Source organism: Scardinius erythrophthalmus (genome assembly GCF_964197995.2).
Source record: "Scardinius erythrophthalmus genome assembly, chromosome: 15".
Classification (NCBI taxonomy): domain Eukaryota; kingdom Metazoa; phylum Chordata; class Actinopteri; order Cypriniformes; family Leuciscidae; genus Scardinius; species Scardinius erythrophthalmus.
In genome coordinates this window covers 28,990,089-29,051,036 of record NC_138235.1, presented here as the reverse complement: position 1 = coordinate 29,051,036, position 60,948 = coordinate 28,990,089, and the positions used below count along the sequence as shown (strand labels likewise).

The following is a 60,948-nucleotide window of genomic DNA, read 5'->3' as shown; positions in this document are numbered from 1 at the left end:
TGACAATGCAAATATGCAAATAAGAACGGTCTTTGGTGTTTTATGCCCCCAACGGCGCCTTCCAGGCAGCGAGGGGATGGGTAGGTTTAAGGTTGAGGGTAGGGTTAGCTGCCTCTAAGGAGCCATTGGGGGCATAAAACACCATCGAGCAATAAGAACTTTAACCCGGGATTTACAAATGTAGCGTGTGAAACCTCAAAACCTAATCACCCAGAATGAATTCCTAACCCAGGGTAAAGAACAAACTGTGAATTAATGGAAAACGATAACTCATGATTCTGTTAACTCTGGTTTAGATTGGCCCAGGGTTGACAATTTTATTTATTTACTTTTAAATCCTACTATGTACAAAATAGTAAAATGCACTACAATCTTGATGAGGTTTCAGAAGGATAGTCAACACTGCTATTTCTTGAGTCCACTTCCATCATGACTCGGTCAACCACATTTACCATACACTGCCCATAAACTGGGCTAAAAAATGCTATTATTAAATAAAAACACTAAGTGTAAAGTGCAAACATACAGTGTAAAACAGTCTCATTGTTCTTCGGTCTCAATGTTCTTGGTCCAGCATTTTTTTTTAAAGAAAAAAGGTGCTGTTTTCAACAGAAAAGTGGGGAAGCCCACCAGGGTATTTCAAGAGGGCTTTGACCTGAAAATGTGACGCAAGCACCAGTAGATGACGCCTACTCTCATAAAAGTGTTGACATACTGTCTGCTACTGCACACCTACGATGAAAACCCTTTCATCTTGTGTTATCAAGAGCAACTTGCTCTATACTTTAGCATTTCAAAAAAATGTCAACATCAAAATGCCCATTTCGTTCCCATTAATCACAGATACACCAGCTGGAATGGCTGACAGACACCCAGTCAAGAATGTATTTCACAGTTGTTAGTGGATGTTATCCTCTTGCTGTTGTAGCAATACTACATACAGTACAGTAAGATAAGAAAGCTGTCCAGTGAACTCACACTATGAGTTTAGAATCTGAGTCTTGTGTACTGATGGACTCTGAGCTGCCACCCTTTTCCTGCTCGGGATGACGGAAACTACAGTCTTCCTGCTCCACTACCATAATCCTGGACTCATCTGAGCGGTCTAAAAGAAGGAAATGACAAAACTGTAAATACAGACATTATGACCATGTAGGAAAGGAAAAAATGAACACAGGTTTAAATGGTACCTTGGTCAGCGGTATCAGCTTTTGGCTTCTTCTCTGTTTTGTTTTTCCCCTTTACATATGCAACCACTGATGCTATGATACAAAGGGCAGCCAACCCTGCCATCCCTCCAGCAATGAAAACTGGAAGCCATTTTGTCTGTTCTGGAGGTCATAGAAATATATTCTTGAGGTTAGAGAAGATAAAGATATGCAGTCCAATTAAACTGATAATGTACGCTGATCACAGATATGCAACGAGATATTCTAGACATTCTCATTTACCTTTGGTTTTGCTCACAACATGTAAGGTTGTTTGTATTGCTTCTGTAACAGACACACAAACATTACATTATGTGGCAGCATGTTACTTGACATCAAAGTTATATTGTCCTTCTGTATTCCTAGTTACCTTCGTCTGAAGATTTGCAAGTACAGTCACTGGTAGCATTTCCCTTGCGCAACACCTGTCCATCGGGACAACTAGAGAATGAATGAGTTTAAATGAGTTTCATGGCAAATGCAGATCTAATTTCAGATCAATTATATATTTGTTTTAAAAACAGACAAACTGTAATTGTACGCTACCTTTTTTTCCATTCTCTGCAGTAACTGTGGATTTTGTCATTGAATTTTCCTTTTGGACATTTTCTGCACAATCCTGCAAGCATTGAATGAAAGAATTTATCTGAAAATAATATAGCAAAACAGCAAGCAATTTCCTATTGAACAGCTTCAGAACTTGTGAATCTGAATGTACGTTTACACAACAGCTTTGCAGTTTTACGCTGTCAGGCCAGTAGTCGGCAATGTCACTTTGTAAAGGAACACAACATGCCTGCATAGACATAAACATTTAGGCCTAATACGCAAGCACATGACTTCACCATTTTCACAAATTCGCGTTTTTTCAGTTTATTTGGTGAAAATCACCGCATCGTTTTCAAAAACGTGCATTTTCAGGCCACTGTCGTCTAAATGAATGGCCATACGATTTTATTTGAAAATGGTGGTGTGGAAACGGCCCCTGAAAGGGTCCGGAATTCTTACGGTTTTCGGTGGGCTCCTCCCCCTCCTTGCATTCAGTAACACAGAATGAACATTTGTCGTTTCCACACCGATATCCAGCCTTGCATCCACATACGGTATCACTGCTGATAGTGCAAGGACTAAGTGTAATCTGTTTACCTACAAACATGAAACAGAAAGATTAATGCTTACAGAGTATGATAAGCAGATAAAACAAAATCATTTGTTCTATCAAACTGCAAACTATTCGCTTAACAAAAATTGCAGTAAAACAGAATCATACCTATGCACTCGGTACATCTCAAACAGTAGTAGCTCATACTGGTTGTGTACGTGTCAGGTTTACAGGGGGTACAGAGCTTTTCTGGGTCGCTTCCACATCTTTCCACCAAGCGGTTCCCTGTAACCACAAGCAACTATTTACAGTATGGCACTTAGGCTATTGACGCATGACTTCTGCACTCTTAGAACTATATAGCGGTCCAAAAGCCTGAGGGAGATTTTTTCATCTCATTAAAACCCAGCATTTAAATAAGTTTTAGTATTTTGATGAACATAAAACAAACTAAAGTTATGACATTTACTAAAATAAGCCAAAAGTGGTGACATGGCAATCATAAAACAACATAACATTCGCTTATCTGGAAAGACATCTCCAAAAAAGAAGGACAATTACTGCTAATAGAGACTGAGATCCACTGAGAATCTCATTCATCTTGTGAATAGAAGGTTTGATTGTTTACATTTCAAGAAAGCAAGGAAGCTTTACAGAGTTCCTCATTCATATTTCTGGCACTGGTATTGTGCAATGTGTTGGGACAACCCTTTGTTTGAGGTGGAGAATGAACTATTCATTTTTATGCAATGACAAAACAATTCATGGATTTCCCTTTAAAGTGCTAAACCACATTCTTTTCATGTGGTACTTTCAAAATCATCTGAAACTTCCTTCACTTGGTCACCAATGAATAATTTCAAGGATAAACTGTAATCTGCTTTTTTGCATCTTCAATACTCCAATAAGTCATTGAAAAAAAGGGAAATTATGAAATTGTAAACTTCCTAAAATTAAGATCAAGTTTTTACAAGAATATGTCAGTATTACAGATATCACATTACGTTACATAACACATCACATTGCAGTCAGTTATTGTCTATTACCTGGCTTGCATCTATCGCAGCAGACATCTGATCCAGACTTTGTGTCCATTGACCATTTACTACAGCCAGAATCAGAACCCATAGTGTAGTTCAGCACTAGACTGAATATCAGAAAGACATACAGTCCTCGGAAAGCAGTCAGCATTTCTTCCTACACAAAAAAAGAAAATAATTGACCAACTAAAGGACATCATTAAGTAATTATTGTTTATTAGTTAATTATTATTATTAATTAACTGCATACGGAAAAATATAAGCATTAGCTTTTTGATATAATATTATTATTAATGATTAAAAAATTAATCAGTTAATTCAACTTTGTCAACAGTGTAAAACACTCAATGAACATCTAAAATCCACAAATGCTTAAATATATTTTAAATGTAGCCTACACGTTAATATGTTAACGTAATACATTACAATTATTAATATATTTCTTATTAATGAATTAGTCATGAATAAGTAAATATTTTCTCTTACTGTTTTAGTGTAGTGGTCCTGACTCAAAGAAAACACGAACTAAGATGAGAATCTCCACTCCGCTCATGATTTAAAAACACGCACACAAAACAGCAGACAAAGTGGGTGTGGCTTCTTGTGAGCAAAATGGCACGTTCTCGTTCTTTCTCTCTGTTCTATCTTTACTTCGTCTTTGTCCTCAGTTGCCGAGTGTTTTCTCCTCACACATTTTAATATCGAGCTTGGAGTGTTACCGCGAAACATAATTAGATACAGGAAAAAGCGAAGATTTGATAGATAGATCGATTGATCGACGTTATTGCCTTGGTATTTTGCCTGCCTGGCTACAACTTCTGCCTAATGACGCATCATGACTCAATGTTGTACAAAAGGTCTCATGAGCATCACTTAGTGCCCTGTCACTCACATTTAGAAACTCTGCATAATTGTTTTTCGACTTCCCCAATATTTCGATTATTTTCTTCTTTCTCCTGGCTTTGGGACGGGTCTTGAAAGAGGTCTGAAATACAGTGGCAGTAACCTCAGGCTATCCTTAAAAATCAGGTGATTAGGTTACCGAGTCATTGTCCCGAGTAGGCTATGTGACTATTATTATCATTATGTGTTTTTTTACAGCAACACAAGTAAACATTTCCACACTAAATTTAAGATTAGTGAATTGCATAACAATTTCCATCTATTCGGATTACAGTTTAAACATTAAAAAACTAATAAACTTAATGTGATGCATATTTTCATACATAATTCATATAGGTGAACAATCCAATTTGATCTCATACATTTTTAACCAATTGAATGTTGTTTCACATCCAGCAATATTTTAAAGTAAATTTGATTGTTTTCACAATGAACATATTTATGCTAGATTAAAATAATTAAATGGGTTGATGTTTTATATGCAATTCAAATACATAAATCTTAAATAGGGTATATACAGGGCAAAATGTTGTTGAGTCCATAAAGCAACACATGAGTGTTGAGTGGTCATTAAAGCACTTGATGAAATGAAAAAGCATTAAAAAAAAACTTCAGAATCAGATCCCAAGTTCCAGTGATTGTATATTGTATAGGCCCTATAGTGGGTGAATCATTTAGCGGCAGTTGGTGTTTTTAAGAAATTTATGTTAGCCTATTTCACCCCACGTGCATTTTATCAAAGCATTTAGCTGTCTATCAAGTAGTTTTTAAACATCTTGAACATTGTGATAATTTGTGCGCAAATGCATGGTAAATTTACTGTGAAGGCTAAAAGTATGGAATGCCAAAGCTGCCAATATTAAAAATAAATAAATACATAAATAAATATACAAATAAATGTAAAAAAGAAAAAAATAATAAATACACAAATCAGTAAATAAAGTTATAAATAATTATTTATTTTTGCTTTTCTATGTATATTTATTTATAAATATATTTATTTATTTTTTCTTTTTTTACATTTATTTGTATATTTAATTATGTATTTATTTATTTTTAATATTGGCAGCTTTGGCATTCCATATTAAAGGCCCGTTCACTCCAGCATTTGACATAACTGCAGAGCATGCTTAAAATAAAAAATGTAATCGTGCGTTGGTGTGGACGCTTATATAGTCAATTTAGTTGACTTGGTGTGAACAGGCCTTAACGATAAAGATAAAGTTTTAAAAATCGTTCTTAAAATAAGAGCAGACCACAACTATAACGATAAGGCACAGAGGAACGATATCATTGGAATCACTTTTTCCAGCTGATGAGTGAAAAAAAAAATACAAAAATGTATGGGAAAATACAAAAGTTTAACAGCTGAGAAATGAGGAAATAGGATTGATTACAAAAAGTAAAAGAAAAAAAACCCCACTTACCTGAAATGTTTCTATGCAGGAAACAGTAGGCTAACCTCCAGACATACATTAATCATCTCATCTTCCAGACAGTGAATTGAAATAATAAAGAAATGACAGTTTCTTTGAGAGACATACTGTATATGTTACACGTACTGGGCTATACAGTCAGAGCTGTGAGACCAGGTGCGCTCATCTGTAGCTCACCTGAGAGGAATGCCATTGTCTTTTAATGGGATGTGGCTAAACATCTCTATAACTTAGTTATGTCAAATGAATGATACGCAGAGGTGCAGCCTTCATACGCTGCATTTAATTTAAAACCAATTCACCAATTCTCATATCTAATGTGATAATACTTCCAGATAGCATTTCATTGAATCACTTTTTGTCTTTTAGTTTGTCAGACTACTCTCATCATTTACAGAAATTAGGGTCAAGTCAGTGCTATTCTAAAATACTATTATGTCATGTAAATAACTAAAACAGAAGGCTAGTAATCTTCTGACATATCCTCCTACACTGAACACATCACACACTCCCACTCTAACCTTTTCATTAGAAGGTTAAATGACACCCACTCTGCGTCATACGCAGATCATTTAAAAAACTGTCTGGGTGTCATATGAAGTGGCAAGAAAACGTGTCTAAGCATCACACTCATCGCACATTAGCACACGCCTTGCTAAATTTAAGAGATATACATTTGTGTGTGTCAAACCATGGCTAAGTATCACCATCAGCATCTGTTCTTTCCACTTGTCACACTTCCTCTCTTTTTAAGTGACAAGTTTGTTGTCTTAGACAGATTCAAAGTTAAAAGCTACAGAAGGCGTGTCACTTCCTCATATTGAGAAGCTGCAGTACTGAGTCAGAGATAGAGCAGGGTCCACAGCATACTCATGCAAATGCCTACATGTACAGTAGCAGGGGAAACACTTCTGCACGTATGCCAGTAAGTGTCTCAAACTTACCATAAAAAAATGATCTTCAAAGAAACTTTACACTGTTTATGATGAGTGCTAGACAATCTCCGCAGAACATTTGGAAGTTACCCAGAAACGCAAATTTTCATGGATCATCGCTATTAAGTGAGCAGATTTTCAAATATGTCAGATATTCAGAATAGATTTCCATTTCATTTCTGTGTCAACTTTTAATTTGTGTGTCAAACGGTGATCATACCTCCACTGAGCTTTGGTTGAGTAGCGGAACAACATATTTTCCGTGCTGAACCAACGCTCTCAAAATTCAACTTCATATCAAAAGTTTAGTTTTGAGATAAACTTTCCTAATCATTGGTTAAGCGTGAAAAATATGCTGTTCCGTTACTCCAAAGCTCAGTGGAGGTATGATCACCATCAGAAACTATGCTTCAGAGACGTAGAAATGATAGCTTCTCACAAGTTTCATAATACCAGATGTGTAGACACGAGATGTCTGTTCTTAGAAAATGATCTGGTTAGATAGTGAAGTGAAAACATTAGATAGTGAAGATCAGATCAAGGTCAGCACCTAAAGCATTTGCCAGACACTCAAAGGTTTTAGAAATTAGGAAATACTGGAGACTTGATGATGCCAGATAGTGGACCACGATAAGGTTACTATTGCAACACTCCTAAAAATAAAGGTTCCTTATAGGCATCTATGAAGAACCTTTAACATTCATGGAACATTTCAAAATGTTCTTCACACTAAGAAAAAGAAGGTTCATGCTCACTGCAAGGTTCTTTGGAGAACCAAAAATGGTTCATCTATGGCATCGCTGTGAGAAAAAAAACGTTCAGAAACTTTACCCGCTTTTCCACCCTCATGCCAAAGCGCTCTCGTTGCTTAATCGCTCCATTCCATGCCAATCATGATACGGATATCGTTTTATTTTACACTATGGGGCTGATGACAGAGCTCTTTGAAATGTAATACTTATGCGTCAGTCTCTGCCTTAATAGTTTACAGATGGAATGAGATGCAAGTAGCGACGGCGTTATGGAGGATGATCAGATTTTTAACTTTTGTTTACTTTGCTCAAATAGTGCACTTGCGCAGCCAGACCTGATCCTGAGTGGCGACGTCACTACACGCATTCTAGGAGAGAACTGTTTGTAATCGTGCCGTACCAGGCTCAAGTGGAAACATTCCTTACCGCTGGGCCCGACGTGGGAAAAGCAGCTTTCATTTTCCAGAGTGAACAAGCTGTGCTTTTGAATCTCAGAACAAACCCCACTTCAAGACAATGGCTGGCCGCTTCTTAATACGTAAAATTTATTTTCTCGCTTTTATATATTTATCATATATACAATTTATTATTCCTCTTTAGTGAAGAAACAATAAAGCATACAGCTTTCACTGCAATCAGCATTTCATTCGAAAGGGCCCAGAAGTTATATTCCAAAAGTGCTTGCCAGAAACTGTGTCTCTTTTCTGTTTTGGCTCAGGCAGATAGGTCAGTTCATGGAACAGAACATTACAAACAAGGACATTCAGTATGCTCTTTCACAACACCTCACTTATTTACCAGGAAACTTGACCATAACAAACATCATCCATAATAAAGACAACATTTTTAAACAAAGATAACTCACTGATTGCCAAAATGGACTTTGGTTAACCTATCTGCCTCTTTAAATATCATCTATGTTTTAACTTTAAGGGCCTACTACCACGCTGATCATAGACTACTGCATTGACTGTACAGTGATGTTCGTAATACAGTGGTAAATACTAAGACAACTGGTGACGTTTGAACAGTCAGTTCACAGACTCTATGAAAAGCACCTGTTTGTTATTGTTTAAAATGCATCATGTACATTAAGAGTTCACGGTGGAAATCTTTGCAACCATGAGACTAACATTAGCACGTCCAAGCATTTATTTAATGATACTGTAGCTTAACATGCTATAATGCTAATGAGGGAATTTGGCGGAGTTGTAGCCTCACAAGACAATACATTCAGCAGTGTTTAGGGACGTCAATTGTCATTGTGATTGTCAACAGGATTATGACTCTGCGAATGCAACTGTGTAAGAAAAAAGTTAATCCAGCGCATGGATATATTTAAAAGCACAGACTGTGTTAAGAGCTGTCTGGCTTTTAACTTGTGCAAAGTGAAGAGCAGCTTGGGATAAGAAGCAGACAGTCTGATACACTGACTTTCCTGTTAAAAAGCGTATTAGTTGTGTTATCTTGTGCTGTTACTGCAGTATTGTAGCTTTTGTGTCAGAGTCTAAATGAACTCTGCAGTTGTGCTTTTTTAGTGTCCTCCGTTGATCTAAATAACATTGAATGGACGTTAAAGGAAGAGTTCATCTAAAAATACAAATTTTGTCATTTGCTCACTCTCGTGTTGTTTCAAACATTTTCTTCCTTTGAACACAAAATATCCTGGTTATATTCCATATAATAAAAGGGGACTGGCCTGTCAAGTTCCAAAATGACAAAAAAGCACCATAAAAGTAGTCTTCCAAAGCCATACAATGAATTTTGGTCTGTTCATCACAAAAAAGCCTCATGATTCAATAATAATGTTCTCCTCATTCTTATGGATTACTCGATACTTTATTTTTATTTTGTCATTTCGAAGCTTGATAGCCCCAGTCCCTATTCACTCTCATTATATGAAAAAAAAGTCAGGATATTTTAGATAACATTTAATTTGTACAGTGCATTTTAGTGTTATTTACAGACTATTCATATTTTGAATTAGCTTGTATTTTTATATTCATCTGAATTTCTGGTAGTTGCTATTAGTCTAATTTTCGTTTACAAGTTTTTCATCTACTATTTCAGATTTATTTCAATTGCTAGTTTTTGTAAACAATAACACTGATCATTTTGTTCCACAGAAGAAAGAAACTGAACATGAGGATAAAAAAATGACAATTTTCATTATTGGGTAATTTAAATCGGGCTATCAGTTAGTACATTCTCAGTGCAGGGATCGTCAGTAGCAAAAATTCACGAAGCAAACTGGGGGGAACTATAGGCCTTGTGCTCTGAAAGGATTGAAGGCACTCTTCTGTCACATAATATCAACGAAAAATTCACAAGGATTGCCCATAGCGTGTTGAAAAGACTGCCGACTAGCCGTGAGTTCTGGTGGGACGTTTCCTAACTCCCGAATGGGTGGAGCCCCAGGTGCGCTGTTGCTTGCTGCCGCTTTGGGGGCGAGGTGAGCAAGGCAGTACGGAGGGGGCAAACCCGGCGGGCCGTAGGATGAGCCGTGACTTCTCTCGCTGTGGGCACAGGACAGATGATTGGGCTGAACGAAAGGGGCGTGGGTGTAGGTGAAGTTGTGACTATGCTGCGAGACGCTGTGACAGTGGCCATGAGTGTATCCAGAGTGGGCTTGACTGACAGCAGAGCGGCTGTGGCTGTGGCTTTGATGACTCAGCTGACTGGATGCCTTCTCACCCCTCCTTCCAGCCCATGTGACCAGTTCTGATTCGCTGCCCCCGCAGCACGTCGCCTTATGGTCCTTCTCTCGAGGGGAGGGTCTCCGTCCTTTCCCAGCGCTCGGGTTGGAGCCACTGCTTCTGCTACCTGAAAAGAAAAAATAATGTGTTAGGACAAAAGTACTATTATTTTCCTCATAAAACCATGCGCTAACCAGACTTGACAAGCAATGACAGCCATTTCTTCAATGTTAACCGAATTTCTGTTCTATCAGCCGCAACAAGCAAATCTACATTTGGTTAGTTGCTTAATTACTTTTCTCTGCATTTCTCTTGTACGTTACCGTTCAAAAGTTTGGGGTCAAGAAATTATATTTGACATTTTTTGAAAGAAATTAATACTTTTATTCAGCAAGGATGCATTATGAAAAGTGACAGTAAAGATGCACTCTTTTGAACTTTCCATTTAAAAAAAAAAACAGCACAACTGTTGTCAACATTGATAAGAAATGTTTCTTTAACAACTGATTTCTGAAGGATCATGTGACACTGAAGACTGGATTAATGGCTACTGAAAATTCAGCTTTGCTATTTCACAATATTATTGTTTTTACTGTATTTTTGAACAAACAAATGCAGCCTCGGTGAACATAAGTGACTTCTTTCAAAAACATTAAAAAAAAATCTTACCGACCTCTAACGTTAGAACAGTAGTGTATATTAAACATCAAACGTATACAAGAATAGACTGATTGTGGAAATTTATAAACACTGAACAAATCTCTTATGTTGTGCAGCAACATTTTGGATGACATGGTTGCTTCCTATCTCTCCTGAAACTGTCCCATCAACACAAAAGGCAAAAATATTTTAAAATATTCTATATGTAATATTAAAAACAATTAGAAAAACTAATTCCCTATGTCTGACAAGGAACAGCATAAAAAAGGATGCTGTCTCGAGAGGCATCATGTTCTCAGCTTTACGCTCTCTGCTCTGATTGGCTGTGGTGTTGTTGTGTCACACCTGGTTAGGGCAGGGTGTAAAGGACAGCAATACCATGAGAGTACTTTACAACATTAATATATGAGTAACGTAACATATAAACAATATGGTACAAATAATATACATTTTTTGGCGGTTATGCGTTTCAAAAACGTCCGCATTAATACTGAGATGGACTGAGGTAACACAGTTCTGGACAATACAGTATTCCCAAATTTGATTTGCTTCAGCTCACATCATACATCATCATGGAAATATTCATTGTTCCTTTCCCTAGTTGATTCAGACTTTGGCAAATAGAGAAAAGCATATTGCAAAATAACTTCTCAAAAGATGAGAATCGGTTTGATTCTTGTGCACAATGAAGGTAAAGAACTGTACATGCCCACACAAAAACACAAACAAGCAACACAGCTGGGGAGTCACAATGGCCATCTCAATGAGTCAAATGCCATATGATGACAAGCCATTGAAATAACATGATAAGGAGAAAAGGTGGGGCGGAAAGGCGTTTAGGTGAAAGTGCTAATCTTACCGGATCCCCTGTGCCTAGGAGAAAATTTCCATCAGTCTACAGACGCCAGCAAAACAGAGGGAATATCATCATTATGACACGTCACCCAACCAGTCCTTCCAATACACTCCCACAAACTGAACCCTGCGCCTCAGTTTCTGTGATACCACCCTACATTATGCTGGATTGGTGTTTTATAAGTATTTTAGCTTGATGACCTATACATAACTCCTGAGTCCTGATACACATTCCCAGCTCTGTACAGGGTGCAAAGGGTGGCATAAGCAGCATAAATGATTTAAAAAGTCTGGTCATACCACATATATGGAAAATCCAACTGAATACAGCGACAATGATGATGCTCTAGAAATGGAATGATTAAAAAGAAAATAGTTGGCATCTGAGATCTTGATTTAGTTTACTGTTAAACTAGTATTTCATGATATACTTATCAATTAATTGTAATATACGTTTAAGGAAGGAATATTATAACACTTAATAAATGTAACATTGATAAAGACAAATCAATTCTCACCTTTGACACAGATATTTGAAAAGAAAAATTTTCAAGTGAGTTAAAATTAATTGATAGAATTGTGTGCGTGTGTGTGTGTTTGGGTATGATTTTGTAGCAATAATACAAAAAATATCAGCATTTTTCCTGTTTGTTTAGTGTGTCTTTAGGATTTAATATTTATTAAATGTGTTTTCCATATTAACATTGTCATGCATGTTGTGTGGTTACATATAGTCTGGCGTCAGTTTTAAAGTATGTCCTTAATCTTTAATAAAATGTTGTTCGATTTTATTTTATATTTTGCCTAGCATTACACACAAGTTATAATCATTCACATTATAGATCATTTTCAGGAAAGGTGTTATAAATGTAACACCAGGCTGTTTACTACTAGCTTAACTGTTTCTGACTAATTAATCAGTTATGCATTTCATTTTCATATACATAAGTGCACATGATTTACTAGTCTTGTCACTGATGTCATTCTGTCTTGATGCCTTCATTTAGGTACTGAAAGCAAAACTTAATACGCATAAACATACAGTAGTATTGTACCTAGTCTTCCTACATGCACATTTACAATAAACCCACAGATGGTTTCCTTTTTACTATCATAAATTCCATCTAATGCCATGAAACCTTTGTGTAGTTGCTAACATAACCGGGCAGTGCTGCTGTTGTTGCTTAACAATCAACAAGCGCTCTTAAAACCGAAAGAAAAAGTCACACAGGAAGCTCACGGGATTGACCGTAGCAAGGGGTTTTCCCTTTTATCCATCATTAAGCTCCATTTCTCGCTCACACACACCTTCACTCTGCTGGCTGCCTGCACTGCCACTGTGGAAACTGTGGCAGGGGTCCGAGTATCCAGGAGGAAAGCCTGGCGGAGGAGTGGGGTAACCTGGGTGAGGGTAGGGCTGGCCACCAAGGGGCCAGGGGTTGGTTCCTGGTGGAGGAAAAGGAGCGAGACCATCCTGGTCAGAGCCACCACCACTGGATCCCTCATTCAGATTGAGAGAAGCCATATCTGAAAACAAACACATTTTAATACCATTAAAATTATTTATCCTTTGACCCGATCTTATCTTTACTTCTTAAAGGTATACCAGTGTTCAAAAGTTTGGGGTCGGTAAGTTTTTTTGGTAACACTTTACAATAAGGTTTCATTAAGTAACATTAGTTAACTACATTAGTTAACATGAACTGATAATGTACTGCACTTATACAGCATTTACTAATCTTTGTTCAGGCTCATTTCAACATTTACTAATACATTATTAAAATCAAATGTATTTGTTAACATTAGTTTATGCACTGTGAAGTAACATGAACAATCAATGAACAGTTGTATTTTTATTAACTAACATTAACAAAGATGAACGTATACAGTAACAAATGTATTGCTCATGGTTATTTCATGTCAGCTAATACATTAATGTTAATAAATGAAACCTTATTGTAAAGTGTTACTGTTTTTTATTATTATCATTATTATTATTTAGCAAGGAAACGTGATCAAAAGTGCCAGTAAAGGCATATCATTAATTTATTAAAGGGTTAGTTCACCCAAAAATGAAAATTCTATCAGTAATTAGTAATTACTCACCCTCATGTTGTTTCAACCCACTCACTCCTCCATAGGCTTATGGACACTATAACTTGCTGGCCCAGAAAATGTTTTAAAGACATCGTTAATATAGTCCAAGTGACTCCAGTGGAATAAAGTCGTTATTTTTGTTTGTTTTTGCGCACAAAAAGTATTCTCGTCGCTTTATAAACTTAAGATTGAGCCATTGGAGTCACTTGGACTATATTAATGATGTGTTTAACACATTTTCTGGGCCAGCAAGTTAAAGTGTCCATAAGCCTATGGAGGAGTGATCAGCTCTCAGATTTCATCAAAAATATATTAATTTGTGTTCCGAAGATAAACGAAAGTCTCACGGGGTTGGAACAACATGAGGGTGAGTAATTACTGACAGAATTTTCATTTTTGGGTGAACTAACCCTTTAACCATTTCAGTCGTGACTCTTGGTGATTCTATTGGCCAACTCTTGCCATACCCGAGAGACTGTTCATTAAATATTTTGGCAATGATCCAGGTTCCACGTTTCTTGAAACAAATCAGCATACTAAAATGATTTCAGAAGACTCATGTGACACTGAAGACTGGAGTTATGGCTGCTGAAAATGCCATCACAGGAATAAATTACATTTCAAAATATATTAAAATAGAAAACATTATTTTAAATTGTAATAATAGTTCACAATATTAGTTTTTACTGTATTTTTGATCAAATAAATGTAGCCTGAGCAAGTGTAAGAGATTTCTTTCAAAAAAGATTGAAAAATCCTACAGACTCCACACTTTAAACAGTAGTGCCCTGTACGATCATGACTGTATGACTGCGTGTTGACTGTACTTTGGCACAGATCTCCAAAGGTGTAGTAGCACTGCTCCGAGAAGGTGATTTTATTGACTGTGTGTCTCAGGTAGCCGTGTTTCAACAAACTGCTGGCATATTTTCTGGCATCACGGCGGTCCTTGAAGCCCTCCACCCGAGAGAACAACCAGTCAACAACATCAGCCCCTGGAACACAGAGAACGAGCAATGAGGAAAAATAACACAAGTAAAGACCTTGATTATACAAAACATTAACCAAAAAACTTGATGCTTGCAATATACAAGGAACAAAAAATGTGTGCCAAACAACCTCAGCAAAGAATAACACAAACCGATGACAGCATTGGCTATAGTGATCTTCAACCACATTCGGTCTCGGATCTCCAGGCCTGAATCTGGTAGTTGCATGACTTTTACTATAGTTGCCATGTCTGTTTTTGGCACAGAAAGGGGAAGGTCATCAAACTCTGTGAAATAAGAAAGAAATAACAGTGTTGAGCATGATACATCTACCATTATACTAACAGATGGTCTCTTATGGGACGTGAATGTGACTTTGATCATACCATAATGGGGGTACGGCCCAGAAAGTGCTGTAGTGTGTGTGATCCAGGCTGCAGGATCAATGGGTCTTACTGGCTCAGCTGAGGATAGACAGGGATAAATGAACTAGATAAATGCAGCATGGTTCTTCATGTCTCTAATTTAGCTGCTATAATGGCAGGCGGTAGGTGCGTACCTCTAGGTATAGTGAAGTAGCTTCTAGGAGAAGGGTCCCAACATTTCGCCACTGTTAGGCTTATTGGCCTGTAGAGGACATATGAAACATGAAGCAATTTTGAAGAGAGCATTATGACTCGATTTACTGAATGTGTTACTAATTTCAGGTGTGGCACCCTCTCTCACCCAGGTTTGGAGACGATCTCCCGTAGAATCCTGACAGCATCATCATTGCTCATGTTCTCAAAGTTCACATCATTCACCTGAAATTACAATTCCATTAAACCTCACATCATATGAAGCTTTTTAACTTGAAGGACTTCAAAAGTTTCTGTGGGTTTAATACTGTGCAAAATCAACATGGAGTTATGAATAATTGGTAAGGTATTATTTGTAGATACAATTACATTTATTTCCACAATCAGTTTTTATTTAAAAAAATATATATGTATTTGAGGCTTTGTACAGCGATTTTATTATTTTTTCCCAAATTCACATGATTATAATTACAAGTCATCATGACTGTTAGTCTCTTCTATGGAACACAAAAAGTGAATATCTGAGGAAAATCCTGGCCACTCTTTTCAGTAAAAAGAAAGTGAATGTGAACTGGGGCTGTCAAGCTCCAAAATAGGTATCATAAAAGTAAATGACTATACACTATATTCTGAAATCTAATAGCTTTGTGTGACAAAAAGACACAAGTCAACAACAACTTGTTCTTCACATTAAGCCATCATATGGTGCATATGGATTATTTTTATAGTAATGCACTTTTGTAATACCTTTTCCTACCTATTCGTCATTAATTGCATGGAAAAATTTAATATTTAATAATAAATTGCATTTAAAAATGTAATTGCGTTTAATATATTTGCGTTTCATTGAAGAAAGAAAGTCAAATAAGTTTGTAATGGTGTATAATAATGATGTCTCAGTCTACCAGAGTGCACAATGTTTGTTTACATGTGTGATACTGTATCTCATAGTCATTTGGACACCACTGACCAAAATTCACCTAATAAAACAGGGTCATTAACCATTACCATTTCTAAGCAGAATTTGAGATCACCAGTGCTGAGGAAAACCCCTTTATTATGTAAATAAATGACAAAAGCGTTGAAAGCACCATTCTGTCCACTGTGGTAAATGACAACAGATATGACTACAAGGTCTTTCAGCAGGAAGGAAACGGGGAGGAGCAAAATAAGTCAACAACAGAAGGAGATGACCCGACTAAACCTTGATTATCCCTCAAAAGTATATTTAGAAACTAAAAAGCAGAAGAGACTGGTCAGTTTCAGTTCTGTTAATGGGATCTTGGTAATTTTCAAATTAACACATTACTAACAAAATTATATATTTAAGGCGATTTTCCTGGTGATATAACATTTAATAGAAAGCTAACCCTATATGTTGTGTATATACAGGTTTGGAACAAGATTTTTAGATGAACTGTCATTGTAACAATGTGGATATTGGCAGTTATTTTAATGCACATATTATTATCATTTTTAATCTTCCAAAAAATGCATTAGATCACTCGTGAAAGAGGTTCCAGACTGCTGATCCCTTCACCTGTAACAGCATGTCTCCAGGCTCAATCCTGCCATCCGCCGCCACTGCTCCGCCTTTCATAATGGAGCCAATATAGATGCCTCCATCTCCTCTGACATTACTCTGACCCACTATACTGATACCCAGAAAGTTGTATTTCTCTGTGAGAAAGAGAGATAAAGCTGTTTTCAATTATTTGTTCATCTGGGGGCTATATTAAGAGCACACTGTGCGCACTAGACCTTGAAAAACAGGAAGTTCAGTTTATTAAGCAGGTGGAGTGGAGAGATAGAGAAGCAAGGGAGGATGCACAAGGATGAACGATGGGAAAAAGAAGGGAGTGAACTAGTGAATAAGTTTCTTACCCATGTTGAGAGTGACCGTGATAATGTTGAGGCTCATTGTGGAGTCTGTAATACTACTGAAGGATGAGGACTGTTAAGAGAACATACAAAAGATTGATAAGGATCAAACACTAACGTGTAGAAATGTGTACTTTCCCTCTATGTTCTCACCCTGTCCATTTTGGTGACTTTCTGTCTCCGTCGCCTGCGTTTGTGTCTACGCATGAGGTGTGATGAAGAGCTCTGCTCGGTTGAACTGCTAAGTCTGTGACTTCAGACAAAAATGAGAGTTCAGGGCAGAGGCCAACACTACAATAATGAAGCACCATGTAATTATGAAACTCTAAATGCATTACTTTAATTTTCAATTTGACTCTCAATTAAAATTATGGCTGTCTATTTTCATTTGACATTTTTTATTCTGACTGACACTGATGTGTTAACATGCAAAAATCAAGTTTCTCAGAAATCAAACCCGATGAGAAGTTAATTCAAACACCAAAGAAGGACTTCTTGGATGCATGCACAATATATTAGTGTCATAATGGTTACATAAGATAAGATAGAATAGTATAAGAAATTTAATTTAATTTATTTAGGCTGATTTTAGTTATGTTTTCATTTATAACACTTACTTAAAGTTCATTTTTAACATTAATAATTTAATAACACTGACAAAGGTTAATCTTCATCAAATATTAAAATGATTACCCATCTTCATACAGTACATTATTATGTTGTGTGATACCTAAATTCACTTGTAGCATTTAAAACAATATTTTTTTGTTTTTACTGTTTTATTTTTATTTTATCAAGACAAAATAGTGCAGAATTTTGAAATCAGCCACAAATGTATTAATTATGGAAAGATTAAACATTATTAAATCGATCAAAATTGAAATCAATTGACAAACCATACTTCATTTTTCATTTTAAACATTACATTCATATTACATTTTTTGGCCAGCTACACAAATTAGATTGAAATGTTATCATGCCAATGGCCAAATAAGGACAGTCATTGTTTAAAAGGAAATGAATCATGCACTCTGAGACAATAATTTTTTCAGGGAAATGAAACACTGGGGGATGTCTGACCTGCTGGCATCCTCATCCTCTTCACTGTCAATAAATGAGCTGGATTCCAGCTCACTGCTTATCACGGATGCACTGTCATAGCCAAGAGCGGAGTCACGATTCACGCGCTCCGATTTCGAGTGACCGTTCACACGAGGAACTGAGAAGAAACAAATAAGACATTGTTTAAAAGCAGAGGAAATCAACAGCATGACAGCACATAAAAGACAGAATACAGTACATCATTCTGAAAGAGGCTCTTTACAGCAAAAAATGCTAATGGACTAATAAGGACAGTCATTGTTTAAAAAGAAATTGAATCCTGCATCCTTAAATGAATGCAAAAGTCAAATTACTCAAATGTGCTTTATCCGGAAGGCTTTCAGAATCTGTCACGTCAGTCTAACAATATGGCTGGGTTAGCCTATACGTACAGAGACAGGGACGAAGTTGCGTCTCTGGGTGACATCTGATGCGCTGAAAAGGTCTGACCAAACGATAAGACCGCTGTGGACCCCGGGTGCGACCAAAGCATTCCAGTATTGCAGAGGTGCCCATTTCAGACCATTACTCTCTCCACACAGCCACTCAAACACACAAATCAGTCACGGCTATTTTAGCCAACCACGTCACTGTTCGCATACAGAGGAAGCTTTTTCATTCCTCTGCCATGTGTGAGTTCACAAGACAATTGTATCACCTCAGCAATTAAGGGTACAAGCAGAGGCCTGTGGCAAGATGAGCTGTCCGCCTGCAACTGTGTGAAACAGCATATCAGGAGCCCTTTATCACAGTGGATCATCCACAGGTGGGTAACGCATTCATAGCCTCTCCAGAATCCTTTTAGGCTCACTTAGTATGCGGCCGACAACAGGAAAAATAGAGATAGTGGAAGACAAAGATGCAGTCGCTCCAGATGTGGAAATTATCCCTCTACATCTGGCGTCAGGAGATCAACTTATGCCTGTAAAGCGCATATTATTAAATGTAAGTGACCAGTACATTCATACTAAAATCAAAACAGGCAGCAAAAAGACTAAAGCCTTTTTATTTTTGCAATTAATCCGATTTCCTGAACATAAAAATACTGTAGTCTCTAGTGTTTGGGTGTGACAGTGTGTCCACTCTTGAGAATTATATAATACTACTGATCAGGAAATGATTATAAATCTTAAATGAACATCTTTAATATGGTAAGATTTATAAAGATACACATTTAAAAAAATAATAATAATGCGACAAAAAATAATATTAATTCATTTATATGAACATACTATTATTTATTAATAATTATGTATAAATTATTCTCATTAGATTGATCAAGATAATATAATCTTATGTCTTTCTGTCTCATCTATATATTTAGTTAATAAAGCACAATAGAGAGTTTTTGAACAACATAACTAACTTTTTCTTTTACATAAAACATAAGTAATTATAGGTGGTCTTGGAAATTAATTAAAAAATACGATTTTTTATGATAAAATCACGCAATTAATCTTAAACTAAAAATATATTTTAGGAATAATCTTGGTATCAGAGAGACACATTTGTCTTACCTCCGCTGCTGCACAGCTCTCATTACAGTGCAGCACCTCTCATTAGCTTGCAGCATTTCTAGCACTCAATGAAACGTAACCTCCTTTACGCGAGAACTCAACTGTCTATCAAATACATGCGCATCAGTTTCCAATGGAACGGGAAAATGATCTGGCCCTGAGCGAAGGTGCAGTATATACGTTACTCAGATTTAAGCCTCTGGCCACTGTTGATAACTGATGATTTATTGGCAATGTTGTGTGCAAAGAGAATCTGTCATTTTGTTGAGGATTCATGTTGACAGCAAAACAACACACAACGATAAGTTCATGAAAGGTTGCTTAACCTAAAGATGAGCCAAACCCAAGAAAAATCAACATAACCACAAAATGAACACATTGAAACTGAATATTGGAAACTCAGCATGGTTAACAGATAAGGGCCTGAGGCTAGAAAAGAGATCTCCTCTCACACTCCTCCTGCCCCTAGGGCACACACCTGTCTGGCGTTCCTAACAACCAAACACATTTTTCATGCAATCACACCCAGCACTAGGACAGCCTTATCAATGTACCCAGTGAATATGCAGTGCAAAAGTCATCACAATTTTTCATTTGTTGTTGTTCTAATGAAAAGGAGAATCTGCTTTTCTAAAGTAAGAGTGAAATAAAAATGCACAGTGATTTGAGCTGCAACAACTAAAAGAATAAAATGAATAATAATCAATGAAAATAATTGGAAAAGAGGAAGGGATGTGTGTATTTGTGCAATCTCTAACCAGTTAAATAAATAAATAAAATACAGATGCATGTATAACAAAAATATATAATGTATACATGTAAAATAGTTTTTCTGTTTTTGAAGTATGGACACTAAGGCTGTATGTATTACAGAAATACTGTAAAAACAGTAATATTGTGAAAAATCACAGCAATTTGAAATAACTGTATTCTATTTGAATATATTTCAAAAATGTATTTATTCCTGTGTCACATGATCCTTCAGAAATCATTCTAATATGCTGATTTGTTGCTCAAGAAATCAGAAAGTGGTATTAAACTGATAAACAGTCATTTATAATGTTACAAAAGATATATTTTGAGCTGTCTATTCATCAAAGAATCCCGACACACACACACACACACACACACACACACACACACACACACACACACACACACACACACACACACACACACACATGTATATAGCTGGAATCCTTAAGTGACTGAACACTATCATGGCAGTTTTCTGGGTTTAAGAGCTCTAGTATGCACAACTATTTCTGGAGGAGAATAAAAGGGGAGCTGACCTGACACGTTTCTCATGTGCTCTACATACAAACACTCCAGAGATAAACCACACAGCTACAAGACTGCTCCAGACATACACAAGCTAAATGAATAGATCCTTGACTTTAAAGAGAAGCTAAAAACACAAGCAGTGTGGATCACAACATTTATATCAGTGTTAAGGAGTAACTAACCAAAAGCAATGACACTATAAACAAAGTAGCACTCCTATCTGGTTACAATCTACCAGTGCTGTCTGCAAAGAAGATACATCAGGTAACATGATGTCTCTAACATACAGTCGTAAACACAGAGGTTCAACGAATATCCATAAATCATCAGTATCTTCAGCAAGCACACGAACGCCTCCATCTGTTTCTCGTTTCTGACGGTGTCGCTGCACTAATAAATGAACTTGGCATTAATGAGGTGCGACCAGCAGAAGAAATGGAAGAGCAACATGAAATAACATGAAATGATTCCAGTGAACAAAACTGGAGGAATGGTGTGATTTCTCAACTGCATCAGAGAAGTTGTGAGAAGGAAGCAATCTTGTATCTTACTTTCATACAGTAAGAGGCATTAAGAAACTCTGACTTCAACAATGTAGACATTCTAGACTCAGGTGGGACTTTCTCACCTTAAAATCTACTGACAAAAACACACACATACCTTTTCTCATTACAGGCAACAGAACCTCTAAGAACATTCTTTGTTGATGACAGAATATTTTTTCTCTGCAAAAGGCAAAGGTCATGCTTCCAAATGGCCTCTCTTTACCCAGAACTCAGCATGTATACTAGCAAAAATAAACTTACTATAAATTACTGGTTTAAAACAAGCAAAAATTCCAGGAAACAACCAAAAAACAGGGTCATTCTGGGAGAAATTCCTTAGGGAAGGAGCTAACATCCTGCAACACCATGAGCCAACCTCTTAGTTTTTAAAGTTCAAACATTTATTCACGCTCATGTCTTTCTTTCTTTCTGAAACTATTAGAATTATAATTATAAAATTATATTAAAATGTCACTTTACATCATTACAAAAATGGTGCTATTTCTGTCTCTTAAATACATACACTACACTATGTTCAAATGTTTGTTTTTTTTAAAGAAAGAAATGTATACTTTTAATTAGCAAGGATGCATTCAATTGATCAAAAGTGACAGTAAAATAAGTTCAAATCTTTTGAACTTTCTATTCATCACTGAATCCTGAGAAAAACTAGTTTCCAAAAAACTATCACCACAAAAGCATTAAGCAGCAAAACACTGATAATAATACGATAATAGTTTCTTGGGCACCAAATCAGCATTTTAGATAATTTTTTTGAAGGATCATGTGACACTGAAGACTGGAGCAATGGCTGCTAAAAATACTGCTTATTTCAACTTATTTAAATTGTAATAATATTTCACAATGATGCAGTTTTTACTGTTTTTTGTTCAAATAAATGCAGCCTTGAGTACAAGAGACTTCTATCAAAAACAATTTTTTTTTTTTTACAAAAACAGTACATTTATATAATTTTATGTTGGTTTTTTTCTTTTTCCTGTCATGAGGATGTCATGTTTGGCCTCTCTCCACCTCTGTCTTTCTGATGTATCGCTATACTAGAAAAACGCATTATATTTCATATAGAAAGTTTACAATTTTGACACTATTTGTACTATAAAAACCTTTCCAAACTAGAAAAGGCACACTCTGACTGCCCTAAAACAACATCACATTTACCAGCTCAAAAGCTGTTTTGTTGTATCACGTGTCTGTCCTCTGATATTTCACTCACCTGCCAGACATCCATCACCTGGGGAAAACACCTGTAGCAATAACTGCCTTTCCAAATAATGTCTTATGTATCATATGTTTCCTGATTCTATGGCATAATTAGATTCCTGGCACATGATATGTGCTGTGTATAGTGTAAGAACGGGTCTGTTTTGCTGAGTATTGTTTAAAGTCACTCACACTCACTTTCTCGTAGCCTCCTGTGAGCTCTCTGCCTCTCCCGCTCTCTCCGCTGGCTCTGGAGAGACTCTGTGCCCGTCTCCGTGTCCAATCCATCCCGACTACTCACCGCATTGGCACTAGTACACACACACAAACAGAAAGGTCTTCATTATATGGCCTCGAGACCATCTCTATTATGCTGAGTCACAATACACTTGGTCACAAAAGAGGAGAAAATGTTCTAAGAAACATTCTAAAATTATGATTACCATACCTACATTCAATTTCACCGCTAACAGATATTTCATTGTTTAGGGGTATATGATTTACAGCCGTGCATTTTCAGCAGCTGTCACTAGTTATTCGAAGCTGAGAATGTAGAGCGTTTATGTCCAGCTGGGATGAACTGCAGCCAAGGAGCCTCAAATCCTGCAGAGCTTGCGGTTGGGCCCCAGAAGAGCAGGTTGTTGGGGGTAAACGGATAAGTGTATGCAGATTTGCCAAAGGCCAGATATTCTAGCAGAGAGGGTGGAATGCTTTTGCTCAGGGCAAAAAAGAAACCTAAGGTTGGTGAGAACAGCTTGCTGAGACACTGAGCCCACATGCAAAGATGCTAACGTGTGACAAAACATGAGATAAATGCTGGTCATTTTTGTATTTCAGCACGAAAACCTGCATCCAAGATCATGGGTTCAATTTCCAAGAAATGAATGAATGCAACCTTGAATGCAATGCAAGTCGTTTCGGATAACAGCAGCCGCTAAATGCAAAACACAAATAGATATAAACTACAACTTCTTACAGAAAATAGGTAGTGAAATTTAATTTGATTTTATGGGCACATTATTACTGTAACCCGTTTTGCATAATTCTTTAAATAAACTGAGCACTAAAACAATGCAAATAGATATAACAGCACTGTCAGCTTCTGAGTGATTCTTAATGAATTCCCCACGGTATTTTTTGTATCCAATTTAGTCTTTTCTCTAGTAAATTTTCCCAGAAATAGATTTACTCAGTTTAAGTTGTAGTTTTGTGTAAAAGCAGTGTACTTCATTTAAAAGCACTAACACCTTATTAAGATACACAATAGTTTAAGTTTTGCCATTTTACTCTGCTTTTAAATCTGTTTCTATAATATATTATTATCTCCCCAAAAAGAATATAAAACTAAGTTATCTATACGGCTTGTGAATATCCAGGCTTTTGAGCTCTGCTAAAACATATTTAAACCTTTCCATTTCCATTAGAGTAAAAAATAATAATCTTCGGAATATAAAGATATTCAGGGGGATATATATATATTTTTTTTTAGTTTTTTCCATGTCATCACATTGTTTAAAGCATAAGAAACAAATGGTAAAAAAAAAAAAATGGTTTTTTGGAAAAATTATATTTTATTCATATGTTATGTCCTCTGTAGTGGACACCAGGACTCAGTTGTTTAAAAAATAAAATGACATGAAATTATATGTATAGTTAAAAACAATGGGATTTTTTTTTAATCATCAGTAAATGTTGGGGTTTCAGGATTTAAACAAAAATTTGTATAAAGATGATTCTCAACTATGTTATGAAAGATATATAATGGAATGAATTGATACACCATTTTACTTTATGCAATATGTGGGTAAAATGGCCATAAATTAATATTCCCATTCAATGCAATGTATCTATACACTGTATCTAATCTGTTCTTGGAGCAACATTTAATTAAAAAAGAAGTGTAATAATTGGAGTAATAATTAGCAACATTTCAATAATAATATCTAATATTTCATAGGAATATCGATGTATAACTTATTTCCATATTCACTTGTTGTGTCTCCCAAAATACCTGATAAACTTGATTTAAGTCCTGATGTCCTCTACAATGGACATGTTTGAAATCAATGTCCTGTTCTGAAACAGAAAGTCATTTTTTGATTTGAAACCCCATAACGTTTTCCTGAGATGTTGGTTTATGAAATACAATGTGAAAAGTAGTCAGATTTAAATTAGAATTACAATATATTATCATATTTCCATAAGAGTGCTACATTTGATCACTAAATTAATGTCAGAAATTTTTAAAGACCAAGGATAAGTTGTTTTCATGGTGAAACCTCCAAACATTTGGTATCTCTGAAAAGTCCTGAATGTGCACTTTTTGTGACATGTCATCATGATTGTATTGTATGATGTCAGAGAAATGATGTCAATTGTATGATGTCAGAGAAATTCACTAAAATATAATGTCCACTACAGTGGACAAAAGTCTATTCCTGGGTCCCAGGAGGTTAACTAAGCAAATGATTAATCCATGAATGATTTTGAGTCATTTTTCATCCATTTTTAGAAATTGTATCTAACTCAAGCTTAGTCATTTACATGCACATGTCAAATTGACAAGTCCCACCCCTTAAGCAAAATTATCTCAAACACAAAGCAGTGTGCTAATGTCTCTCTCTGCTGGATGGAGCATGTTATTTCACCAATATTGTAATGCTTCGCCAAAAGAACATGAATCAGCTCACCAAAAACCTGCATTTAAGCAGTGGATCTCAACTGGCAGGACGTGATCTTAAACTTGGTCACAGCAGGTCTGTGCTGATCGCAAAAAGGAGGTAAAAACAAAGCTAAATCCAAATAATAAAAAGTCCAATTAATATAATCGTATAGAGCAGTAAAATACATAATGTTATAGATTCAGAATTTAAAAAGTGAAAAGAAATACCTTGGAATTTGTTTTGTTGTTGACACCAAAGGTGAAGTAAAAGAAAATTCAACCCAATTAATCAATTCAAATAAAATTTTCCCTGATTTACAATGGCTTACGAAAAACTTCCCAAATTTAACAAATTTAGCAGTTTGAAATCTATTTTATTTCTCGAAAACTGGTATAAAATACCATTTGATGCATTTAATGCACATTTATTGTACTCTTTAAGTGAGTATGTTGTATTTCCAAAGAGCAGCAGGCAGACGGACGGTTCAGTCCTGGGGGAGACCGAGGCAGCTGTGTCACCCTGCAGAGCCCGCGGGGCAACAGAGATGCGGCTTTTAATGTCCACTAATCCGGATTAGCTGCTCAAGGGACGGCAGAAAACATCCTCTCCTCACCCTACCAATTGCATTCAGCAGGACCAATAAATAATGCACAGCACAAAGGGAGCAGGCAGGGGATAACATTTGGTTACTTACTGATGCGCCTTACAGTGAAGCTTTTATAATGGAAATGAGGGAGATTTCTTGTGGGAGAAACATGTGAGTGGGAATTCATATTTATTTCAAGCTAAATTGTCTGGTAGTCTGCTGGGAGAAAAAGACTAACATGAGGAAAAGGAAGCTGTCTGTGGTTAACCGTTACATGTTCAGCCACTAGATGGCGCCAGTCACTACAGAAAACAAGTGGTGAGAATTCTCTGGTGGGGTGAGAAGGCTACAACTGAGAACACACACACACACACACACACACACACACACACACACACACACACACAGTCTGAAAATCAAACATTAGATAAAGAAAAAACGCAGTACTTTCACAAAGTGAACAGGTGCAACAGAGACTACAAAGAAAGACTTGCAAAACTGCCCTGTAGCACATTGATCTAAATTTAGCCTTCAACATCTTCAGTACCTACAAAGAGAATATTTAATCTGTATGTTTGCTTTAGAAGCACAACATAAGCACTTTAAAGCCTTTTTCACAGCAAATCATTGTAAGAGTGTTTTTATGGCCCAAGCGAACAAATCTGATTTGTTAAGTGAATTAGTTTGTTTGGACAGTTCATTTCAGTTAAATGAACAAGAACCACATTATTGTCTTAACATGCAAAATACAACATGTGACACTTTGTTTTTGTAGTAAAGTTGCAGTTTATCTGTATATTTTCACCACTCGCCATAAACTATACTCCTTTAATAAAGGCTATAATTGGTATTTTCCCAAGAACATGAATTATTATGTGGGCGGCTATGTATATGAATGTATGGACGCATTGATACATGACTGATACATTGACCACATGAATGCTGGCAAATCAAACAAACATACTGAACTTTGTGAGGCAAACCTGTGTCCTATTAGAATACAGCTTAAGAGGCAGGCGCTGGGATTCACACATGTGGCTCCCGGAAGGACAAGAATGATATTTTCCATCCAGCTGGAAAACATGCATCTGCTACTGCTGTGACTGTGGTCAGGAACAAATCAAATCAGTGGTTTTGTAATGCTTGTCAAGAGTGTGTGTGTTGTGTGTTTCACAACTATCTTTGTGAGGACCGGTTTGAATTTTAGACCATCAGAGTGAGGACAAAGAGAGTAACATGAGGACATTTTGACCGGTCCTCACTTTCTGAGAGCCCTTTAAAGGCCTGTTTGAGGGTCAATATTTGGTTTTAGGGATAAAGCTATAATGAAGATAAGGGTATGTTTAGGGTAAGGGTTTGGGTTTGGCACTTAGTTGAGATGGGTAGGATTAGAGTAAGGAGCTAGAGATTGCATTGTATCAATAAATGTCCCCACATAGATGTACAAGAATATGTGTGTCTGTGTGTGTGTTCATGCCTACGTTTGCAGATGTATTTGTCTGGTTATTCAAAAACCCAATGCATATGCATATACACTCACCTAAAGGATTATTAGGAACACCTGTTCAATTTCTCATTAATGCAATTATCTAATCAACCAATCACATGGCAGTTGATTCAATGCATTTAGGGGTGTGGTCCTGGTCAAGACAATCTCCTGAACTCCAAACTGAATGTCAGAATGGGAAAGAAAGGTGATTTATGCAATTTTGAGCGTGGCATGGTTGTTGGTGCTAGACGGGCCGGTCTTAGTATTTCACAATCTGCTCAGTTAGTGGGATTTTCACGCACAACCATTTCTAGGGTTTACAAAGAATGGTGTGAAAAGGGAAAAACATCCAGTATGCGGCAGTCCTGTGGGCGAAAATGCCTTGTTGATGCTAGAGGTCAGAGGAGAATGGGCCGACTGATTCAAGCTGATAGAAGAGCAACTTTGACTGAAATAATCACTTGTTACAACCGTGGTATGCAGCAAAGCATTTGTGAAGCCACAACACGCACAACCTTGAGGCGGATGGGCTACAACAGCAGAAGACCCCACCGGGTACCACTCATCTCCACTACAAATAGGAAAAAGAGGCTACAATTTGCACGAGCTCACCAAAATTGGACAGTTGAAGACTGGAAAAATGTTGCCTGGTCTGATGAGTCTCGATTTCTGTTGAGACATTCAGATGGTAGAGTCAGAATTTAGCGTAAACAGAATGAGAACATGGATCCATCATGCCTTGTTACCACTGTGCAGGCTGGTGGTGGTGGTGTAATGGTGTGGGGGATGGTTTCTTGGCACACTTTAGGCCCCTTAGTGCCAATTGGGCATCGTTTAAATGACGTGGCCTACCTGAGCATTGTTTCTGACCATGTCCATCCCTTAATGACCACCATGTACCCATCCTCTGATGGCTACTTCCAGCAGGATAATGCACCATGTCACAAAGCTTGAATCATTTCAAATTGGTTTCTTTAACATGACAATGAGTTCACTGAACTAAAATGGCCCCCACAGTCACCAGATCTCAACCCAATAGAGCATCTTTGGGATGTGGTGGAACGGGAGCTTCGTGCCCTGGATGTGCATCCCACCAATCTCCATCAACTGCAAGATGCTATCCTATCAATATGGGCCAATATTTCTAAAGAATGCTTTCAGCACCTTGTTGAATCAATGCCACGTAGAATTAAGGCGCTTCTGAAGGCGAAAGGGGGTCAAACACAGTATTAGTATGGTGTTCCTAATAATCCTTTAGGTGAGTGTATAATGCGTATATGCAAATCATACAATGACTTGTATACACTTCTATATTGGACATGCTTTCAATTTCTAAATTACAATGTATTGTTATTTCTTGTATGCCTTAAAGGTGTAACTGTCCAGACACTAGGGGTGTAATGGAATGTGTATTCCTACCGAAAATTTTCGGCATGGCTGCATGACAGCACAGTCACACTGAGCCGAAGCACAACCAAAACAATGTTCTTCCTCAAAATGCATGCAGTTTTGTTTTTTTAACAGCTAGAGGGCCAAAAGTTACCTCTAAAGGGGTGGTTGAGTATGATTTCACTTTTCTAACTTTAGTTATTGTGCAATGTTGCTGTTTGAGCATAAACAACATCTGCAAAGTTACAACGCTCAAAGTTCAAAGCAAAGGGAGATATTCTCTTTAAAGATGCTCTAAGCGATGTCACACGTTTTTTAGGCCAAAACATTTTTTGTCACATACAGGAAAAAACATCTCCTCACTATCCGCTAGCTGCCTGTCCCCTGAACACACTGTAAAACAACGCGGTCTCAGTAGACAGCCCAGGCTCCACAAACTGCAACAAATGGCCGACACACGACCAAAGAGACGACGTTCCGATGAACAAATAACAAAGAAAAAGGAGAAGGAGAAGGAACGTGCAAAGTCCCGAATTTACATCGGAAAAGCGTTCAAAAGGTACATAAACCTCGCACCCGGGAATGTGATTTATAGATTATCATGACAGAATATGCTAATTAATGAATATAAGATAACAACACTTAAGTAACCATACAGAAACGTCCTGTTGCATTCTACATGATGTCACTTCTTGAGTCTCTCTATCATTGTCTGAATCCGGTTTGAACATAAAAGGCTAAAAGATTTTTTAATTTTCAGTGCATGTCTGTGTGAGGTAAAAGGACACAAGCTGTTGAAGCTCCGCCCTCTGTGCCGGGAGCAGCAGCTCATTTGCATTTAAAGGGAAAGACTCAAAAACGGTGCGTTTTTGCTTTCCCTCAAAAAGTGACAATTTTAACATGCTATATAAAAATATCTGTGGGGTATTTTGAGCAAAAATTTCACATACACACATCAAATACTTATTTTACATGAAAAGGGCATTATGAAAAGGGAATTATACCAACCTTTTAATGTTTTTGAAAGAGGTCTTTTACCCTCACCAAGACTGCATTTATTTGATCAAAAATACATTAAAAACTGTAATATTGTGAAATATTATTACTATTTTATATTTTTACATAATTTAAAATGTAATTTATTTCTGTGATTGCAAAACTTCAGCATCTTTACTTCAGTCTTCAGTATCACATGATCCTTCAGAAATGTGTTCAAAAACAAGTGTGCTGCTTAATATTTTTGTGGAAACAGTGATTCAATATTAATTCTTTGATGAACAGAATTTTGATCAATGTAATGCATCCTAATCATCCAGTCAGTTCCTTTTTTTTGTTGCTGAAAATTGTATAAACATTTTATTTTTATTTTTTTAAGTATGAAGCTGACATGAAGAACTTGATTTATACTAGATTTCATCATCATTATTTGTCATACATCCATTTGTCACAAACCCATGTTTCACAGTTATAATGGGATGTGTTCTTATCAGACCTGGTGTACTATGGGCCTGAAAAGTGAGTAATAAATGATGATTTGTCAGATAAATTATTTGTATGGCATAACTCACTGAAAAGAGGGGGGTCTGGAATCTCCAATCCCTCCAGTTCGCTCCAAGGGTGGTGGTAGCTCTTTGTGGCTCTCTGTGCACTGAGATCCCCCATCCGAGTGTGTGCCTTCAGCCAACACCAACTACAGCCAAACACACACACACACACACAATTAATCACAAAGGCTTCAGGAAGAAACTCTCTAGACTAACTACTAGCCCTGAATAAATAAGTAGACCAGCAGAAGGAAGAGAAGAGAGTGCATTTGTCTGAGCAGACAGGAGTGTGAAAAAAGGCAAGTCAGTTCACTTGGCGGGCTTCCTGGTAAAGGTCCTGGCAGCTATTTCAACATATTTCAAATCAGCAATAAAAAATTACCACAATGGTATCATAAGTCATGCAGTCTTAGCTTAAATCACACACAAAAACACTATTTTTCAGGTTGGAGAGTACCCATAATGCACAGTGAGGGTCGCGCTGAATGAATACCCACATCTGACCAGAAGATAGCGCCTACAGCTGAATCATCCATCCATTTTCCAAACCACTGGTCCAATGTGGGTACAGCGTAATATCATACAGGTATAAATTCCTTGTCAATCGATTATTACATTGTTAAATTAAGGGTTGTACATAGTTTCCATGATAGAGTTCAAGATTAATGTTTTCTTTACTACTGGAGCTGCCAGTTTGCTATGTTTAAAATGATTATTAAACTGCAAGCACAAACTATGCAAACGCGGCAGCCCTTCCGGTGCACTTAGTGTCCGAATTCCCTCACTGGTTTTCATTCACTCCTTCAAGTGGACTAGATTAGTGGATTGATTTAGGGAATAGTGAATGAGGGTATGGGGGGGATTTCGAAAACAGCTTATGAGTGGTCCAACTCCTCTTCATTTAATCAAAAAGGGGTCTTAAAATGTAGTACAGTGCTTTCATGATCCAAATAATGGAGGATACATGTGGATACCTAAGGCTACTCATAAAAAACACACTCTATTGTTTATATTCTCTACAAAAAACATTGATAAAAATTTAGAGAAAGGCAGAAATCCAGTACACTATGGTAATTAAAGCAGTGATCGTGATATAGTACACTGACGGTCTCCGTGTTTGGACACTCAGCAGGCGATGAAGCACATATTTTAGTGCTGCACAGCTCAATGTCATGCATCTCAGCATGTCTGTGCAACTCTCTGCAGCTGGAGGCTCGCTGGAGTCCACTAACCTGTATTTTGCACCTCACACCAACTTTAACCAACACACAGGTATAACAGCTGCTTATAATAGTGGAGATGTGTGTTTTAGTGCCGATAATCAGATTAATTATTATTCCTCGGTTTTGCCATCACTATTAAAGGTAAATATTCAAACAATCCTGTATTGTTGTCCTTATCCTATATCTGGTTTCCCAGCTTGGCCATCAGAAATGTATCTGTATGTTTTTGATTCAGTAAAAAGAGCCACTCATAAGAACCATTCATTCAGGAATCAGACTACACTGGCCACGCTGTATTTATTTACTTGACTAAAAAGAGATGGTTTATAAGTGTCATTTGTTTGGAAATATAACTATACTGGTTGTACTATATGTTTTTGATTCACTAAAAACAGCCAGTTCATAAGAGTCATTTGTTCAAGAATCGGAATACACTGGTCACACTGTTTTGTTTGGTTCACTAAAACAAACCAGTTCATAAGATTCATTAGTTCAGGATCTTTTTAATTCAGGAAAAAAATGATTTTCTTTGAGAATCTAATTACACCGGCCATGCTGAATGTTTTTGATTCCGTAAAGAGCCAATTCATAGGATTCATTCACTTATACTACACAGGTCATGCTTTATGTTTAAATGGATAGTTCACCCAAAAATGAAAATTCTGTCATTAATTATTCACCCACATGTCATTCCAAATCCGTAAGATTTTCATTCATCTTTGGAACACAAATGATCTTTTTGATGCAATCTGAGAGCTTTCTGTCTAAAATTTTGGCACTTAAAAAAGTTCATAAAGAGATCGTAAAACTAATCCATATGAATTGAATATGACATTTTCTGAAGAGACACAATCCTTTTATATGATGTACAGATTTAATATAGTCTTTTTTTCTTAATAACGTGCTGCGTAACACGAGAATGAACCTCATTGGTTCTCGCAAGACAAGCAAACATGCTTGAGCTTCCGTTTATCATAACTGATGTGTGAGTTGATGAATATTTATATGTGAGCTGTTTGGGAATCTGATCATATAAGTTGTCCAGAATGTTTTTGACTAACCAAATAGAGTCTGTAAATAGGAGTAATTTGTTTGGGAATCTAACTACACTAATTGGGTTGTATGTTTTTGATTAAAAACTGCCAGTTCATAAGAGTATGATTATTTGTACAGGAATCGGATTACCACTAAAAAGAACTCCACTAAAAGTTCAGCAGGGTTGATATATTTATATTTTGCAATGTCACAATCTATCTAAGACAGAGAAGAGGGGACCGTTCATCTCACTTACCCAGGACACCACTCTGCCGTTGAAGCAGGGCAGCTTGGCGTTATCATCAGAGATTTCTTCTTTGACGACTCTGCAGGAAAGAACACAAACTGTTAGGGACTCTGTGAGACTAGCACCCAGGATTGCACATCAGTTCACGTCTATTTGCAAAAGCTGAGGCATACTGAAAGCATGTCACGCTCAAACAGCGGAATTTTCCACTTAGCTCTCAACTGCTGGCTGCTCATGATGAGAATGCTGAACGGCCCTGTTGACCGACTACTCTATTGAAAACTACTCCGTTTTAACGGGCCTCATTAGTACCTCATGCACATTTCAGATTACCTACTGAAACTGCTGTTGCTGGACCGAGAGAGTGGCTTAGTATACATGCACATCGAATATTTTTCTAAATGTGTGTGCTTTTATGAGTATTGAGGGTATATATATACTGTATATATATTCAAGTGTGGCCACATTTATATGTGTGAAAGGTGTCAGGGCACAAGAGGTTATTAATAGAGTGAGTGAGTGAGTGTGTTAGCAGAGTGTCCATCCTAGGCTGTAAATTCCCTACATAAATACCACACAGTTACCCTTTAACCCTTCCAGTCGGGGTTCAGCAGTCACACACCTGTTGGTCTCTTGTCACTGTGTGCAGGACTAGTACATACACACAAACCACATGAGACTGACAAAACCACTAAAGGGAAGGCTTGATTCGCAGTCTGACAAAGCAGGATTACTAGGGACGCACAACATATCTTTGACCGTATTGGTAAAACGACAATGAGATCATTCAAATTTCAACAGAAGATATAACGAATCAAACATTCACATATGAATATCTAAAATAACACTGATTTCTCACAAGCCAACAAGTACAACACAGTCACTTGCAGTTCATTAAGTGAGTCTTACATTGCGAGTTCACCAACTGCTCTGACTGATTCACAAGTGTCACTGATTCACTAAATAGAGCCGACTCATTAAAGTCATTAGTTCATGAAACGGACTACACATAGCCTGGCAAGCCAGACCTACATCAAGATGTTGGGTCTGGCAACTCACCATAGACACGGCTCAATCCGAGGGGCGGGATAAACGGCTGTCTTTCAAATTCCCTCTGCACGCAATAGGACAGCGCTTCAACCAACCAGAGCGTTTTCCCAACAGCGGAGCTAGTTGATAGATTCAACTTTTGCCATATCTGGCCGGCAAAACTACGAACACATCTTCCTTTTTTTAAGAATGACTTAAGTGCCGTTCTTTGCTCTTTTCTCAAAGAAAAACCTAACTCCAAGTCCTCCAGAGTCGCGGACAAAGCCGATTCGAAAGACTGTTCGCCAGCAGCAGCCGTCATTCTTTGTTTTCAAGTAGCAGGTAAGCGTCGCAACTCTGTCGTCATTATGTTAAGCCCGCCCCGCCTACTCTATACACGACGTGATTGGCCTGACCCAATTTAGGTTTTTGCAGCTCGAAAGTCAATGGAGAGTTGCTAGACTGCCCTGGCTGCAAAATACATTTTGCTGCCGCTAGGATGCGTCTAGATTTCAAGGCTAGACTACACAGGCACTACACTGTGTTTTTGATTTACTAAAAAAAGCTGGTTCAAAAGATTCTTTTGTTCAGGAATCAGACAATTGGTTGTGCTGCATTTGTTTGGTTCACTCAAAAAAGAACTGGTTCAAAAGAGTCATATGTTCAAGAATCAGACTATACTGGCCATGCTGTATACTTTTGATTTACTAAAAAGGGCAGGATCATAATAGTCATGGGTCGTGGAAGTAGTGTTCGCCCAGGCCTGAACCCAGGTTACTTTTGAGCAATCTCAATTCAAACACACACGTCGTCTTTTTTATGAATGACAATGATGATTCTTGCTATATCTATTAAACATTTGAAATTACAATCATACTGCACTTTCACGCTACAGCTGAGCCAGAGAGAGCAAACGTTAAGCTTTAAGTAAGATTGTATCAATTACATTGTTATGCCATTAGGTGGCAACAAGTGACTGTTAAAATGTATTTGATAAATGAATCATTCATTCAAAAGATTTGTTCTAAAATCCTATGGTGTGAGCACCATAATGGTTCTGGGTTGTTGTTGTTATTTCTCTGTTCCTAATTTTCAGTAAGATCTCAAAGCTCCGCTTCTGCAATCAAAAGTCACATTTCTACAGGAACTCAAACATTTCTCATCAAATTCTTCAAATACCAAACAACAAATATGCCAACAATTGTTTCATTTGTTTCTATTTCTCATAGGGACTTTTGAGACAAACAGCTGAGAAATGTTTCAAATGTCAAGCATGACTGTGAGGTATGACTGTGTAATTTATGTTGTAGAACAAAACAGGAAAGTGTCTGCAGAGTAAGATTAACCACAGACCTTATTTTAATCATAAATCGAACACAGCCACTCTAAAAACCCATTCGATGTTCCTGAGGGAACAAATTCACCCTCCGTGTTTGCCTACTAACTGATGTCATGCCTGAACATCCCTATATAGCATCTTTGCTTTTTTTTGTCACTACTACATCCATAGCAGCTTATCATTTTCTAATGATTTCTAACAATTTTAGAACATTGTACCTCATCACTTCTTACATTAAGAAGTGCAGCATTCCTTCAAATCCCCAATGTATTAAAGCATCTGCTAAACGAATAAATGTAGCCTAGATGTAATATCAGTAATTATTTCAACCATAACAAAAATATCAACATTGTGCAGTCCTAAAATGTGTTGACAGAGCGCTGTGACTTGAGAAATTCCAGAAGTCTGTCGTAATTATAACGTCTTCCTCTCTGCTTCTCCAGAACTTCCAGGTCACATGACCCACAGGGCTGTGAGACTGAGGAGATGAGTTGAATGGGACTGAAGGATGATGATAACATGTTCTTGTGGAAGGAGTTACAAAACAAGGAGAGTTTCTACAGCCTGTCTGAGCGTCCTGAGCCCAGCACAGGAAACTGGGGTGTAACTCTAGTCATGGGTAGGAAGTGTTTGTGTCCTCTCAAGAGGTATTTACAATATACAGCAACATACAGCGAGGACCGTGGGGGTGGCCATAAGGAAGTGTGGTCTGTCCAAACTTGTGAGGGAGGGTAACGCCTTTGGTTACAAACTGGAGTACAAAGCTGTTCTTTGGAGTACCGGTAATAATATTGTCTTAACACATAAAAATAATTTGAAGCTATCTAACAAAGTTTCTTATAAGGACAGTTCTCTGAAACATTAAAAATCAGTCATTATTTGCTCACCCACATGTTGTTCCAAACCTGTATGACTTGCTTCTTTTACACAAAAGATACTGCTTTTTTTGGCCATGCAATGAAAAGTCAATGTTGTTTAGGATGGACCCCACTGCGATCAATTTTATGGACATTTTTTTTTAAATCGGTGCACAGAAGAATGTCATACAGGTTTGGAAAAACATGAGGCTGATTAAAATGATGACTACATATTAATTTGGGGGTGAGCTATCCCTTTAAGCAAGCAATAAAATATTAAGAATCAGAATAAAAATAATACATGATTTGCATTAACTGATGGAAATGCTATATGTGGTTGCCAGAGCATTGCTTTGTAGTTACTAAGGTGTGTGTAGTAAAGAAAATATTAAACAAGCAGAAATATTAGAAAAACAAAAACTAATAAAAATGACAAAAGCACATTAAATCACTAAAGCTTAAATTAAAAAGAAAACTGAACATATAAAAAATACTACTATACTATAATAGTAAAAATAAAAAATAAAGTAAAAAAAATAGTAAAAGAAAAAAACTCGATATATGGAAAAAAGGTTCTATTTTACAAATGTGACAAATATTGCGATTCACCAGATGACTTGAATAGCTCTATCTGGAAAGAAAGATTTAATCATTCTAGAATGATTGGGGTGATTTCATAGAAAATAATAAACAAATTAGAAATATAGATAAATACAATAGAACAAAGATATAAATGTAATAAACAGTTCTTTATGTTTTTCAGGTAAGTCTAACAGTATTCAGGTTCAGAAATTGAATAATAAACATAAACAAACATAAAGTACCACTACAGTCTTCACTGTATTAATTAAATATAATTAATATTTGTTAAAGCTACAAAAGTGATTTCCTCTTTGTATACTGTTGTTTGATTAAGCAGCAGCAGAAATATTAGGCTGCTGTCACATTAAGACCTAATGTACAGATCCAATATAAAGATCTGCATACATTTTCTTTCTCAATTGTTTACGTTCACATAAGCCGCTTACGAAGATACTCGGGGGTCAGCCCTATGTTCCCACAGCCCTATGTTCCCACATTAAGATTTTTTTTTATTTTTTTTGACTTGTCTAAACCCCAGTTAAGGCGTAGGTTTAGGGGTGGGGTCAGGGGTAGGCCATTTGTGGGAACATGCTCCCGATACTCGCTGAGACGAGACGGGCATTGTGACACAATTTTTGTGCGTATGTGTCCGTTTAAGCACAAATAGGTAGGCTACATCATATCCTATGTAAACAAGAAATTGTTGATAATGATAAAGTATAATAAATTGTTTTTTGATACTAAGATACTATAATTTCATGGCAGTTATTTTAACCTTAAACTTAATGTTAGCATAGATTTCTATTTAAAAAAATATATATATATTTTATTTTTTTACTATTTATTTATCAAAGTATCCTAAAAAAGTATCACAGGTTATGACAAAATATTAAGCAGCAGAACTGTTTCCAACTTTGATAATGAATCATCATATTAGAATGATTTCTAAAGGATCATGTGATAGACCGGATGTCACATGTGACACTGAAGACTGGAGTAATGATCCTGAAAATTCAGCTTTGCATCACAGAAATAAATGATAATTTAAAGTATAATAAATTGAAAACCAATTATTTTAAATTGTAATAATATATCACAATATTACATTTTTTTCTGTATTTTTGATCAAATAAATGCAGGCTTGATGAGCAGAATAAATTTCTTTCAAAAACATTAAAAATAGTAATGTTTCCAAACTTTTGGCCTGTACTGTATATGGCATTTTTAAAATTTATTTGCCAAAATTAGTAATGATATTTATTTACAGGTTTATTCAAAATAGCAAAGTTCACATTAAATCTGTATTGTAAAACGTGCTATAAAAGATAATGGGGACTCTTGGTATTTGTGTTTTGTGTGTGTGTGTGTGTGTGTGTGTGTGTATGTATGTGTGTGTGTATATATATATATATATATATATATATATATATATATATATATATATGCTAAATCATGAACACAATGGTGGGGTGTCAAATGGGCTGTGATGCATGGGGCACCAGGTAAAATCTTGCCTAGGGCAGCTAATTGGTCAGGGCCGGCCCTGTCTGAAAGTGTGTTATCGTGACATGGAACCGCTCAATCAGTGTTTTAACCGTGGAAAGATGTTAGTAAACAATGTCATGTAACGTCACATTTACCTCAGAAAAAACATATCCAGTGACCATAAACTCGTTAGTCAGCTAGAAAAATGAACTCTAGAGAGGAATATATGGAATATTTATATAGGATATAGGCATATAGGAATATTTTGTTAAATATATGCACCATTACATTATTCATTATAATTTTTAATGTTCTTCAATATGTAATGCATGTTTGAATAAATCTGGAAAGTTGTTTATGACAGCCACCATTTAAATTGTTATATAATTTCATATAACTTTATTATTATAAAAATAAATAAAAGTGTATTTTAAGTATTTGTATACAAATCAGTTCATTTTTACCTTCAATATTATAGTAGGCTAATGAAGCCAAGGCTACAACTGACTCCCATAGTTTACAATAATAAAGAGATTTGTTTTCCTTGAGAAAATTTTCAATGTATTGTACCTGATATCCAAAATAATCGATATTGAATTGAATCGAAATTGAATCGAATTGCAAGCTTGTGAATCGAAATCGAATCGAATTGTGAAATTTGTGTCAATACCCAGCCCTAATAAACAAACAAACAAACAAGCAAACACATCAATTTCATGAGGAAGCATGCCCCGAGAGAGACCCCACTTAACGGTTCACACTCCAACCCCCCCAATGTTCAAGCCAAAAATAATGCCCTTGAATGTGACTATCGTGGATGCACACATGGCGATATCAATGCTAAACCTATATATTGTGCAGCCCTAGCACAATTCATGTTTCATAGCCCAATTAGCCTTACTAAAAAGAGTAAACGAGATGCAAACACCATTGATGAGTGATGACATCATCCCAGTGAGATGATGAAAACTAAAATCAGACTAAAATCAGTATATGACCATGCATGCACATGCCCTCATTCAGAAATCTAGGGCTTTTCTGACTAGCAACCACATGGTCATGATATCATTTATCTACTTCAGGGATTTCTTGTGTTGTGGGACTGCGGCCCAGATCAGTGTGATCCTATAACGAATTATCAGGGCTGAGACCCAGTCCGATTAATGCCCGACAATCATTCAGTGAATGAGACCATGAGATTATTCACCTACAAGCTGTTAAGTACAGAGTGATATATCACTTCCAGTCAAACGCCAAACACATCCTTCCGCACAACACACGCGACAGCAGCGCTTTAAAAATGAAACACAACTGAAATCTTTCTGCGAAGTCAATGGGGTCTGATAAATAATACATCAACCTGGCCTGACACCAAAGAATCCATTAACCATAGTTAAAACACAAGAGCTATGCAACGTGTACTAAGGGTACTTAAAAGTGAAGGAAATCCATCTGGAGCATTATTCCTAGTCTTCATTCATACGCTCCGCTGATATCTTGTTACACACATCAGATTCATTTAAGATTATGTTATCCAACAATCACACGCAGCAGCAGCAGAGGTAAATGGCACAAATCGGCCCTCAGAGAGATGCTGTTTAGGGGGTCTGCCCTCAAAGCTTTGAGCAAAGGTTTACAGGGGTATTAACAGACTGTGGTGGATAATATCAGAAGTTATTATCAGAAGCAGCAGAATGTTGTTTATTATTACGGAGGACACACACAGTGGGGATCTATGGCAGTAATAGTGGGATTATCGATGTTTATGTTGGACGCTGTAGGGCTAGTTATGATGTGATAATAAGGGGTGTGTCTCTACACCATCCCAGAGTTCTTAGGTTCATCTCATCGCTGATCTGTGAATGTAAATGTTCACTAGCCCACATTACAGAGGCCTAAGACCATCTTTTGTGCATTTGAGATCTCACAAGACTTGTTCTGGTAGCATTTCTTCCTGCTTCGTGAATGGTTGAAGAATGAACAATGCAAGGCTGTCTAAAAATAATGTTTGCCGCATTTAGCTGCACACAAAATAAATCAACTCCCGCTGGGATGCATTTATGGTTCTGAAATGTGTCCAGATCCAAGTTTGTGGCATGCTGAAACAAAAGTATCCTATTTGCACTGACAAAAATGTTTGGAATAGGTTTTACAAGAAAATTCAAGTTTTACCTTGAAATTTCATGTTTAATTTCAAGTTACTTGCTGTAATTATTTGTGAAATTTCCTATAAATTTCTGAGTGAAAACTGTTCCAATTTGTTTTTTAGTGTGTAGGCCCAAGTTTGCTACTCCACATTTTAACATAAAGTAGCTAAGGAGAACTAGCAGTCAGGTTTTGAAGGTCAAGCGTCGTTTGTTCTCGCAATATGCTTCACAGTCACCAGGGCCAACTGAGCGCTCAGTGCTAGGTGTGACAGGAAAGCAACACTGTTAGTAAACTATCCTATGTTAACAGGAAAAGCAAGTTTTTTGGAAGGTCATGCTAGAACACCAACATCATGCGTTGTGGTGAATAAGAGAATTTAAAAGTGTCTGATGAAGATCAATTGCCTCAGCCATGTAGGATTAAAGGAGCATCTCCATCCAATACACATCACTAAACATCTGTGCCTGTTTGTCTGTGTCTTTTAAGATCAAATCCAGATCCAGAATCTGGAGATACGCCTTATAACATGACATACGAAGCCTAGATCAAATCCATCTATTTATTATATAAGCAGATACTACAGCTGAACACTCTTAAGATAAACAGGGAATACCATTCGCAAACCTTTTTACTTTCATAATGTGATGTACTTTTTAACAAAACAGGATATTCAGGGAGAAGAAAAATGTATGGGCGGAACTTGGATCGTGATAAATAGATGATTGGATCGTGATAAGTAGATGTTATTGAATGAAACCAAACCAAATGTTTGCTAAAATAATGATACACAGCTGTTTGGCTACTGGTTAACATTATGCCTCTCTAGTCATTTCAGAAGGAGTTATAAAAACAAACCTTTTTTAGGCAGCAATGAATCATTTAAAATAAACACAAAAATGTGAATTAAGATCATTGCAATGTTTTACACTAGCCTTAATGATAACAAAACATTGTTGGAACCACATTTTTTTCTGATTTTTTCAGCTGATGAACAATAAAAACATTGACAAATCAGAATCCACCTGATTTTAAAGACCTTGAGCATTTAAAGCAACAGACATAACTTATAATAAATAGAACTTCATCATGTATTGGTGTGGTGGACGCTAATATAGTTATCGTAATAGTTATTTTTCATGGTGTGAACAGGCCTTTATTCAGTTCAACTGACTTAACTCATCAAGTAACTCAACATACTCAGCTAGAAGACAAATAAAAATATAGGTACCAGCAGCAACCATAATTAACAAAAAACTCAAATGCCACCCAGAATTTATTGTGTTTGTATCTACTGAGAAATGAATTGCTTGTAATTACTTGTATTTCTATTGCTATTATAATTACATTTAATAGCATGTAACGTTTATGTTAAATAATCATTTCTGTTCGAATAAACTTATTTAATTGTACTACAGCTACAGTAACTCAAATAGAACTCAAAACACTAGTTGACCTATTGTAAACGAATATGAACACTTCTCAAATCTGACTCGGTTTCAAAATGAACAAACAATTACAGAATAATAGAAAGTTGAAATGACAGCTGCTCGTTTATCTGCAACCTGTCCGCCATTTAGGCAACTAATCCATATACATGTTGGGTGACACTGACAAATTAGAAAGTGACAGTTTTGCCTTGCAGCTGCGGGTTCACTGCAGTCTCTCACTTCCTCAATTAACCTCAGTCTATTAGCGGTGATTTTGAAGTGACAGAAAATGACTGAAATTCTGCTATACTAATGAGTTTGCAGTCTGAACAAATTAGAACCTGTGAGATGTTCAGTGGATTTCAAGATTATGTTTGAAGTCTTCCTTTGATCTCGTCAACACTGGTCAGTGTATGAACACACATACCTGTCTAACATGGCAGTCATTTTAATTAACGTAATTCTCCCCCCTGGGTGATATGAGTGTGTTTGTTTTAGTCATAAAAGGAGCTGTCACCTTTAAAAGATCAGACTGACTTTGTCATGTCATGTTCAGATTTTCTATGACGATGCCTCTGATGGCCAGGCCTTAACTTCAAAAGATTCAAACTCGAGAGAAACCAGAGCACAAGTCACTGTCAAAAGGAGTTACATCACAAGACACTGTATTAGGAAAACACCATGATATATTTGCACCATGTGGACAACTCCAAGCATGCGACTGGAGTTGACAAAATTAGCTCTGTTGCAGTGCATGTGTGGTGCTGTGGCAAGCCATTTAACATTTATTCATTAAAACTAACTAGTATTTATTATGTTACTAGTACTTATTTTAAAATCACTGGTAAGTATTCAAATAGTGACTGGTATATTTTTCAATTTCACTAATAACTAGATACAAGTACTTGAACTGTGACATTCATATATTAATAGGCCTTTTTGCTACTAGTCATCTTATGTAAATAGCAACTAGATTATATTTACACTATGTAAAAATAGCAGTATTTTCTTTGCAATAAGTGTAAATAGTAGTTACTACTTAGATGCTATTTATAGCCTACTTATAAATAGTGGCAGATACTATTTGCACCTCAGTGTTGTTGTACATTAAACGTATGCAATAATAACAGTGTAAATTATTATTAAAATTATTAAATGGATGCCGCTTTATTGGGTCAATAAAGCCCTCCCAACACCTAACCCTGACCAATAAACACTTTATTATTAAACACAAGTTAGACACTTCAGTGCAACTTTTCGAATATTTTCTTCATTATTGAAAATAAATCCCTTTTCCGATCTGATATGTGATAGTAGAACAGTTTGGCAATAGGCGGCCGGATACGAACATTGGATTACTTACTAGTAATTAAATAAGGTACTTTTAACAATGAAAAGGCTGTAGTAAGGATGCTGCCTTCAAGTGCACAAAGAATTATATTGTGAACAGTAAAGCCAAATAACTACACCTCAGTCAAAATTAATGATTTTAATTTCTTTCATAGTATCAGTTTTTTTGTACATAAAGAAACATGTGAAGGTTGGGTGATTAACTTTACACCATTCACTAAAGACTTGCTTTCTGCTCACTGATCCATAGATTTCATACATCATATTATTTATATTGTTGATCAATATTTCTGCCATGTTTCAACTCAGCAGCTCGTGTATCATGTAATTCAGAGTTTTCCACTTGTAAATACAACTTCACTTTGTCATCCTGTGATCGAAACTCGAAATTACGATATTTCCGACTCCACTAGAAGGGCGCATACATGCTATAGCGGCTTGCCACAGTGGCGGTGGGTTCTGACTTCTGAGTCGAGCACACGCACCCGCGCAGGAACGCGCACTTTAGAACAAGGGTTCAAAGCAGGTGCCAGCAGCAACAATGTAACAATGTAACAACGTCACAACGAAAAACCAAACGTTCTAAATGCTTTCCAGGTTTGACAGCGTCTATAAGGCATGATTGTGGCTGCCATAATCCTGTGTCGATGATGGGTGTGATCGTGGTTGTTGAAAAGGCTACGAACACACACAACAATATGAGCAAATCATAATTCCACCTACTTACCCGAAATCCTGATCCATAGATTTGAAAAAGAATTTATAACTGTTGACCGGACGGTTATTAAGGACATTTTTAAAATCCGCCAACGTGACTTTTTCCGGAGAAACCGTCAGTTTCACTAAATAAGGGGTTTCTTCTTCGTCGATATGGTATATAATTTTGGTCTCCGCCATGAGTAGGCTTATGTGGGTAGGACAATCATTGACAGAAGAAGGAGCAAGGGTTGCAGCAGCGCGATACAAAATATATTTGTAGACTATAACTCGTCAAGTGTCATATATGCGTTATAAGGCGACATTGCTGGTTGCCGGTTTCACGTAGGCAAACAAAAATCCTGGTCTTGGACGGAGCGAGCGGTTCCAGACATTCTCGAAGCTTGCGTGTCTCTATCACGGCGTCAATGTTTCTCTCTGATCGCCAGTAAAACAGGAAGGGACGGTTCACATCCCTATGAGCTGGAGTTCAGGATATTTTACCATTTCAGGTTTCTAGTGGAGGTAGGCTGCTCTCTAGCGGCAGTCAGAATCCGTGACAGTCAATCCACTGAGCTGCTGTGGCTCTGCTAAACCAACAGCTGTTAAAACCAGGGGGCTGTTCCATAAACCAAGATTAGAGTATAAGCCAGGCTTATTTCGGTTAGTCAGGCTTATTTTTGGTAGATTCGGTTTCATAAAGCAAACTTAAAATAGTTCAAACTCAGTTACCCTGGCAACTTATATGCTGGGAAACTAGCCTGGTCCAGGGCAGGCTAACTGTCAAGCTAAGCCTCAGTTGTTACACAGATCCTCTAACACTGACCGACAAGAACACAATGATATTACCACTGACACTCTCTCATACCATTATTGGACTTTATTAACCACTATTAGTCCAAAAATAAATACACAGTATACAGAAAATCAACTTAAATAAGGCTACAATGATAAATTAGACAATATAGACCTATATAGATAGATAGATAGGCCTAAATACAATATATGTAGGCCTACTACAGGTTTTTTTACTGGCTGAATGTTTTATGCCCAAGATTTAATTAGATTGTTTTAAAGATTTATGAATACATTTCTCTCTGGTTTTGTTTGGCAGCTGTACACGTTTATGATTATTAGAAGAACATTAGAACACAATCTAAAAAAAGATTTTTAAAGCAGAAGTTAAAATCACAAAATTAAAAATAAATAATTACAAAAGCAGAGTATAAATTTTAACTGGTAAGATGAATCTGAGCTTAGTAATTGACAGTATATTAGCCTACATTTGATTTACCCCATTACAATAGTTATTACCCCTTTACAGTTATTGCTATCATAAAAATACAGGTTTAAAATTCTAAATAAGGCACATCTAATGTCCAAATAACAAATATTTTAGTATATATATATATATATATATATATATATATATATATATATATATATATATATATATATATATATATATATATATATATATATATATATATATAATGTACTTTATTATGTCTTTCAATTCAAACACATTTAACACAATTATACAAATGGACAGTTCCTTTAAAGACATCATATTTTCCCCCAATAAATATTCCTTATTTTTCCTTCTATTTTTTTTCTTTTGTGATAATACCCACCAACACATAGCCTAAAAACACACATGATTAGAACAATAACCAAAAAGTACATAGACACTTTTACATATGATTTAAGGGGGAAAAGACAAAAAAACAATAAATAAATAGTAATAAAAATTTAACATTAACATATTTATATCAAACTCTTATAATGACACATAATTCCTAATAGTTATTCAAGTAATATTATTTGAATATCAAATATTCAATATTAAATAAGTAAATAAATAAAATAACAAATAACTAGAAATAAAAGGGAGGGAGGGTTATATAAAAATGTAGTTAATAATATATATTCCTTTATTTTATGGAATATTCTTTGATTTTAGAGTTGCACATATCTTTTCAAAATGTATACATTTGCTCTTAATTTCATGTTATCCTCCCCATAGTGTACTTTAGAAACTAAATCAAACCACTCATTTAAAACTGGGGATTCTTGCTTCTGTTACTAGAAGTTTACTGCAACTTATCCAACATCCTAAAGATAAATTATTATAATTAGAAGATATTTCTAGTGTTATAAAATATCGCATATTAATTTTCCGAATTTTCCGATTTTAAGAATTATTGCGCTCCTATTTGGCGCGCATGCGTGCAGCAGCGCTCGTTCAATATGAAAATTAGCAGCAAAATGGATACATTTGCATGACTTTCGAACATTTACAGATGGAGAATATAACTGTAAAATGTAAGTTTTGAACTGAGGGGGGAAAAAACATGTCACAAACGCATAAAACAGCACAAAATATACGCTGTTTGATGGTGGATCGATTAGATCCACGATCGACCCCTAGGGCTGCTTCAGAAACGCGTGCACACGCAATTATCTAGACTAGATAAACCTGGATCAAATTAGTGAGATTGCGTGAGCTTCAATTACCTTTTATGGAACCACTTTAGCCCCAGCTTATTTGTTAGGCTTATTCAAGTCCGGTTTTGGAGTTTAATCCCCGCTTTTCTAAGCGTCTTTTATGGAACAGCCCCCAGGTTCCACAGACAAGGCTTAAACTAGTCCCAGACTAAAATGCATTTTTTTTTTAACTGAAAGCAACTTGCAGTGGCATATTGTCTCAAGATGCACACTAGTAGGCCGAATGATTTTTTCTTCCTAAAGCTTCCTAAACAATTTTGTTTCCTAAAGCGTTTGAAAACGAAGCGTTGTATAGCCTAAACTTATAGAACAATGAGATAAAGGTCTGGTTTCACAGACAGGGCTTAGATTAAGCCAGGATTAGAACATATTAGCTTAGTTCAATCAGGGCTTAATCTAAGCCCTGTCTGTGAAACCAGACCTTTATCTCATTGTTCTATAAGTTTAGGCTATACAACGCTTTGTTTTCAAACGCTTTAGGAAACAAAATTGTTGTATGGGACGGTACACTGACAAAACATAAAGACCTATGGTCATCGTTGTTATAGATTTAAGATATCAGGCACCAAATAAATTTGTTTATTTATTTATTATTGAGAGCCAAGCATATTGTACAAACAAGAATACGTGAGGGGTTTATAGAGAAAGAAAGGAAAAAAAAACTAATATGTATAATGTTTGTACATATCAGGTGCTATGCATATTGTAAGTTATCATAGATTGTAATTTTTTTTCTTTTTCATATTGTTTTCAAATATGTTTTAATGTAAATTGTTCAAACATAGGCATTTTCCTTTCCATTTGACTTTATGAATATAATATATTAATTCAATCAAATATAAATATTTGTATTTCCTCCCCATGAGAAACACCTTATCATCACATCAGCTTCTATAAAACTAACAATTCAGACAGTCGTGTACCTTAGAACATTCCCAAAATAAATTAAATCATCTTTTAATTTTTATTTTATTACAATTTTAATACTGTATTTGAATAGAACATAGAAAATAAACTTAATTAAAATAACATAAAATAAATATATAACTATTACCATTTTAGAAAATATTTCTATAAATATATGACCTCCTCAGGATGGTGATTAAGCCTCTTTTCGCTAACCATTTATTGAAAAAGGTAAAAAAGGAAATTTTCTTGGCCTATTTTGAACCCTGTATGTGAAAGTGCCAAAGCCACAACAACATCTAATGCTACAATCAATATACAGTATATTTACATTTAATATGCCACATTAATAAATGGCAAAGCAGCAGGCCTAAATAAAAGAAGTCTCCATATAAAGCAGGAAAAAGGAGTAGTTAATAATGAACACTAGTATTATCAGTAACACTTTAAAAGGTTCATTAGTTAACTACCTTAGCTAGCATGAACTAAGAATGAACAATACATCTTCAGCATTTATTAATCTTACTAATACGTTATTAAATCTGTAATCCTCTGTATTTTTTTTTTAACTAACACTAACAAAGATTAATAAATACTGTAACAAATGTATTGCTCATTGTTAGTTCATGTTAGTTAATACTTTAATGTAACTAATGAACCTTATTGTAAAGTGTTACTGTATTATCTAATATTTTGGCCAATTTTTTGCATGTTGTTTGCAGCCGCCAACTCACAGCATGTCCTTATAAAGAGAACATTCTCAGAAGACAGAAAAGTGGAATGAAACTACACAAAAATACAATGTTCTGTAGTTTTGTGAGCATGAAAGTATCTATTTTAACAGCAGAGGGCAGCTCTGTCCTTCCTGTATTCCTGAAGTTATTTGGTGATTGTTTTGGAAACGCGTACAAAACATGGCAGGCCTGCCAAAAGTAATACAAACACCAGGCCCGGGTCTGAGTAAAATAGAGTGAAAGAATCCGGCAAAACTCAATGCTCACATTCTACAACTCACACTTTGCCTCACTGCACACGACAATTACATTGAGCTTACTGTCCGTATTGAACCTAGTGGGGTGCAGTGTGTCAATCAAATCAAGATTTAATCAATCAAAACGGTTTTTTTTTTAAGTAAAACTTTTTTTTTCTTTTTTTAAGGGACATTCTTCCTCTTTGCTCAGTTTTGTACATAAATATTTGCCTCCTGTAATGCACTTCTCAAAATAGTAACATTACTGGGCACTTTGACAAAAAGATAAGGGAGATAATGTAGCTATAGAAAGATTGAATCTTAATTACACAAAATATTTCAGAATAAACTTTATTATATTTGTACATTGGTCCTCAATACAAACATGATCATGTACTGCCACTTTAAAGATAAATGTACACTCCAGATTATTCAAAAACTACTGCATAAATGCTTCATAACCTATGTAAATGAGAATTACTGACCAAGGAAATAGGAAAAATGATGACGAAAAATGCTCATATTGCATTAACTGTAATAAACTGCAACTGTGCCCTCTACATAATGCTGTGAAACAAAGAATTAAAAAAGACAATGGACCAAAAAAGTCCTGGTCGATAGGACTCAAAATTCCTCAGAAAAGTAATATATAGATACACATCAGCATAGCACAAACATTATATTTAATTGCCTTTGAGGTTCACTTGTGCACCATATTTGACTGTTTAGACCTGAAGCCACAGCTATTTGTTTGCTTCCTGAGTTTTATACGTAATTTCTATTCAGATTCAGACACTTACAGTGGTTTCTACCACACACAATTTTAGAGTACCACCAAATGCTGAATTCAGCAAATTGCCTTAACTTTAATTCAACAGATTACCATTGTGAAACCATTATGGTACACTGCGGTTATGATAAGAAAATGATTTCACTTAAATTGACTTACCAATATCAACTGAATTTGAGTATTATAAGATCATGTAAGCATTAATTATGATGTAGAAAGACAGTAATTCCATTCTTGTTCTCACTGTAAATGTAAAATCCTTGTATCTCTTTTCAATCGGTATACTCTGGACCAGCCAGCAGCTCAATAAGAATCACTTCCATGACATTCTCTCCATTTCTTTGGGTGAGAGAGAGGAAGAAAGAGAAAGTTTGTGTAAATACATCACAATTCATCTGTCCGGAATGAGATTCACTAATTGAGAAGACATTACCTCTGTTGAGATCAATAACTTTTGGAGAGGGATAGTTGTTTGCCTCTGCCCTTCCTTTCATTATGTTGTTCTTGTAGTCTAAAGAAAAAAAAAAACAAGGATTTCATCAATAAAAGCTGATGTAAATGTGAAGATATTATGAAAAATCTTGATAAATCAGAATTATTAATATAGTATGTATGTCAGATGTGCTCTCAAAAAAGGATATTTCACTGTAAAATCCCTTTTTAAAAAACAGTAATCAACCAATTAAAAAAGTCCCATGTCAATGTAGTCGTTGTTCTTGAGAATATTGAAAAATATGTTTCTTGCAGAAACACCAGATCACATTCCCCTAGATTTCTGGTAATTTTGCAAGTATTAGAAAAAAAGATGATTTCTAAATGTTCTACTTCAGCTTTAAAGGGATAGTTCAACCAGAAATGGAAGTCAATGGGGCCAATCAACTGTTTGGTTACCTATATTCATTAAAATATCTTCTTTTGTATTCAGCCGATTCATACAGATTTGAAACAACTTGAGGGTGAGTAAATGATGACAGAATCTACATTTTTGGGTGAACTATCCCTTTAAGTAAAACAGTTTGAAAAATGATGGAAAAAATGTGGTTGCACTTACCCAGTCGCAAGTCTTCCTGATTGTAGGGCTGCAGTTCTGTGGCATCGAGCTCAACGGACGTCCTGCGACCACTTCTAAGTAAAACAAACGTTATGCTTTTCATGTATTAGCAAGTGTAAAATGATTATTGTGGGTCTTACTTTACTCAAAAGCACTGGAGAGGTTTAATAGTCTATTTTCAATTCTTACCGCTCAGACCTTCGAACCTCAAACTCAAGCCCTGAAACAGATATTGCATAAAAGGTCAAAATAAATTTCAGTAAGATTCAAGCCTATAATCTCTAAGGTATTCATTTTATTCAGGCAGTTTGCAGTTTGACTAAAAAGCCACAATGGTTTCTTTTTCTTGTTTATAAAATCATCCGCATGATCCTACCTTTCTTTCTGCAGTGCCTCGTGGTCATAATGATGCCAATGAGAATGAAGAGAAGCAGCAGGAAGATTGCCAAGATGTAGCCCACTTGGTGCAGGAGATGAGTTTGATTCTCAGGCAGGATAACATTGAGGACGTGAGGTGCTTCCACCATGTTTGTATCTGCTCACCAAGGACAAAATGGGAACATGAGAGGACCAGATGTATGAGAACTCTTAAATATCTGATATTAAAACACTTAATTATTTTATCATGTACTAAGAGCCAAGAAACAAAGCAGAAAAGCCTAAATTACTTGTTTGTTTTTCCCTTTTCACCCAGGCTTGGCAGGCGAGAAGGGAGAGGGACAAGGTTTCATGTCAGAATGGCCAAAACAGGCATAATGAGTTCCAGACCTGATGTCATGCCGCAGCAATGGAGAAAAAAACACACAAAAAAACACCAGAACGGAAAACGATAGTGCAGGCGGAGAGAAATACCACTACTTCATGGTCGGTCAGTCTGTCTGGAGACATTTTCCATTTATTTAGTGCCCCACAACAACAAGGAGAATTTAGTAATCTGCCACGGTCTCTGGGATTGCATGTCAGTAGTGCTCTTAAAACCAAATAAACCAAACAAGCTCACTGAATACTGTTGTTTGTGTGTTGCACAGTATTGGGAATCTTGTTTTTGGCTTTAAGGGTTAGTTCACCCAAAAATGATCTCATAATTCTAGGTGTATATGACTTTCTTCTTTCAGCCAAACACAATCGGAGTTATATAAAAAAAATATCCTGGCTCTTCCAAGCTTTATAATGGGAGTGAATGGTAGGCTAACTGAGATTTTGAAGCCCCAAAAAAAGCATCCATCCATCATAAAAGTAATCTATAAGGCTCCAGAGGGTTTATAAAGGTCTTCTGAAGCGATGCGTTTTTGTAAGAAAAATACATAATCATAACATAATAAAAATGTGATCACTAGCTTTTGGTAACGTCCATACGAGCGTTCACGAGAGAGTCAAGTTCCAGCGTATGACGTAGGATGTAGGAGTAGCATAAGCTTGGGTGAGAGTAGACGCCTCTCGCGCTTCAAACTAATAACTCAAGCTCCTCTGACATTTCTCTTTAAAAATTCTCATTTCAGACTTCTAATTCGTGACCAATGTTATGTTTTGCTCTATCCTAGGCGCTTCCCTGTTCGTCAATACGTTGGGTCAGATTTCACTCTTCGGCCGGAACTAGACTTGGGTACGGAAGCCAGTGATTCTAGTTTATAAAGTTATAAATATGGATATTTTTCTTACAAAACGCATCACATCAGAAGGCCTTTATTAACCCAATGGACAGTGTTGGGAAACTTCACTTTCTACATGAAGTAGTTCAAAGTTCAGTTCACAAATTTTAAAATGAACTAGTTCAGTTCATAGTTCATACTCAAAATTTTAAACTGTTCACAGTTCCAAAAATGAACTAGTTCATAGTTATTTTTTTCCATGTTGCTGCGAGATATTATTTTTCAAAATGATTGCCACAGGCAGCCCATATAGAACCACAGACAATTATTTTATCAGTTTTAACACTGAAGCTATGCTTCAGATTTTTCCCATCCTCACCGGCCTTGTCATAAAACTCGTTTAAATGATTATACGACGCCTCCTTTTTTTTCTTTTTTTTTTGTAACGTGTGATGAGTCGCTCATGAACGATCCTTTCATTGCGTCTGTCACGTGACAAATGAACGAAAGACTCGGAAGGTAAAGTAATTATTTATGTTCCCTTTAAACGATTTTTGACTGCATTATAATGATTTCTTAATTCAGAATATGACCAAGATTGCGTAGGTGGACGTGTTCTGGGAATTTGCCAGTTAATAGTATAACATTTAAAGCCCCTTAAGTGAACGAAATGACTCGAAAAAAGATGTGTTCATTTTGATGAACGAGATCGAACAAGAGAGTCAGTAGACACTGGTGGCCGGTGTTGCCAGATTGGGTGTTTTTTCCGCTACATATTAAAGGGTTAGTTCACCCAAAAATGAAAATTACACAGTTTAAGATATTTTAGATTTAGTCCGAGAGCTTTCTGTTCCTCCATTGAAAGTCAATGGACGGCATACTGTCCATGTCCAGAAAGGCAATACAGACATCATCAAAGTAGTCCCTGTGACATCAGTGGCTCAATCTTAAGTTTATCAAGCGACGAGAATACTTTTTGTGCGCAAAAAGTAAACAAAAATAACGACTTTATTCCACTATTCATTTCCTTCTCTCTGGGCCTCGAGCTATTTCACGTAGTGTTTTTGCGCAGCGCGTCTGTGTTGTACGTCACATGTAGGCTCACTATTGGCCGACGCTGGTCATGTGTGATGCGTGTGACGTACAACACAGACGTCATTAATGACATAATTTTCATTTTTGGGTGAACTAACCCTTTAACCCTTTTGTTCTATTGAACAAAGTTAAACTGAAAGAGCGTGGCGTTCACTGACACCAGAATGAACGGGTTCACAGTAACGTTCATCAGGCAGTAATACAGTACGTTCAGTTCACGTTCGCCCAAAATGCGAACTATCGTTCAATGAACGCGTTCAGGCACAACACTGCCAATGGAGCAGTATGGATTACTTTTAAGATGGATGGATGTTCTTTTTTGGGCTTCAAAATCTCAGTTACTATTCACTCTCATTATAAGTCTTGAAATAACTAGGATTTTTGTTCAAAACTCTGATTGTGTTTGGGTAAAAGAAAAAAGTAATTTACACCTAGGATGGCTTGAGGGTTAGTAAATTATGGGATCATTTTCATTTTTGGGTGATCTATCCCTTTAACAACACAAAAAACATCTTTACCCCAAAACTAACAGACATTATGATTACTTCATGAGACAGTCTCATTGGAATGAACAATGAGGAATTCAATGACATGCTAAGACTGATGATCATATTTGTGTAAAACTGAAGTGTTTAACATTTAAAAACACAACACAGAATACAACAAATTCACAAATCAGAGACTGACATTTTTGTACATTATTTATAGGACAGCCAAAAAGAACAACAACAAAAAAAAAAGTGGGGAAATAACACGGAGACTTCCGGTGATGCGGACCGAGTAGCAGCGTTCGGTGTGAGCTCCTGCTTTGTCGATGCGAAATATCCTGATACTAATGCTTAATTCAGCCCAAGTCGATAAAAAAACACGTGTAGAATTTAGCTGATGTCATTGGACCATTTCTGGGGTAAAGCTTTTGTTAAAATGGCTTCAAAATCCGCGAAAAAGACACAGGAAAAGAAGAACGTCACGGCTAGCAACACGGATAAGACACAAGATGGCGACACAGAGACTGCAGAGACGGATGTGTTGAGTCCCGCAATGACCAAGGCCATGGCCACACTTACAGCAAATATATCCGGGGTGATAGAGGCTAAGTTTGACTCTTTCCTGCAAAAGATTGGAGACATATCGAAAGAGTTGCAAGACACAACTAAGCGTGTTGGGGAAGCTGAACATCGCATCTCCGCGGTGGAGGACGTAAATGTCGAGACGGAGAAACGTGTCTCATACCTGGAAAAAGTTGTGGCCTCTCTACAGGAACGGCTGGATGACCAGGAGGATCGAGGCAGACGTAAAAACCTCAGAATAATCGGTCTGCCAGAATCCTCAGAGGGCTCATCTGTTGTAAGTTTCATGGAGATGTGGCTCCCCAAAGTTTTGACACTGACCACCAAGGACGGGAAAATAAAGTTGGAAAGGGCGGGTGTCGGGCCCGGCGAGGAGGGGAGCCGACTCACGCAGACCTTACCCCGCGCTATGATTGTAAGGTATTACCACTACAGCGATCGGGTTCGGGTGCTAGAGGCAGCCAGGCGGGCGAAGGAGCTTCGTTTTGAGGACAGCAGAATTTTCTTTTTCCAGGACTTCTCCAGCGGAACTCAGAGGAAACGTCGGGCTTTTGACGAGGCCAGAAAGAGGCTCCAGTCGCTCGGACTACACACCTATGGCCTAAATTATCCTGCAACTCTGAGGATCACCGTGAATAACACTACCAAGTCCTTTATCAAGCCCGAAGAAGCTATGGCATATATAAACACGCTTGGTGGTGAAGGCACTGTACCGGACGAACGAGCGTGAGTAAGTAAGATCTTACAATTTAGTCATGGTCTGTGACGAACAAACTGAAATATACAGTTCATGCTGCTGTAGTTTGTTTCCAAGCTCAATGTTTTGGAGAACGAGTGTAAAAGACTGGCGTTAAGACTATCGTGTTAAGGGCATTTGGACTGTGTCTCGTGTCTATCATTTTTTTTTTCCTTTTTTTTTTTTTTTTCCTCTCTCTCTCACCCTTCTGTTTCTTAACAGAAGTTTATCTTGGAAACGAGGCCTGCACGGCTCGCAGCCATAAATAATAGGCTCTATGCACGATCGCTTCCGCGTTTTGTCTCAGCCCGCCCAGTTACATCCGGTGCTGCGTAAGAAGCAGTTTTTGCATTAGGTGGAGATAATGGCAAATTACACTCTCTGTTTACAAGAACTTCCAGCGGTTAACGTGAATGATGTTAACAATATTGTGAGGCAGTTAACTGTCACACATATGAGTAAAAAAGAAAAGTTCTTTAAATTATAAATTTCGAGCTACATCGACAACTTTGAGGGTGAGTATTCTCTCATATCACGCGAAATCCGACTAGCAAATCAGTTTCTAAAATCGTTGTCTCCGTTTCTGAGAAAATGAATTTTATTAAAGTGAATTGTCCTATAGAATGAGCTATGCGGAAGTAAAGACGCCGGCTGAGATCCTACCGTAAATACGTCAGCAGCGTGCATAGAGCCTATTGCATTTTGTCGGTCATAAGTGGATTTTTTTTTTTTAAGTGAAAGTGCCCAAAGGAGCGGGGGATGTCGGACGTGGCCAGCTGCCACCTGCTGTCACCAACAGCTGGTAGCACATAATTATTTAATTTTATTTACTTAAAAAAAAATTAATTTTGTTAATTCCTTTTTTTTTTTTTTTTTTGTCTTTATATTATTAACTTTCTGACTGTATAGATACCAGAGATATCCCTGTTCTTTTTGTGTGATACTATGTGGAAAAATACAAGTGATGGTTGAATGTCAGCTCAGTGAACATAGGGCTGATTGAATAATTGATTGCACTCGATATTGTGGGTTCAGGAACATCATAGTCGCATCTGAAGTAAGGTTAAGAGGGCCTAGCAAGGGTCTCTCTTCTGAAGTTGGGGTCTCCACCCTTATCTTTATTTCGAGTTCCATTTGCCTGTTTGTTCATGGGAGACTGTGTGTATATAGTTTTGATCAGGGGGTTATTCTAGGGTTAGGGAAGACAGCGCAGCACTTTGAGTTTCTCTTTCTGTTTTATCTTTTTTCCGGTCACAATGTATGGTACATGGAGGGAATTAGATTATGGATAGTATAATGCATACAGACTTAAGGCAACAACCAATCCTCGCTCTATTTAATTCTTTACAACCACTATGATTGACTCTATACTTAAGGTATGTACATGGAATATTAGAGGCATACATCATCCTGTGAAAAGAAAAAAAATATTGACGTATCTAAAAAAAGAAGAGGTTGGCATAGCCCTACTGCAGGAAACACACCTAAAAGACACAGAACATGAAAAACTTAAACGGGAATGGGTGGGACAAGTTTTTTTTTCTTCTTTCACGTCCAATAGTAGAGGAGTCTGCATCCTTATTAACAAACGGCTTCCTTTTAAGCTAGAATCCTGTATTAAAGATAATGCAGGAAGATATGTTGCAATAAAAGGACACCTGTTTGGCGAAAATATATCTATTTTAAATGTTTATGCTCCACCAGGTCATCCTCCTGCTCTCATTACAAAAGCTTTTTCAGAATTAGCGGAGTTGGACTGTGCTCAGTCATTTGCTGGTGGTGACTTAAATTGAATATTAGACCCTCGCATTGATAAGTTACCTGCTGAAAGAACTAACCCTACTAAACGGGCGCGAGCAACCGCTGATGTATGTGAAGAACTAGGTTATTTGGATGTGTGGCGAGCACTCAATCCAAACAACAAAGAATTCACATTCTTCTCTGGAGTGCATAAAAGTAGCTCTAGAATAGACTACTTGTTTGTCCCTAAAGCAATGTTGTATTCTGTTTCATCTTGTGATATTGGGAGCATTACAATATCGGACCATGCCCCGGTTTACTTAAAGTTCTCACATGGAGAGGCCCAGCAAGGATCAAGTAAATGGTGGTTTAATAACCATCTGTTATATGACCCAAATTTTATCTTTTTTTCGGACTGAGTTTCAGCTATTCTTTTCTTGTAATAATACACCTGATGTATCTCCTTCTATTTTGTGGGAGACGTGTAAGGCTCCCCTCCTTGAACTGCCACCTTAACGTGGTGGAGGGGTTTGAGTACCCGAATGACCCTAGGAGCTATGTTGTCCGGGGCTATATGCCCCTGGTAGGGTCTCCCAAGGCAAACAGGTCCTAGGCGACGGGTCAGACTAAGAGCGGTTCAAAACCCCTTATGATGAAGAAAAAACAGAGGACCGTGACGTCGCCCGGTATGGCGCAGCCGGGGCCCCACCCTGGAGCCAGGCCCGGGGTTGGGGCTCGTATGCGAGCGCCTGGTGGCCGGGCCTCCCCCCACGGGAGTAATTTAACTGTTTTTGTACACTATTATTTCCTTGTCTGTGGGTGACTTTTGCTTGACTTTGGAACCTGAGAGCAGAAGGTGTTGTTGCAGCAGTGTATTTCAGTAGTCACATGGTACAAACTATTTCTCAAAATAATCTATAGAATGCATTACCATATTTGGGAGAAGGATGTAGGTATATACGTTTGCTGGAGGGCCTTTCTGGAGGGTCTTTCTGCAGAGGGGCACTCGGCTTTGTTTTGTTAATAAAGTCAATTTTTTTCTGATGTCAAATATCTTTGAAGTCATTCCCCTGAAAAGAATCAAACCACAACAAATGGCGCCCAACGTGGGGCGTGGCTTAGGAGCTGAAGGAGCCACGAAGGGATCGCTGGTGACTGACACAGACAACAGTGGCCGCTGTACTTTGAGGTGAGCAGTTTTTGCTTTTGAATAAGGTGTATGTGTTAGTCACCAGTGGCCCGGATGTGGTAAGACAAGCTTCTCCAAATTTAAAGAACTCAAAAAGTGGGATGTTCGATGTCAGAGAAAATTGCATGCATTGTCTTTGTATGTCAAGTAGTTTGTAAAGGCGCGGGGGAGCTCCCAATAGCGTTTTACCATTATTTATGCAATCCGGTGAGGATTTTAAGAATACTGGTACTGCTGGTTTGGCGCAAGGATTTGTATTTACTGATAAGGATATCAGTGGTTTATCTGTGTTTACTTTGATAAGTATAGCATGTGCACAGATGGTTAGCTCACGGTTACCGTTTTGTTAAACAAAGTTTTAACAAGAGTCTGCTCAGGTGAAGCTGGAAAATAGAGGTTTTAAAAGTCTATAGGTTTAGGTAGCGGTTACCGCCTTGAATGCATGTGCAAGGGTCTGCTCAGGCTATCTAAATCCTAGGAATAGGATAGTTAAAAGTGTCATTGTACTAAGGAGTGAATATTTTAATGTATTGTTCAGATCTGACAGAGAAGGGAAAAAAAAGTGTGTTAGATCATGTTGGTGTGCCTGTAGGATCCTGTGACTGTGCCTGTGGTTGAAAATAAGTGACCTCTGACCCTGGTTGCTTGGAGGGACAGAGAATGTGTGACTGACCTGTGAATGAAGGGACTGAAATGGTGTGTATTAGAAAAAGAAAAAAAAGAAAAGTAAGGGAAAACAATTGTTTCAAGACATTAACTATAAAGAATATTGTAGTATAAAATAAGTTAAAATAATAAGATATATATTTAATCAATAAATGTAATGATAAATATTAATAGATGAATATAAATAAGATTGCACGTGCTTAATATATTATATATTATCTCTGAAGACGTCTAAAATTTGTATCTCGTTATCCCTGAAGACGGAGTGGAAAAAGTATTCCATTGCAGATTAATAAGTTTGTGTTAAGAGAAAAATAACTGGTGCAGTGCTGAAGGTTAGCAAGATTGAGTGACCAAGTTTCAAAAGTCAAAAATACCTTACAGAAGTTGATGAGAGTAAAAAATAAGAAGAATTCCTTGATGATTGTTGAGAAACATACTAGATTATTGTGAACACAGCATGCAAATATAGAAGAAAGATTGAAGCCTAATTTTATGATAGGGAAAATTATTTAATTGAATTATTCTCAGATCATCAGAGTTATATTATTGCTGATATAGAAAAACAGAACTAGCTTGCTTTTTCTTGCAATGAAGAACTGCTTACTAATAGAATAAGGGAACTGCTATGGTCAACCAGTGAGATTTTTTATATAAAAGAACCAGTGAAAAGATGCAGGTTAAAAAAGTAGAATGTAGATAAAGAGCAAATAGCTTATATGTAAAAGTTCAATTTGATTCATGCAGATCTCTGAGTATTCAAATTGCAGATGGATTCAGTGCCCTGTGGAAGCAACAAGAGGGCAAAGGGCAAAGACATGAATGCAGAGACACGAATGCAGAGAAGAAGAGAATGGGTGAAGGGTTCTCAGCTCCCCTCCTGAAGTTCAAAAAGACTCAGAAAGACTGAATTAAGACTGGAAAAGGTGAATCTTTCACTTGAGACTTTTCCTGAAAACAAAGACAAATCCTGAGATGCAAAACTGTTACAGGATTGATCAAAATCCCAAACTGAGAAGAGGCAGAGAAACAGCAGAGCAAATTCTCAACTCTGCAATGGCCTTTGAGTGACAGCAAGGCTGAAAAACATGTCAACAGACACTAATCTAAAAAACAAAGAAATAATGAAGGTTGCATTCGCAGATGAGAGCAATTCAATCCCAGAAGGTTTCTGAGACGATTCAAACAAAAAGAACCAGTGACTGTGCTTTGTCATCTCAGAAAAGGCTTGAACCTTGATCAGCAAAGTGACATTTGAGTCCATGGCTCTCAACTTAAAATACGCCAAACGACTCCAGGAAACCCCCACAACAGCGAGTGAGGTTTCAAGGACATGCTGGCAATGACCTTCCCTTGCCACTGAGAGAAACGGAAAAAGCCAATTACAACAACTCACAATGATCAACATGAATGGAAAAAGAAGAACTTTAAATGAAAAGTTGCAGAATAAGAAACTTTCAAGGAGTTGTGCAAAGAAGAGAGAATCAACAGAGATGAGTACAAGTTCAAACAATAGTCAACATCAACCAAACTGTCTTTAAATGTAATGTTAAAGCCATTGAATATACTAGTAGCAACTTAATAATAACCCCAGAAAGAAAAATTATTGAATTAAAGAATATATCAAAAACAACGTAAAAACGATAATGAAAAATCAGAAAACAAATGAAAATAATGAATGATAAGCGACTAATTCAAGTAACTGTCATAGCACAGTGAGAATTAAGACAAGTCATGAAGGAAAATTCAAATTGACCTAAATGACATTTTAAAATAGATCATAATGGGTACTAGAATGTAATTTGTCAATAAAGGGGTATAAGTAATTAATTTAAGACTACAGTTGAAAATTAAAGAAAAGATTAACACTGACCATTAACAAATATTTGATTTCATTTATGATTTGAATAATGATTTGATTCAATATGCTATTGACTGATTTATGGTGCTAATGGAACGACCACCTCAATTCGCCTTTGGCTAAGCCACACCCTAGAATGTAGATTGACCAATCACAGCGCAGCCAAGAACGAACTCCGACAGAGGTCCGACACTTTTTCACAGCGCTCCATTGACTTTAACGCAGGCGTCTCATATTTTTGGTCTCGGCAGGCTATTACCGTCGTAGTTTTATCAAAAATATGGTTAAACGTTGTGCCTGGGGCATTTGTAACACAGATACGCGTTTCCCAGAGAGGTTGGAGGAGGGTGTCCGTTTTTTTCCCTTCCCAAAACCGAAGTCAAATCCTGACAAGTGTCGTCTTTGGATTAAACTGTGTGTGTGGACGTCCTCACAGTCAGCTAAACCCCTCAAGGATCAACAAGCGCACTTTTGTGTGCTCTAAGGTAAATTTTGCTTTTAACCTTACTGTGAAGTTATACTAGACAGTTTTATGCTGTTTGTTTTAGCTAACTTTGTTATTCAAGATACTTTGTTATTCAAGATAGGATAACGTTAACGTTATGTGTTTGTATATTGAATAACAAACTAAGTTAGCTAACATCCAGCCGCTAGTCAAAACATACAATCCTGACTTAACTTACGTGATAACTAAACTATCGCTAAGCTTGCTTGCTAGCACCTCGATTCTTCATTTATTAGGTAGAGAACCGAAATCATAACCTAAAACTGTTTAACTAGTAAGGTTAAAAGCAAAATTTACCTTAGAGCACACAAAAGTGCGCTTGTTGATCCTTGAGGGGTTTAGCTGACTGTGAGGACGTCCACACACACAGTTTAATCCAAAGA

At 36.8% G+C, this 60,948-nt stretch overlaps 3 protein-coding genes across 7 annotated transcripts; all 3 read right to left on the bottom strand.

Moving 5' to 3' along the window:
• Positions 1 to 271: 271 nt before the first annotated feature.
• On the bottom strand, positions 272 to 4,200 carry tnfrsf9a (tumor necrosis factor receptor superfamily, member 9a). Its single transcript, XM_081386076.1, has 9 exons — positions 3,837 to 4,200; positions 3,357 to 3,507; positions 2,479 to 2,595; positions 2,217 to 2,354; positions 1,755 to 1,827; positions 1,579 to 1,649; positions 1,452 to 1,493; positions 1,191 to 1,331; positions 272 to 1,105 (listed from the first exon to the last, which is right to left on the bottom strand). The coding sequence occupies exons 2-9, from the start codon at positions 3,499 to 3,501 to the stop codon at positions 975 to 977; spliced, it is 858 nt and encodes a 285-aa protein (XP_081242202.1). The 5' UTR covers positions 3,502 to 3,507; positions 3,837 to 4,200; the 3' UTR covers positions 272 to 974.
• A 3,698-nt stretch (positions 4,201 to 7,898) lies between these two features.
• On the bottom strand, positions 7,899 to 44,350 carry dvl1a (dishevelled segment polarity protein 1a). 5 transcript variants are annotated; one of them, XM_081387674.1, is made up of 16 exons: positions 43,921 to 44,339; positions 32,986 to 33,055; positions 30,496 to 30,617; positions 22,999 to 23,111; positions 18,213 to 18,351; positions 17,286 to 17,385; positions 17,136 to 17,205; positions 16,792 to 16,931; positions 15,400 to 15,476; positions 15,233 to 15,300; positions 15,060 to 15,137; positions 14,826 to 14,960; positions 14,512 to 14,679; positions 12,896 to 13,114; positions 11,888 to 11,933; positions 7,899 to 10,199 (listed from the first exon to the last, which is right to left on the bottom strand). In XM_081387674.1, exons 1-16 carry the CDS (start codon positions 44,088 to 44,090, stop codon positions 10,196 to 10,198), a joined length of 1,719 nt encoding a protein of 572 aa, XP_081243800.1. In that variant the 5' UTR covers positions 44,091 to 44,339; the 3' UTR covers positions 7,899 to 10,195. The 5 variants fall into 5 exon arrangements, with proteins under 5 accessions (XP_081243800.1, XP_081243799.1, XP_081243798.1 ...); XM_081387673.1 differs by lacking the exon at positions 11,888 to 11,933 and having other exon boundaries at positions 43,921 to 44,350; XM_081387672.1 differs by lacking the exon at positions 11,888 to 11,933 and having other exon boundaries at positions 22,993 to 23,111; positions 43,921 to 44,344.
• A 4,263-nt stretch (positions 44,351 to 48,613) lies between these two features.
• mxra8b (matrix-remodelling associated 8b) lies at positions 48,614 to 50,651 on the bottom strand. The gene is made up of 5 exons (XM_081387748.1): positions 50,491 to 50,651; positions 50,304 to 50,334; positions 50,115 to 50,188; positions 49,497 to 49,574; positions 48,614 to 49,402 (listed from the first exon to the last, which is right to left on the bottom strand). Exons 1-5 carry the CDS (start codon positions 50,639 to 50,641, stop codon positions 49,377 to 49,379), a joined length of 360 nt encoding a protein of 119 aa, XP_081243874.1. The 5' UTR covers positions 50,642 to 50,651; the 3' UTR covers positions 48,614 to 49,376.
• Positions 50,652 to 60,948: the final 10,297 nt, after the last annotated feature.

Bases quoted from the DNA above. Each gene is read 5' to 3' on its own strand.
- mxra8b (XM_081387748.1), bottom strand. From the start codon at position 50,641: ATGGTGGAAGCACCTCACGTCCTCAATGTTATCCTGCCTGAGAATCAA. The intron at 50,335-50,490 runs GTAGGATCATGC...TATCTGTTTCAG, and splicing joins GAGGCACTGCAGAAAGAAAG to GGCTTGAGTTTGAGGTTCGA. The intron at 49,403-49,496 runs GTAATGTCTTCT...TCTCACCCAAAG, and splicing joins AGTTATTGATCTCAACAGAG to AAATGGAGAGAATGTCATGG.
- dvl1a (XM_081387671.1), bottom strand. From the start codon at position 44,090: ATGGCGGAGACCAAAATTATATACCATATCGACGAAGAAGAAACCCCT. The intron at 33,056-43,920 runs GTAAGTAGGTGG...TCTTTCCTGCAG, and splicing joins TCTATGGATCAGGATTTCGG to AGTCGTCAAAGAAGAAATCT. The intron at 15,138-15,232 runs GTACGCACCTAC...GTCTATCCTCAG, and splicing joins CTACTTCACTATACCTAGAG to CTGAGCCAGTAAGACCCATT.
- tnfrsf9a (XM_081386076.1), bottom strand. From the start codon at position 3,501: ATGCTGACTGCTTTCCGAGGACTGTATGTCTTTCTGATATTCAGTCTA. The intron at 2,596-3,356 runs GTAATAGACAAT...TTGTGGTTACAG, and splicing joins CTGCGATAGATGCAAGCCAG to GGAACCGCTTGGTGGAAAGA. The intron at 1,106-1,190 runs GTACCATTTAAA...TCCTTCTTTTAG, and splicing joins AGCTGATACCGCTGACCAAG to ACCGCTCAGATGAGTCCAGG.